General features: G+C 37.0%; 4 protein-coding genes, 2 long non-coding RNA genes and 2 pseudogenes across 15 annotated transcripts in view; 2 read left to right on the top strand and 6 right to left on the bottom strand.

Annotated features, from left to right (window-relative positions):
* Window positions 1–15,236: 15,236 nt before the first annotated feature.
* LOC133723178 (GCN5-related N-acetyltransferase 8-like) lies at window positions 15,237–16,961 on the bottom strand (annotated as a pseudogene).
* Window positions 16,962–27,791: 10,830 nt separating this feature from the next.
* Window positions 27,792–30,581, top strand: LOC133721172 (glutamine synthetase cytosolic isozyme). The gene is made up of 11 exons (XM_062147709.1): window positions 27,792–27,950; window positions 28,368–28,407; window positions 28,543–28,646; window positions 28,747–28,795; window positions 28,916–29,022; window positions 29,138–29,225; window positions 29,317–29,445; window positions 29,536–29,610; window positions 29,695–29,786; window positions 29,881–30,040; window positions 30,133–30,581. Exons 1-11 carry the CDS (start codon window positions 27,877–27,879, stop codon window positions 30,283–30,285), a joined length of 1,071 nt encoding a protein of 356 aa, XP_062003693.1. The 5' UTR covers window positions 27,792–27,876; the 3' UTR covers window positions 30,286–30,581.
* Window positions 30,582–38,741: 8,160 nt separating this feature from the next.
* LOC133723961 (uncharacterized) lies at window positions 38,742–41,039 on the bottom strand. Of its 8 annotated transcripts, none has more exons than XR_009853368.1 (5): window positions 40,941–41,039; window positions 40,376–40,754; window positions 39,906–40,290; window positions 39,445–39,711; window positions 38,742–39,362 (listed from the first exon to the last, which is right to left on the bottom strand). It is a non-coding gene; the product is annotated as an uncharacterized LOC133723961 (long non-coding RNA). The 8 variants fall into 8 exon arrangements; XR_009853370.1 differs by having other exon boundaries at window positions 40,856–41,033; XR_009853369.1 differs by having other exon boundaries at window positions 40,376–40,525; window positions 40,605–41,033.
* Window positions 41,040–41,386: 347 nt separating this feature from the next.
* On the bottom strand, window positions 41,387–42,434 carry LOC133723962 (uncharacterized). The gene is made up of 3 exons (XR_009853373.1): window positions 42,064–42,434; window positions 41,600–41,696; window positions 41,387–41,454 (listed from the first exon to the last, which is right to left on the bottom strand). It is a non-coding gene; the product is annotated as an uncharacterized LOC133723962 (long non-coding RNA).
* A 7,841-nt stretch (window positions 42,435–50,275) lies between these two features.
* LOC133723179 (F-box/LRR-repeat protein At3g26922-like) lies at window positions 50,276–52,477 on the bottom strand (annotated as a pseudogene).
* Window positions 52,478–57,963: 5,486 nt separating this feature from the next.
* On the bottom strand, window positions 57,964–61,234 carry LOC133722586 (F-box protein At4g09920-like). 3 transcript variants are annotated; one of them, XM_062149466.1, is made up of 6 exons: window positions 61,096–61,234; window positions 60,750–60,893; window positions 59,504–60,469; window positions 59,269–59,412; window positions 58,392–58,475; window positions 57,964–58,290 (listed from the first exon to the last, which is right to left on the bottom strand). In XM_062149466.1, the coding sequence occupies exons 2-6, from the start codon at window positions 60,768–60,770 to the stop codon at window positions 58,258–58,260; spliced, it is 1,248 nt and encodes a 415-aa protein (XP_062005450.1). In that variant the 5' UTR covers window positions 60,771–60,893; window positions 61,096–61,234; the 3' UTR covers window positions 57,964–58,257. The 3 variants fall into 3 exon arrangements, with proteins under 3 accessions (XP_062005450.1, XP_062005448.1, XP_062005449.1); XM_062149464.1 differs by having other exon boundaries at window positions 57,964–58,475; XM_062149465.1 differs by having other exon boundaries at window positions 57,964–58,475; window positions 60,750–60,890; window positions 61,096–61,232.
* Window positions 61,235–61,986: 752 nt separating this feature from the next.
* LOC133721587 (F-box/LRR-repeat protein At3g58900-like) lies at window positions 61,987–66,499 on the bottom strand. The gene is made up of 4 exons (XM_062148240.1): window positions 64,657–66,499; window positions 63,498–64,406; window positions 63,245–63,388; window positions 61,987–62,664 (listed from the first exon to the last, which is right to left on the bottom strand). Exons 1-4 carry the CDS (start codon window positions 64,675–64,677, stop codon window positions 62,356–62,358), a joined length of 1,383 nt encoding a protein of 460 aa, XP_062004224.1. The 5' UTR covers window positions 64,678–66,499; the 3' UTR covers window positions 61,987–62,355.
* Window positions 66,500–71,993: 5,494 nt separating this feature from the next.
* Window positions 71,994–72,089, top strand: part of LOC133721892 (uncharacterized) — a 2,947-nt gene continuing 2,851 nt past the window's right edge. The window contains exon 1 of the mRNA XM_062148658.1: window positions 71,994–72,089. This exon is cut by the window's right edge and continues 2,851 nt beyond it. Within this exon, the coding sequence (XP_062004642.1) occupies window positions 72,047–72,089 (43 nt within the window). The 5' untranslated portion in view covers window positions 71,994–72,046.

A 72,089-nucleotide genomic window follows, 5' to 3' on the forward strand; every position in this document is an offset into this window, starting at 1 on the left:
TCGCTTTTGCTATTTTTTCTTGTAGTGTTGCCTACTGATTTAGGTCACAAGTTCAATGTATTATTGTATGTGTAGTTATGGCTATGAGATTAACGAAATCTTGTCTTCTTTCAGGAAAATAAATTGATCATGAACAAACAGTTTTCAAATAATTTTAAATTACAAGTAGGTGGGGAAGGGTTAGAAAACCATGCTATATTAGTATTGTACAATTATCCGAAGATTGCAATTTATTGAAAAATAACATGTTTTCTTTCAAAAACACATGACTTGAAAATATCAAAAACTCGATATCTATATAGGTCCCAGAGTAGACCTAGAATCACCAATGCTATTAACAGTAGTAGAAGATCTTATACCTATCAAAAGTAAGACACGAAAGGTCAGAGAGAAAACCGGGGTTGCCGGCCAAAGACTCTCTTATGCCTAAGTCAAATACATGTGGAAATATTGACAGAGTAACGGTAGGAATGAGCGTAGTTGCTTACCACTAGTAAATGCATGTATAAAGGGTATGGGCAGGATTTGTTTACTTACCATTTGCAATGTGGGACAAAGTAAGACTTACCAGAATGGTAAAGTGAGGAAAAAGCTTCCACCGGAACTGTCCCGATCAGTGTCTGTGTCTGCTGCTTCTCAATAGTGCATGCTTGACTCCCGCTCAGCCCTGTGTCTAGGTACTTGTGGTGTTTGTTCTTGATAAATGATAGGAGCAATATTTGCTATGTTTTTAATGTTATTCTCTCTACATTTTACTTAGTTATTTCCTTAACATTATCATTTCTAACTTAGTTTTTGTTTTTAGGTACTTTTGAATCTAGAAATGGAAGGCAAGGAGTAATTTGAGCATAAATGACAAGAAGTGGAGAAATGATGTTTTCCCAATCCGACTAGGAGAAGGAATCTCAGTTGAAGTAGGAATTCTAAGTCAATTAGGAGTGAGCACGTGGAAATGATATGCAGAAATGACAGAATTCCAGTTAGACAAGGAAACCCATTCCTGCTAGAAAAATGAAACCTAACATGACTAGGAGTCCCTGTTGGAGAGCTCAGGAAGATTCTAGAACATATCAGAAATGAAGAGTCCTGAATGGACTAGGAAACCTGTTTGCATTAGGAGTCCTAGTAATACCAGGATACCTAAGAAGGCTAGGAGATGTTGCGGCTTGAAGATGACTCAAGATTGTTCAAGAATGTTCTAGAATGTCAAAGTTTGCATCACAAATGAAGATGGGCTTCGAAATGTCCAATTGAAGAAGTCTAGCCCTATTCTTGAAACATTTGACTTGCTTGTGAGCTAGTCTCTAGAATCATTCATGACGTCTTTGAGAGTATGATTCCCATAATATTTGGTTTTTTCCGTGCACAATAAAGGAAAAGAAGAAAAGATTTCGGCAATTCATCAAAAAGGGGAGATTTTTGGAGAATATCTAGTTCGTGTGAATTATGAAAAAGAAAATAAAGAGAATAAATATTGATTTAGGTTTCTTGATTACATACAAGTTGAATGAAGACCAAATTGAGGGAAGATGCATAATTTCGGCAATGAAAATTACAAAGAATAATCAAGATTGTTCTCTACTTCTCAAGGAATATTTTGATTGGTTGAATGATGTCATTGAAGTGGATTTCAACCTTGATACTTGGGGTAGCCATGCACTATATATAGGGAGGTTTTTGAAGACGTTATACATACCACAAAATTCAGAATCATACACACAAACTCGTCTCCTTCTTCTCTCATAGTTTCAGCAACTTCATTATTCTTCAAAGTTTAAGATCGTGAAGCATCATCCATCTCCATTCAAGCATCCTTGCCGTGATCCTCATCCATTCCACCACCTTTGAAACTTCTTGCGTTCTTGAAGGATTTAAAAGTATAACCATGACTGATTCGGTGCCTATACTAGCGCCTCACGCGTAATACAACACGGTCATCAAGTTTAGGGCAAATAAATTAAGCTCCAAGTATCGTACCCAAGGGAATAGGGAACCCCCACTTAGTTACGGAAAACTAAGCACAAATACAAATTATCCTAGCAACAAGTATCCGAAATTGTGATTTTGAATTGTGAAGACTTAAACTAAATATGAGAACCAAAAATAGAAAATTGCTAAAAATGAAAAATGCAATGCTAAAGTAGTTTGCGAAAAAATTCAAGACAAGAGAGTGTTGGGTGCTAGGGAGATTCCTTCACCCAAATCCTATGTGCCGGAAGCTAATTTAATGTAGATGCAAAATTCTTCATTTGGCAGTAGTCGTATCCTAGGCGGTTCAAGGCTCAAGGACCATATATTCTCAATTACGGTATTAATGTGCCGTTTCAAGGGTCACACAAACTCAATTAGAAAGATGTAGAGCCGGTTTAAGGGTCTCTAAGTCGCTCTAATTGGCATAAACACTACTAGAATTTTGTTCATAGACATCGGCTCAATAATTAGACCACTAAGCGATTCACCCTCGCAATCACGCGGCGGGTGTAAATCACCATGCTTATAACCCCTACAATACCAAATTGAGGGTTCTAGCTTAGGAATTAAAGGAGGTCAAGCCTTTAATTCCGTCCTAGACATGCTCAAAATACATACCCTAGAGTTGACTAGGCTCCTAGACATGCATTTCAACCCAAAAAAAATTGATATAAGCATCCAATAAAATAAATTGCATCAATGACATTAAAATAGGCATCCTTTACGTAAAATTTGGGCAAGGGCACACAACCCTAACCCCCAACAACAAATCTACTCACTACCCATCAAGAAACAAACATCAATATACATAATTTTAAGAGGAACAAAGTGAAGAGAAGTAGGAGTACCAAGAACAAGCCACAAATTGCTATAAAGCAATTATGGCTAGCCTTGATTTATGACTCCCCACTTTTACCCAAATTTAATGGTGATGAAATTCTTGATGCTTGGGATTCTCCTTTGAAATTTGTGGAATTGATGAGGAAAATAGAATCTTAGTGAGGTGGATCTTGACGATGTGAAGTGGATCTTGGTGAGGTATATCTTGGTGAGGAAGAGATCTTGGTGAGGACTGAGGAGGAAAGAAAAGATGAGGAGGAAGAAAATGGAGAAGGAGAGGATTTGTGGTGAGGTGAGGTTTCGGTGAAGAAGAAGAAAAATTGGAGAATGAAATGTGGTTGTGTGCGGCTGTTCTTGAGGAAGAGAAAGGAATTGGAAATGGATAATGGTTCTGGGCGTGATATTCTGTCCAGAGAGGAAGAATGGAATGGGATTTAATTTAGGGTGAGGTCTCGGTGGCTGCAGGTGTGAAAAGAGATAGGGCTGCCACGTGGCCGCCTGTAAGTGGACAAGGAGAGGAAAAAAAATTAAAAGAAAAAGGAAAGAAGAAGAGCACGTGGGTGAAAGGAAGAAGGATCAGCCATGCTGACGTCACCATGACGTCAGCAAACTTATTATTATTTTTATTTTTTTTCTTCTTTCTTTTCCTCAATTCTTCTTTATTCTTTCTTCTCAATGCACTTCCACAACATATTATCGAATGTGGTTGGATTCCGCTCCCTTAATGTTGTTGACAACGGTTGACCTGCATTGACTATTTCGTCCTTTTGTCGGAAACTCCAAATTGCTCCATTTTTGCACAATTTCCTCTCGTTTCCGCAATTCCGCTTATTTTCTACAAAATAAATAAAAACGGATTAATTACATATTAATTGACATGCGGATTTGCTTATTTATAGTGTTTTAAATATAATTACACGCATATAAATGCGTATAATCAATGACCACTTTTTAATGTTTTTGATTTTGTTTCTTTGTAAAACTAATTTTGGATTTGATTTTGGTTTTAATTGAATATGATTCGTGAATTCATGATAGAATGAAGTGTTAAATTTATATATGTAGTTTTCGAATACTAGGAAGCATGTTTTAGGTTTTAGGTTTTTAGAATGTTAATTGCGATTTCAATATTGTTATGCATGATTGTTGGTTTTATGCGAATAACCCATCGTTATGAGTTAATTGATCTTAGGATGCATACTTTGATTGATGAGCATGTAATTGAATCCATATTAGGATTTCTAGTGTTCTAGGTCTTAATAATTGAAGTGGAAAACCTATAATTCCTTAGGTAAATCAACAATGAGTTTTGCATGATAAGCTAGTTATCTTGGCTTAAATTGATCAAACTTCCATATGTGCTTAATGTGTTTATTGTGTTCTTGTTAGTGATTAGCTACCACTAGTAATTTCATGCTTAATAGGGTTAACTATGGTGCGTTCATCTAGTTAATTTAATTAAGGGAAGTAAAAAGGACTTTGTATGCGTTTTTCTCTGTTCTTGATTGATTTCTTGCTATAACATATTTTGATTCGTGATTGATGCTTTGAAATCTTGCCAGAGTGTTAATAGTGGTTAACTCTATTTATGTTTCGTTCCATTCATAATTAATCTACTTGATTCTGTGTTTTGATGTGTCACTTGTATATAATTAGTTCCTAATTTAGAAATAAAATCCAAAAAACCCCTTTCTTGTGTAAATCGTAAATAATATGTAAATATATATTTTATTTTGTTTTGTCTAACATTTATTTTTGCAAGAATAAATAATCCTCAGCCAGAACGATACCCTACTTGCTCTTACTATATTGATGGGGTTTTAAATTGAACACTAATTTTTGTCCAGGTCAATAAATAGTTGTTATGTACACTCGAGTGCTTAAGTATTTTGTTGAATGATGGGTCTGAGTCTCATTGGACTTTCAATTGAACATTCGTAGCATTTGAATCAACACCTTAAGAGGTGAATTCAATTTGAAAATTAAATGATTATGTCGATTCTCCATCAACCAGCAATACTTGTAAATCTAATCTCTTCTCATGTGATTTCTTTCAATAATCAATGTTGATTATTGACTTGAATGTCAATATCATAAGTACCACATTAGTGTTTCTTTGACCTTCCAAGAAAAAATTATTGTGTTTGATGAGGTGTTAGTTCGTGAGTTCTACTTCTAATAGTTTCTTTGTATCATCTATTATACATTACCGATACATCAAGTAAACTAATTCGATTCAAAGGTAAAATGCCTTCATTCATTGTTAAATATTTTTTTTTTTTTTGGGAAAGATTAATTCATTAAATAGGGCAAAGCCCAACAATAGGCCTAGCAAAAGTTGAAACCCGGATTACAAAAAAATAAAGCCGGAATCTCCTAGTTCATTCATTGGTAAACTAGTATGTGACTATTGTACTTCTATATCAAATTAGTACATCTCTTATCAAACTAAGTCTACTTCTATATCGAACTAAGTTTACTTGATCTATTGCGCGTTACAATGATGTACCAAAAAATTTCTCTTTATACCCTACCATCATCACTATTCCTCAATGCATCTCCAGATTCAATTTTGTCGGGGTGACCAAGTCTATAAGTATCAACATTTGCTTGAACCCAACATTTGCTTCAACCAATTCAAGAGAAATATTGTATCTGTTCTTATGAGCTAATACTTCCATTTCCATAGTATATATTTTATCTATATAAATTTAATATGAAAATTAATTTTACGTCTGTGTTTTTATCATATAGAATTTCTATATGGGAAAATTTTTCAAACAGTACATGAACTATTCGCCATTATTAAATAAGGTTTTTATGGGTGGTTGTGGTTCTATTCAGACCTCCCAATTTGCTATTTGGACCTCCTTCATTTTTTACCCAATTTTAAAACCAAATTTACCCCTCTACAAATATATAAAAAATAATAAAAAAAACCTGCATCTACATCATGGGAGCTGCAGCTCCTCTCTTACATCTTGCAGTTCTCTCTCCAATTCTATCCCTATCCACAAAATTTAGAAAGTTAAAATTCAAACTTTGAAATTGTCACGCCCCGAATTTTGAATAATAAATTCAAATCCGAAACATGAATAATTACAATTACAAAATCCAAATCTCGAAACTTCGAGTTCATTATTACAATTCACTCTCACAAGCAATATTGTAAAGCTCAAATGAGCATAACACACCTCACAACGTACAATTGCTGTAAAACTCTAACAATCGCTCTAACCGCACGATCACCGTTCTGGTTCTCCTGTCCTGTAGGATTACCCGCTACACAATTTGAATAGTGTACCGGGAGTTGCAACAACACAAAACCCGGTAAGCTTTTTACAGCCAGTATGAGTAAACAAGAAGAACTGTTGATTTAATAAAATACATTTCCTTTAACTCAAGTATAGAAATGTAGAAACATCACAATTACAATGATCACCACAAAACCACTTCACTTTCTCACTCTCATATATATATAAATATATATATATATATATATATTATACACTTATGAGTCACTCCCCGTTACCCTCATAAGGTCACTCAACATTTGGCAGACAGACTAGAGCTCTAACTGATCGTTTCCACCTACCCGGCGCGAGGGCGTGGTTCACGATTTAATGCTATTAGTTTCCACCTACCCGGTACAAGGGCGTGGTTCACTAATAGATGCCATGGTCACCCCCGTGACCTATTGATCTCCACAGATCAATATATCTCAACAAATCAACAATTTATTGTTTCTCAACAATAAATTTAATACCTCTCACAATATTGTTGCTTTTCAACAATAAACTCGACACAACCATAACAGTACATAATATCTCACAATTTCAACAATACATATTATTTCACATAAATAATATATATATAGATAGACATTCACACAGGAATGCCCATTAATACCAACTATAGTTCACACAATGACGACAAAAAAATAAATTAATTAAAAGTACTCGGTTCGTAATATGAACCACGTGAGGTTTACTCACCTCGATAATCCCGCTGCGTCTTCAATTCCGCTCAAAATACGATCCACAATCGTCCACTAACTCAAACCGTCAATCACCTAGTCAGATACGATCTTAACTTAGCAATCATTCATAAACCACACATATACGGAAATCCAACGGTCGGATTCTAATTTAATGATGATCCAACGGCCAGATCGAATTTATATGATGATCCAACGGTCGGATCCTCACGGATCGCCCTTAGGATCATCCTCCAAAATTATCATAAAGATCCAACGGTCAGATCTTCTTGAATCACTCTAACAAACATCTCCATAAAATTATATGAAAATCCGACGGTCGGATTCTCACGAATCGCCTTCCGAATCACTATTTCTCAATTATACGAAGATCCAACGGTCGGATCTTCGCCCGTGACCTCACAAAGTCACCGGGACAGTCATACGATCAACATATCCAAAATTGAAGCAAAACCGATGGTCAGATCTTCACAGATCGTAAACCGAAGATAAACGTAAAAACGTTAAATAGTAACGTCAAAACGTAAATCCACTATTTATCAACTTTTTCTAACATGACCATGTTATATATCAAAACGCTCGTATGGATGCATAGATCATCGCCTAGATAATGAAAACTCGAAATATGGTCTGATGCGCCGCCACAAGCGGTGGTCAGTGGGCGGTCAACGCCGGTCAACCACCTCTGATGGCAAAGTGACCAACTACAAACTGGTTCAAAATGAAAGGGTGATCGACTTCCATACCTGGAGCTAAGTCTGGTTTGGCCTAGATCGTCCTAGATCAAGCTTGGAAGTCGGATTAATCCTGTGCGTCCGATCAGATTTCAGATTAAATCAGGGACGTCGAAAAAGTCAAACCATGATCTAGCGTTCTATACACAAAATCGTGATGAAAGGCTTACATGGGGATGATCAGCATGAAGAGGAGATCACGAAAATGGGAACGATCGGCCCATGCAACGCCGGAATCGGGGATTTCCGGCCGGGTCGGGTTTGCATGGCTGGGTGTCTTCGATCTCCATCTGGGAGCAGCGGCGATGCAAGGGGAGGCCAGAGGGAGGCTGTGCGTGCGACGGCGAGCTCGGGGAAGGCCGGGTCGTGGCCGGAGGATGCCGGAGGAGAGAGAAAAGTCCGGGTCGGGTCGGAGAAAACCCGCCGGGTCTGACGAGAAACAGAGGAGAGAGAACGGAGAGGGCTGGGGGCTTTTCCGCAAAAAGAACTTTTTTTTCGTCCTTAAATGAAAATAAAATCAGAAAATTTCCTATTTATAGAAAATTCCCAATTTTCAAAAATTCATAACTTATTCATACGAACTCCAAATATTGCGTTCCACATGTCCACGAACTCGTATCGACGAGCTCTACAACTTTCATGAAGGAAGTTTTCCCAAATTTTGAACGTATAAAAAGTCACTTTTTGAGACCTCCTAAATAACGTTCGTTTTCGAAAATTAATCGTTCGAACTAATTCCATAACTTCTCCAAGCCTCGTACTCGCTCCCACTATCGTGAAATCATTTCTAAAAATCTACGGAAATTAATTTGGATTTTTCGGGGTATTACAGAAATAACTACTCCATCTTATTTATTTGAAATCACTATCTAATCAAAGATTAAGAAGAGGAAGAAACACGTTTTGATCAAAACTGGAAAACAGAAAAAGAAAAACATGTATCAAATGATCTGAGCAGTAGACATCTCTCTTTCTCTCCAACACTCTATTGTAATCCTCTCTCTATTCTCCTTTCCCTCTTCCTCACTATTCCTTCATGTCTTCCTTCTCATTCCCTCTCTCTCTTCTCGTACCCATCACCTAATTGGTTGTCACTGGCTCTAGGAGCTTGAGACGTCTTCATTGTTTCATCTCAAGTTTATTATTAGATTCTATACATTATAGATTAGATGATATTTGAAATATTTAAATTTAAATTTATGCAATTTCAATGTCAATATATATATCTTTGAAATCAGAAAACAAAAATAGAGTCAAGACTTACTTTCAATGACTTTTCTCTCAACCCAAAAAGGATTGACAAAGATTCATCAAACCTAGTTGAGCAATCAAGAATTATAAGGTTCTTTAAATTGCTCCAATGGGAATCCAACTTCAACTGCATCAAGTAATGCCAAATTGTTTGAAGAACACAAAATGGGGTTTGAAATTGATAGTTCAAATTAGTCGAACGTAATTATCAAAAACAAAGAAAACGTTTATCTTAAAAGATTTTTTTTTTTTTTGGGTGTGCTCCCAGTTGATCATGAAAGCTAATTGGAGTTTGGAGGTGCAAATTTTTTTTTTCTTTTATTATTGGAACATCGCATATATAACACAGGTGTAAATAGATAAAATAGGGGTAAATCAGGAAGTTCAGTGGCAAAAAAATGAAGAGAGGTCCAAATAGTAAATTGGGAGGTCTGAATAGACCCACCCTTTCCAAAACTGCAACATAAATACATGGATTATGGATCCCGACCCATTTTCGATACAGGCCGTTAATTGCTCTGTTAGTTTTTATGTTTTCTGTCATATTTTTAAGGGCAATTTCGTCTTTTTAGTGATAAAAAAAAAATCTCTCTCTCGGTCATCAACCATCGTTGACTTCTTTCTCTTTCTGTTTCACAATCCACTAATCATCCAAGAGTGAGATATTAAGATCAAACCATGAAAATCAAGAAAATCCTTGACCTGACAAACCATGAAAATCAAGATCCCCAATTCCAGAAATTAAACACCCGAAAAAAAAAAAAAAAAAAACTACATAGCAAGACCACCAACATAGCTTTTTTTATTGCCAATGAGAGTTGGTTCAGTTGGCAAGCGCGGACTTGAGGTGTAAACTCACACAAGTTCGATCCCCGTTACCAACAATCTCTCATTTGGTGGGCAATCTAGAACATGTCCTACATAATTCCATACCAATGGGCTGGGCTGGGACATTGGCCAGTTTCGTAAGTCCTGTTGGGTTGAGGTCGTAGGTTTTCCCTGGCTTTGATAGTGTAGGGAAGCCTCCCTCTTACCTAAACTTTTCTTATCCAAAAAAAAAAAACCATAGCTTTTTTATTTCAATTTTTCTCGAAGCACATCGAAAGTTAGCCAAATGCTATTAAGAAAGATAACTTCTTGGAGCACAAACCATCAACCAGAGCCCAAAAATTTACAACCTTTAGATCAAATGTCACCCAGATTCATAAGCTCCTCATCACCTCATCACAACAACATAAAAACCCATAAAAAAATATATAAAAAAAAAGGACCAAATAATAAGAACATCAACCTAGCCTTTGATTTCAATTTTTCTCGAAGCACATCGGAATTTTTCACCTATGCATCATGATAAGCCTGAAGAGCATCCTGTTGGTACTTTGTTCATTTGCAGATATTAGGATAGATACATTGTTGCAGTCCTAAATTAGGATGCGCCGACTATAGTACTCCTAATATGCAAATTACATTGTGGTGATCAAAGACTAGGCCTTGGGTCTCAGGCCCGAACAGTTGTCTTGCCCGAACAGACGTCTTTTGACGTCTTTCTTTGTTTCAGATAGATATGAGAGCAGTTACAATTACAAAGGACACATTTGTTCGATTTTGAAATTCAAATCGAACAGTTGTAACTTCTCATACTAGTTCAATCTGAACTCTATAAAAGACTCACAAAGGCCAATTCTCAATACATCAGTTTTTGAGACTCACATATCTTCCATAAAATCTTCTGAGAGAAAACACAGATTGACGTTCGCGATAGAATCCAAGGCAACACTGCTAACCTTGGATTGAGAGTTGAATCCTGCAGGGCAGACGTCCTAGAAGATCTACAGCAACTGTGTAGGGACGTATTTCTGTTTCTTGAATTGATCTGTCACTTACAGTACCTATTTCTAACAATCTAAGACAGAAATAACAATGGATCAATCGCGGAACGTTTTTAAGAACAACTCTCATGCTGAGAAGCCAGAGCAATTCAAGGGAGTTGATTTCAAGCGCTGGCAACAGAAAATGTTGTTTTACCTCACAACATTCAACTTGGCCCATGTGATTTCTCAAGAGAAACCTGTGGCAGAAGAACTTCCAATCTCAAAGGAAACTTTGAATGCAATAGATGCTTGGACACACAGTGAGTTCCTATGCAGGAACTATATCCTCAATGGATTGGATAACACCCTCTATGACGTTTATGTGACTTGCAAGACTGCAAAGGAACTATGGGAGTCATTAGAGAAGAAGTATCTGTCACAAGCTGCAAGTGCAGGCAAGTTCATCGTCGGCAAGTTCATGAACTACAGGATGGTGGATCACAAGTCAGTTCTCAACCAAGTTGAAGAATTGCATATCATCATTCATGAATTGCATACCGAAGGCATGAACCTCGATGAAAAATTTCAAGTGGGTGCATTCATAGAGAAGCTTCCTCCATCCTGGAAAGATTTTAAGCAAACCTTGAAGCACTTGACTGAAGAATTGTCTGTGGAAAAACTGGTTTTGAAGCTTCGGGTTGAAGAAGGAAATAGAATGAATGAGAAGAATGAAGTCTCATCCTTTGAAGCCAAAGCAAACATTGTGGAAGGAGACTCAACCAAGTCTAAGCCCACTTTGCAGAAGAAGAACAAAGGCAAAGCCCCAACAAAAGGTTCATCCTTTGCTCCAAAAGGGAAAAATTTCAAAACTAAAGGAGGCTGTTGGGTATGTGGGAAACCAGGCCATAGAGCACAGGTTTGTCGTCATAGAAAGGACCAAAACACCGCTGGAAATCAAGGTAACAACAATCAAGCACATGTGGCTATTGATACTGATTTTGTTGCTGTGGTTTATGAGGTTAATATGGTTGGAGACACCAAGGATTGGTGGGTGGACACTGGTGCAACAAAGCACATATGCTCTGATAGGAGTTTGTTCACTACCTATCAAGAAATTGAAGGTGAAAATCTGTTCATGGGAAATGCATCAACATCTGCTGTGAAAGGGAAGGGAAAGGTGATACTGAAACTCACTTCTGGCAAACAATTGGCTCTCCTGGATGTGCTGCACGTCCCTGAGATCAGAAAGAATCTAGTTTCTGGTCCCATTTTAAGCAACAAGGGCTTTAAGCTTGTATTTGAATCTGATAAGTTTGTACTCACCAAAGGTGGGATATTTGTAGGAAAGGGCTATCTTGCATATGGTCTCTTTAAACTCAATGTATTGCCAACTGATGTGTGTAATAATATAAATAAGGCTTCTACCTACTTGCTTGAGTCTATTGATTTATGGCATGCTAGATTAGGCCATGTGAATTATCGTTCTTTAACTAGGATGGTAAACTTAGGATTGCTATCAAAGTGAAATCCTGGAAAAGCTGCTGTACACAAATGTGAAATTTGCACAGAGTCTAAGTTTAAGAGACAACCTTTCAAATCGGTGGAAATGTCCAATGAAGTATTAGGTCTGGTACATACTGACCTTTGTGACTTCAAAGCAACACCATCTCGTGGGGGAAAAAATTAGTACATTTCCTTTATAGATGATTGCAGCAAATACTGCTATGTGTATTTAATACATAGCAAAGATGAAGCCTTGGAAATGTTTAAAACATACAAGGCAGAAGTTGAGAATCAACTTGACAGAAAAATTAAGATCATAAGATCGGATAGAGGTGGAGAATATGAATCTAATGAATTTTCAGATTTTTGTTCTTCCCATGGAATTATTCATCAAACGACTGCACCTTACACTCCACAACAAAATGGAGTTGCAGAGCGTAAAAATAGAACGTTTAAAGAAATGATAAATTCCATGCTCAATAGTTCTGGAGTTCCACACAATTTGTGGGGTGATGCTCTCTTTGCTGCAAATACTATATTAAACAGAATCCCTCATAAAAAGACTACTAAGTCTCCTTATGAAGTTTGGAAAGGGAAAATCCCTTCTTACAGAAAGCTTAAATTGTGGGGTTGTCTTGCTAAAGTTAGAGTTCCTCTTCCAAAGAGAACAAAACTTGGACCGAAAACTATAGATTGTGTATTTATCGGATATGCAATGAATAGTGCAGCTTATAGATTTTTGGTCATCAAATCTGAAATTGCTGACATACACGTGAATACAATAATAGAAAGTTGTGATGCTGAGTTCTTTGAACATATTTTTCCATACAAGGAAGAAAGGATTAGCAACACAAACAAAAGAGTACGTGATGTTAGCAATATAGACCAAATAGCATCATCTAATGTTCAAGAGAATGATGAAAATGAACCTAGAAGAGCAAGTAAAAGGAAGAGAGTCACAAAAGACTTTGGACCTGATTTCTTGACTTATTTAACCGAGGGAGAACCACGAACATATAAGGAAGCAATGTTCTCCCCTGATGCTCTTCTTTGGAAGGAAGCAATTAATAGTGAAATGGAATCCATTATGCAAAATAATACTTGGCAATTGGTAGACTTACCTCCCGGTAATAAACCAATTGGTTTTAAATGGATTTTCAAGAAGAAATTAAAGCCGGATGGTACTATAGAAAAATTTAAGGCCCGTCTAGTAGCCAAAGGGTACCGCCAAAAAGAAGGGCAAGATTTCTTTGACACCTATGCTCCGGTCTCTAGAATCACTTCTATTAGGATGCTTATAGCGATTGCATCTGTCTATAATATGGACATTCACCAAATGGACGTAAAGACCGCATTTTTAAATGGTGAATTAGAAGAAGTGTACATGGAACAACCGGAAGGTTTTGTAGTTAAAGGTCAAGAGAAAAAGGTGTGTAGACTTGTAAAATCCTTATATGGATTAAAACAAGCACCTAAACAATGACACGAAAAATTTGATCACACAATGACATCGTATGGATTCAAAATTAATGAATGCGATAAGTGTGTATACATTAAGAATTTTCAAAATAATTCATGTGTCATTGTATGCCTCTACGTTGATGACATGCTCATCATGGGAACAAATAAAGATGTAATTAATTCCACAAAGAAATTCTTGAGTTCTTGCTTTGACATGAAAGATATGGGCAAAGCGGATGTAATACTCGGAATCAAAATTATAAGAGATGATGATGGGTATTTACTTACTCAATCTCACTATGTGGAAAACGTATTAAAGAAGTTTGGGCATTATGATGATAGACCTGTTTCTACTCCTTTTGATCCCAACACTAAACTTGAAAAATATATTGGTGAAGGTGTAGCCCAATTAAAGTATTCCCAAGTGATTGGAAGCTTAATGTATATCATGAATAGTACTAGACCGGATATAGCTTATTCGGTGAGTAGACTTAGTCGATATACAAGCAATCCAGGAAAGGATCATTGGAATGCTCTTGTAAGATTATTAAGGTATTTAAAACATACCATTAACTATGGACTACATTATAAGAAATATCCTGCAGTGTTGGAAGGATATAGCTATGCAAACTGGATTTCGGATAGCACTGAATCCAAATCAACAAGTGGATATGTATTTACACTTGGTGGAGCAGCAGTCTCTTGGAAATCGTCCAAACAAACGTGCATTGCACGTTCAACAATGGAATCAGAATTCATAGCTTTAGATAAGGCAGCCGAAGAAGCGAAATGGCTTCGAAATTTCTTAGAAGATATTTCATTGTGGCCTAAGCCTTTGACTGCTATTTGTGTCTATTGTGATAACATGGCAACTCAAGCTAGAGCCAAAAATAGCATATATAATGGAAAGTCAAGGCATATAAGGCGAAGACATAACACAATAAAACAATTGCTCAATAATGGAATTATTTCCATTGATTATGTGAAGTCAAAGGAAAATATTGCAGACCCTTTGACAAAAGGCCTACCAAAAGAGCAAGTTGTGTTTACATCGAGGGGAATGGGTTTGATGCCAATTCAATGAATCAACCTGGCGGAAACCTAACCTAGTTGATTGGAGATCCCATGGTCTAGGTTCAATAGGCAAACTGGTTAGGGAGATTTAAAATGTAGAACACACTATTACTCATTCCTATGGTGTGCAAGTGTGTTACCTGCAGAAGTGTAGGGTGAATATTTAATATTCTTAATGATACTAATATCCTTCAATTAAAAGGAATATGGCAAGATATTCTTAATTAGTGTCACCTATATGAGAGTGATGTGGGTCGCATCTATGAGAACTACATGGCTACATTCTCTAGAGCTCTCATGAAATCGGGATCTGTTCAGGACCAAAATGAACACAACCGTATGAACCGAAATGTGTTAGATTCGATATGTGTGACACTTATTGTCTTGGCTTACTATAAAAGCGAATAGTTCAAGATTTATATTCACTACGTCGCAAGGTAAATCCGATAAGTGTTCACTATGAAAAGTTCAAGTTCAAAAGACACCTCGCCAGATGTGTATCGCTTCTTCTTTCTCTCATAAGTGGAAAACTCTTATTTTCTATTCAAATGTGGGGTATTGTTGGTTGATGTTTGAATAGAAAATGTGGGGTATTGTTGGTACTTTGTTCATTTGCAGATATTAGGATAGATACATTGTTGCAATCTTAAATTAGGATGCGCCGACTATAGTACTCCTAATATGCAAATTACATTGTGGTGATCAAAGACTAGGCCTTGGGTCTCAGGCCCGAACAGTTGTCTTGCCCGAACAGACGTCTTTTGACGTCTTTCTTTGTTTCAGATAGATATGAGAGCAGTTACAATTACAAAGGACACATTTGTTCGATTTTGAAATTCAAATCGAACAGTTGTAACTTCTCATACCAGTTCAATCTGAACTCTATAAAAGACTCACAAAGGCCAATTCTCAATACATCAGTTTTTGAGACTCACATATCTTCCATAAAATATTCTGAGAGAAAACACAGATTGATGTTCGCGATAGAATCCAATGCAACACTGCTAACCTTGGATTGAGAGTTGAATCCTGCAGGGCAGACGTCCTAGAAGATCTACAGCAACTGTGTAGGGACATATTTCTGTTTCTTGAATTGATCTGTCACTTACGGTACCTATTTCTAACACATCCCTAGTGAGCCTGCAAATCCTCCACTCCTGCATGACCTTGGCCCCTATTTCCTCATAAAATTAATCACATTCACATTCCAATCCAGCACAACCCACTCCACTCTCCCGAACCCCATCTTCACCGCCTGCTTCGCCACCGCCAAAAGCAGCATTTTCCCCATCCCCTTCTTCATGTAGCACTCACTCACAAACAAATCCTCTACATAGAACCCCAGCTTGGCTAGAAAAGTAGAATAATTCGGGAAAAACAGCACGAACCCGGCAATAGTGGCGTCGCTGCCGTTGGATTGAAAAATATGGCTCTCAGGGTCGTCGATCGAGAGGTCGAGATTGAAGGTCTTGACTGTGGGTTGGTAGAACTGGTTTGGAGCTATGAGAGTTGTTCGGGAAAGGGGCGGAGGAGACTTCGAGGACAAAGATGGTGAAGGACTTGAAGGGAGGGGAGGTGAAGAGAGTGGAGGCGAGGGAGGCTTCGGTGGCGTTTGAAGATAAGCACAAAGTGAGGGAGATGAAAGAGTTTGACTCCAAATTGACCAAATTGTAAAAATACAATTATACCCTTCATTTATTTGATAATGGCATGAGCTTTATTCACTCCAAAGTTTCTGCACATGAAGCTTTATTCATACTAGCGGACAAGAATCAGCCTACGGAAAATAGAATCCATGAAGATGGTTACCCTGAACAGAAGCTTTTTGTTGTGAACTTGTGGTCCAACTAGATATTCCAATATGCTTTTTTCTTTTTTTTTTGACAAATGAACTTCCACTGAAAGAGGCCAGGTACCCAAGGAAAAGAATAATAATAATAATAATAAAATAAAAAAACTCTATAGAGTATAGACCATGATAATTGCAGCTTAATGACTATTTGACTATGTATTTAAGTTTTTAACCAAACTTATGGCCGCTAAACAATGATGCTCCGTAATGCTTGGCCATATTGGACAATTAGAGGTTTGCTGCATTAAGAGAATTAAAACTGCATATCCCTCAATAGGATTGGATTTTGCCTAAACCAATAATCTGGCCTAATTTTTGACAAAACAGAGAAATGCCACATGTTGCGAACCCAAAAGATTATTTTTTTTCAGGATTTAGGAGCATCCTGTTCCTAGTTAGTAGTGCACCTCTGTCTCGGTGTTTGGCATCAAACCAAAATGCCAGAAATCGATTCCGGTTGTGGTCATTGATTGGTAGTAAACTAGTGTAAGTAGTCCCATTGTTACAAGTAGAATATATTCCTTGGCCTAGGAGGAATAATATTGGAGATGGACAATTGGTTTTTATTGGAAATGGTAACCACCCCAAAGCTTTCCTTCTTGTAACTATCATCCACCACCACCACCACTGTCCTACAGATATTACTGTCAACTCTTATATATGTATTTATAAACACACACACTCACTCACAAGGAGGAGTGAAAAGAAAGCCTGCCAATTTGGCACCAGATGCCAATTCTATAAATAGGATAGGATAGGCCAAAGACAGGGTGACAGACACAACTAGGGCAGCAGATAAAATCTTTTGAGTGAAACCGTCCCTCAGTTTCTGCCAAAATTATTTTGTTGCTTTACTTGCTATCTGCTTTGCTAGTGTACAACAAGAAGGCCAAGGCTTAGGCCTAGGTCATCTTCGTCATAAACAACTTACAACTTCAAGGCTGAGAAGCAATAATAGCTTAGCTATATATATATATTTTTTTTTTTTCCGTCCATGAAAGCGAAAGAGGAGATTGATATTTAGCCGGAAAATACTCTCATCCAAATTCTTTAACTTAATTGTTTTTATACATTGTAATTTTCTAATCTGAACCGTCTATATTTTAGATAATTAGTTAAAAATCATCACCACAAAAAATTAACTGAAACAGAGATCATCTATCCATAAACTTGTATCAATCAAATAAATGATTGACATGAAAATACTTACTGTTACTAAAATTGTCCATTTCTTCACTATGATTAGATGAGCAAATAATTTACAACTTTTTATTATTATGTAGAAATGATCTTTAAGACCAATTTAAATATGAGAGCTTTTATTCAAACATCTCAAACTAGCATGTGGACCTCCCAATTTTTTTGTAATTTTCAAAATCCTATATTGCCTTTGAGGAAAAAAAATGATAAATTTTATTTTTCTTCACTAAGAAAGAATACCAATTATAGATTTCACTTCGTCTCTTTCTTCAACAAAGGTTGATTCTTCATATGTCCTCCTTAGTCCTCCCCAACAATATCTCTTCAATTACTAACATCCTACAAATTTCTTTAAGGATTAAATTCAGTTTACTCCCCTGAACTTTGGGCCTAAAATCAGATTGATCCCTCTTTCTGAAAATCGATTAAGATGGTTGGTCCATATACTCTCAAATGACATCGTCTGAGTCCAAAATTTGAATTTGGCTCGAAACATGACATCATGTGCTGAGTTGGAGCCGACATAGGGGTCTATTTTACATATTTTAAACCCTACAAGGAGGGCAAAATAGACATTTCTTATTTTTCTAATTTTTTCTCTCTTTTCTTAATTTTTTTTCTTCTCTCTCTCTCCCTCCCTCCCTCCCCCCTTCTCTATATCGACGACCACGCTACCACCTCCACCTCCCTTCGATCTGAAGCTCCACACCACGCCATCTTGTTCCTCGTCCTCCTCCTCGATCGGAATCGGCGGCGTAGGCACAAGCTTCTCTAACTTCTCTCTATCTCCCCAAACCGGATTCAAGCCCTAATCTTTCACTTTCGCCCAATTCGGGGATGGAGGCTGACGGGCCAGAAAGGCCACCTCAGGCCGGCGCACCCACCCCAAACCTTTTGTCTCGTCCTCCCTGACATCCCTATGGCATGGATTTGTCTGATCGTTGATCGAGGAGAGAGAATCGAAGCCTAAAGCTTCGGGGTTTTGTGGTGAAGTTTCGATGCGTTTTCCAGCGACTCCGGCAATCATCAACAATGCATGAGGTACAAAAATCGATCTCTTCTTCACGTTCTACACGATAGTATGCATGGTTTTCAATTTTGCTTGAGTTACAAACGAATTGGTTTTTGGTTGCTTTCAGTGCCGATGGAGCTCACTGTGCACGGTGATTTTCAAGGATTTTTTCGGCAGCTGTTCAGGAGGTTCTGGGCTTGTATATGAGGTTTTGGAGTGTAATAGATGCCTGTTTGGGCTTGTGAATTCAATGTATACTATGAATCTTGAATTATGAATTGAATGGCTGGTTGTGATGATTGATTTGGTTGCTATCGATCTTTTCAGGGTCGACGACAAGGTCGCGGAGCTTCTTGGAAAGGTGGAGGGCGCGGAGTGCGGTGGAGAAGCTCGTAGGTGGCGTGGAGGTTGGAGAGCTGGAGAGTGAAGGCATTGATGGATCGGAGGTGGCATGGTCAGCGTGTCGATAGAGAAATTTTTTTTTTAAAAAAAATTGAAATATCCATTTTGCACTTCTTGGGGGGTTTGAAGTCTAAAAAGTGGGCACATGACGTCATGTTTCGAGCCAAATTCAAATTTTGGACTCGAGTGATGTCATTTGAGTGTATAGGGACCATCCTAATCGATTTTCAGAAAGACGGAGCAATCTGATTTTAGGCCCAAAGTTTAAGGGAGTAAACAGGAAATTCTTTAATCCCCCAATACCCACCTAGACCATGAAAAACCGAGTCTATCTCAGGTTGAAGTTTTATACTTAATTAATCAAATTACAAGTTTCCTTTTCTTGGAGAGTTAAGGAAGACTCCCGTCGGAGTGGGTGCGTACGTCGGGGATGTGGATAGGGGTTATCATGGGCCAAGCTAGGGCCGGCTCTACCCTAAATTTTAGGGCTTAGGGTCGGGCCGGGCCAAGCGTAGTCAAAGTCAATAAAATTTAGGGCCAAGTAGGGTCGGGCCGGGGCTTAAATATGTTAATCCTTACCCGCCCGAAAGGCTCGAGCTGCTAGGGCTGAAAGGGCCGGGTCCGGTCGGCCTTTCGAATAGGGCCGAAATAGGCTTAAAATGGCCTTATTTTGTTTAACAAAAATAAATACATTATTTTTTTTTTCTCAAAATGTGGCTCAATGATTAATTTTCATATTTAATACACACACACCACACACACACAGACATACAGACATACATACATACATACATACATACATACATATGTATATTGGAATTAACTTATAACATTTAAAAATATTAGTTAAAGTGGTTATATTCAATTAACTATCTCTCTAAATATCCCAAAATTAATTGTTGTTTAACAAAAGAAACAAAAATTAAAGAAAATAAAGCTTAGGAAATCAATTACAAAGAAAGAGATAAGTTGTATGTTATAGAAAAAAGAGAAACATATTTAAAAAATAGAAAATTATTAGGGCTTAAAGGGCCGGACCGGGCTTCATTTGTATGGCCCATACCCTACCCTATTTGAGAAAGGGTCAGGCCAGCCCGCCCTAATGCAAGGGCTAGGTCAGACCTCGGCCTTACAGGCTGGGCGAGCTTGGGGCGGGCTTAGGGCCAAAGGGCCAAATGATGACCCCTAGATGTGGATGTTGTTGGCAGTGGCAAAAGGGAGGGAGAAGAGTTGAGGAGAAACATCTTCATCTTAATGGTGGATTACGGTACTATTAGTAACATCTTCATCTTCATCTTAATCTAGTCGTCAGTGGTGTTGGATTAGGTTATTATCAGTAACATCTTCATCTTCATTATCTAATATGCCAATTAACAATCAACACCAGTGGATCAATTGGGTGATCGACCCATCATCTCTATTTGATTCTTCACTACGTCCACTCAAGATTCAAGCATTCTCACCAAGATTGAAACATTCTCACAATACATGGGTACCAGATAGAATTGTTCAGAATAATTCATGAACCTCTATTGTGAAAGGGAATCCGAATCCCTCAATGAAAGAGTTTGGAAAAGATTATTTAATTTTAGTAAGATATTGATGGTGTTATCTCCTCTTAACACTGGTAGTTTCAGGCCGGTTGCCGGAGATAGAAAAGACGTGCACAGTGAAAAGGAATGAGGTGTACAGAGAAAAATTAAAGGGGACAAAATTGGAAAGTATGGAGAAAAAAATTCAACAGAGGTCCAAATACCACTTTAGGAGGTATAAATAGAACTGCTCTTTAAAGATCATGAAAATATAGAGTCAAGTTCTGACACTCTTAGTTAACTTTGATCTTTCGGTGGAATATTGCCCTCTCAATCAAATAAAATTGACTTTCTTAACTTTTTGCGTTAATTTCATCTTTGTAGTCATATCATTAACTACAAAAATCAGTACATAGCTATAATTCGTAGTGTCTACAGCTTCATGCTTGTGTTCTTGCTCTGTTACTAGTTTCCTTCTATTTTCAGCTTTTCTTTATTTTCCTTTTGGATGCGTTTTGCATCTCCCGGTTGTATTTCCTCCATATCAATATAGTTTGACCTCTTTTACCTCAAAAAACAAATTGAAAAAATACAATGTACAATGTATGTAAATAAAGAGTAGTTTAGACGAACTTAGGGCATCTCCAACAGACTAGCTATTTCAACAAAAAGTTAAAAATTTGGCTAATTTGAGATAGTTTAGCACTCCAGCAGAATAGCTATATGAAAGTCAAATTTGGCTTTTGCTAAAATCTCTAGCTAAATTTAGCTAGGGAGGAGAGAGAAAATAACAAAAAGCTAAACACTCCACGTTCTATTTTTTTAGTTTAGCTAACACTGCTGGAGGAAAAGCTGGAAATTTACTACCTAAATTTAACTTTTAGATGATTTAGCTAAAAAAAAAGTTTTTACTGTTGGAGATGCTCTTATTTAAACTAATTAGACCTTGCTTATACATTAAGTAATCATATCTGATTAAAAAAATCAATGAGTCAAACGTTCTCGTTAAGCTCGTAGTGTTGAAATGGGGAATATTATTTAACCATTTATTTATGCAAGCATAATCGTGGCCGAGGCTAAACAAACAAGAGATGATTGGGACACAACACAACACAACTCACAATATTTAATGATATCGTATAATAATTGGGGCCCCGGTGGGGGGTTGTAGTTCGTCGTGCTTGTAATCTTAGCCTAAAATTTCGAAGGTGCATGTGTGGTTAAATGAATGAATTGACAATTAGTTATATCAAGCTAGCCAGTTCAGTTGACCATTGAGGCATTGACAAAGGTAAGGTTAATGAATATGATCCTCTAATAAAACGAGTGGTAAGGACTCCTATCTAATCTAATCCAATCTAGACGGCATCAAATCCGTGATTTTTGGCTCAACTTGATGCTCGTTGGATTTAAGAGGTGCCATTTGGCGTAGGTACAACTTAGAGATATCCATAATGGAAGTTAGTGTTGTTGTTGTTGTTTTTTTTTTTTTACTCTTCATCCTGATAATATTAATGGCAACTTTTTGTCCAATTAATAATCTTTAGTAACAAGTGAAATTACTATCAGGTTTGAGCAGATACGGTTACTAAGGTAGTGATTTTTTTCATTTTTATCTAACCCCAATAAGGTTGAATTATGATGTCTAACTTTGCTTCTAAGAAAAAGAAAAATTAGACCTTCAAAATCCCTCATAATGATGATGTATTATAAATGCTAAATATATGAGAATGATGACCGTGGAAAAAGATTAGTCTATTTTAGACTCCAAACACATCCTATGAGTGTGGATAATTACGTGGGAAGTAATTCCACAGAATGTGGAGAAAATTATTGTACATATTTTATTTTTGATTTTTGATTTGTTTTTGTTAAATTTCTTTTGTTTTTCTTTTATTTGTAAATTGACCATTTTATTTTTCTCAAATATTTTAGTTCAAATGTTTTTTAATATTTGAGGGATATTTTAGTAAAATTCTTCTGTTTTGGCTGACAAACTCTTTTCTGTTAATAATAGTATAGATGCGATGCAGCTAAATGGAACCGGGCGTAGGGCTGAGCCTCCCAGCTAGGCTGGGTTCCAAACCCCTTTCAAAAAAATAAAAAAAATAATAGTATAGATGCGATGCAGCTAAGGGGCATAGTAACGTGAACCTATTTATCTTCTGTTGATAGAAATATATACCCAATTTGAAATTGATCCAGTTGACTAATAGTAGTCTTGTTTTCTCATAGATTATAAAAAGTTTAAAAGTTCGAATCTAGTGTTCGATATAAAAAAGGTCAACTGAACTAACCCATAGAAACATAATAATAGTAAGAAAAAAAAATCTTTCTATTTCTTCCAAAATAAAAATCATTTATCGATCACCAATGTCAACTGAACTAATCCATAGAAACATAATAATAGTAAGAATAAAAAATCTTCCTATTTCTTCCATAATAAAAATCATTTATCGATCACCAATGTCGTTGTTTGTTAAAGTCCAAAACAAAAACTAAGAAGCAATCAAGTCATCTTTGTCTTCCTTCAACCTCCGCTCAACTATAAAAATTTCGACATTACATGGCCCTGCCTTGTTTAATAAGAATAACCATGACGATTAGAAACTCAGGGTCAGGTCAATTTGCCCTTTCATGATAACCTAAAACCACTAGCACCATCTTTTTATTTATTTATTCAAATGCATGACCTTCCATTAATCATTAATGAAGAGAATATAGATCTTCTTTCTTCCTGTCAAGTAATAAGAAATAGACATGTTGGTTTGCCTACACTTGACATAGTACTAAAACAACTTCGACTGTGTAATAGAAAATGATATTCATCCATTTAATTAATAATTTCTTTGGGCATCTGAGTTGATTATGCATTTTAAGTCACTGGGTTGGCTAGGCTATGATGTCTTGGTGGTTTGAATTTGGTGTTGGTTGCTATTTGAAAGATATGTTGATTGGCATACTTGCTACTATGTATCTTCTTCAACGGATTTTATCGTGGTGATAGTGGATATCATCAGCGTTGGACATTGCAACCATGCTAGGACATCGTGCTGTTTGTTGAGATTTTGGAGCTTTGGTATAGAGTTAAGGTCCCAATCTGTTTTTAGACCTGGGATTAGGTTCTGAGCCATTTTCGAATCCGGATTTGCGATCAAGGTTATGACTTGGTTTGGCTTTAAATTTAGGATCCTAGTTGGCATTTAGTTCTTGTTTTTACGACATCTGAAATTTCATCACCCATGTTTTGACAACCTTTCGACACTTATTTTGAATTGAAGGAGGTTAGACTTTATTGATAATTAAGAAAAATCTCAGAGTACAAGCTTTTTAAATAAGAAAAAAGATGCAGCAATTGTATCATAGCTCATTACCATTTGGTTAATTGTATCCAAACTCTAGTAAATTGTAGATATCTTAATCATTGTACAATTATCTTTCTTTGTAAGACACAAATTCTCTGCTTGTAATCATTTATATAAACAAGCCCATATTATCAATGGAATACAATTCATTCTCCTAATTCAATTTCTCAAATCTCTTAAACAAGTTTTTAATTTTTATTAGTTTTTTATTAAACCTATAATTTAATAACTCACACTAATATATACACACACACACGTCACTACATTTGTCAATGGCTACAGAAATTATTATTGAATTGTTAATGTCAATAATGTAAAGTCATGGGAGAAAAATAAGGATAAAAAATTAAAAATAATGAAAAAGGATCCCAGAAAATAATAATAATAATATAAAAAAATGAAGTATGATGGATGATGTATGCATTACATGGGGATTGGAATCTTTAAACAGAATCAACCATATCACCTACACGATAGATGGAGACATGTGAACAACAAACAAGTGAACGTAGCTCACTAGCCGCTCATGCCAGAAACTTCTACTTTGACAAATATTAATTGCCTCGTTATTCTACTTCTTACTTGGAACGGTGCAGGGGCCCCAATGACCAAAATGAAAGTAATGTCTGTAGTGCCGGTCTTGAGCCTATTTTTCGGGGAAAATACTAGTTACGTTTTCACATCATACAACGTAGAATAATCATTCAATTTAATGTTTAACTTTCATTTACGTCGATGAGTCGTGAATTGTTGAATTGACTTCACTAATATTATGGAGGTTACATATTCAAATCTCATCTTGGTGGGTTGGATTAAGTGAGTAAGATGAGTTTTAAGAAGATTTTTTTTTCTCTTCAGAAATTATTCAATGCATTAGCGTTTCAAGTGATCCAGTACTTATTATTAAGTGGTCTCAGTTCTTAATATTTATTAATTAATTTTTTCTAATAATCAAGTAGTACTTATCAAATCGTCTATTTCAATTTATGTAAATACATGTCGTTACTCTGAATATTTGTTTTTGTTCGAAAGCCGTGAGAAAGACTCGTGGAAATCTACAAACCCGGTGCGCGTGGAGAGTTTGGAAAATGTTACGTGATGACAAAAAACAAAAGGATGTGATTGGGGGATGGGTATTCCAAGGTGGATGTGGGGTCCACGGATGACTCTGAAACCAATTGAGAGTCATGGTCCACTTGCACGAACTCTAAGGACACGTGTCGGTAATCTCGGGCAAGTCGTCCTTCGCCGTACAACTAGTCAAGATGCTCCCCTCTAAACCTTTACACACTATCACCGGTAAAAACCTCACACTTTACCTTTCACTTTTTCTTAATTTTTTATTTATTTTTTTTAACATTTGAGGTTTTGTTTGATTTTGTTTGGTGGGTAGTTGATCACTTAATCTGAAAGGGCCACTATTATTGATGGGATGCTTAAATTATTTAAAGATTTACGTATAAAAAGCAATAGCTACGGATATCAACAGGTCCTGGTCAACACAAATATTGGATGGTCATGGATCAACTTTTTTTTTTTTTTTGAGAGAAGGACGTCAAGCTTTTATTGATGAGGTTAATTCATACAATGGGTAGCAACATAGTTGCTAAGACTAGAGGGAATAAGACCACTCCAAGAAACATTAAAACTAGAACTAAGAGCCAATTTAGCCAACATATGAGCAGCAAAATTAGACTCTCTATACACATGAGTAAAATATGACCCAGGTAAAGAAGCATGAAGAAAGATGACATCCTCCACAATACCTCCATATCCTGAAGCATCCTCCTCCTCAGACATAATATCCCTCACCAATTTTTGACAATCAGACTCAAAGATAATGTCTTAATCTCTCTTTTTACCGAATTAACCATACTTGGAAATTATTATTTTTTTTTTTTTTAAGGAGGTTTGGAACCCAGCCTAATTGGGAGGCTCAGCCCCACGTCCGGTAGAAATTACTCTTTTAATAGCAGAAAACATTTAGTAGTACCAAAAAAAAGCGAAAGAAAACAGTACTAAAACTTATAGGGTGCATTCCTTATTCATTGTGATAATTAAATTTGAGCTTAAGTATATATCATTATTAATTAAGTAAAGCTTTAAGGTTAAGTTTTTAAAAACTTGAAATTACCCATACTTAATTAAAATATAAAGAATAAATCAATAAATATACAAAGGGTGCAATTGAAATCTACTCCAATTCAGGTGACCTCTCAACTCGATATATTTTTGGCAAGAAATAGGCCCTGTTTTCTACCCAAAATATTGAATAAATAACTATAAATTGCTAAAAAGTAGATTGACAAATGACAATACATGTGGAAATGTGGAATAATAGCTAGAGTTGCTTGTTGTGCAATGAAGGTGGTGTGTCTGAAACCTACCAACCACAACTACCAATTCTTTTTAATGTTTAAATAAATATATTGGCCTATCTATAAACTTATCTTGGGTCTCAAGATCTCAGGCTGGACTCTGTAAAACCCCATTTATTACATCATTTATATGATTTATTCTTCATATAGATAGATATAGGATTCACGGAGCAATTACTTAGAAGTACATTTTGTGCAACATCTTTTCTAAGTAGACTAGCTATTTAAAACAAGTTACAACGTCTCTGTATTCAACAAAAGACAAGGAACTCTTTATTCATATTTTAAGAAAACTTCACAGTTAATTTATTGTGTACCTTTTAACTAATTATTAGTTTACAAAATGTTTTGGACCTCTAAAATACAAAGAAAATATTTGAAGTGTACTAGTTATAATTTTATGATAATTATTAATTTAGCACGTTGGTCCTAAGTCGGGACCTGACCATTTTATTATTTAAAATAGATTATAAATTTATCACGTATTTTTTTTTTTTTGAATGGTGATTGATATCATTAGAATTAATAGCAATTTGCTATTAGTCTTATATGCACTTAAACAAGATAACGGTAAGAAATTTGGAAACTCTATCTAAGCAAATGCTACTCATTTCATGACTGTTTTGAGCTTGCCTTTTGAGAGAACTTATAAACAAAGAATAACTTCGTGTCTTCTAGGAAAAAATAATTGACTAGCCCTCCGTTCACATACACATAATTGTGGTGCCAACAGAACGTCACTTCCTAGCAAACAAATTGAAGTACTTCCTTATTCATAAGCCGCTTGAAACATACCATCTAAAACAATCTGAAAATAAATGAAAAAATCAGCGAAATATCGCCGATTTTTTTTTTTTTTTTTTTTCCATGTAGCGATATTTAATCCACTACTACGTTGGTATCATTCGATTTTCTCTAAAAATTTAGCCAATATTGGTGAAATCCCAATTATATCTGACAACTATCATTATATATTTAGTTTCTTTTATCATATCGTTTTTTATTTTTGGAGAAGATAATGGTTTGAAATCCTTACCTCGGATTATGATAATTAAGGAACGAGAAAAAAAAAAAATTTCCCTCGTTGTAGAGAAAAAACCACTGAAAGCGAAAGAGGCAGTTCGCCGGTTTTGGGGTAAATATTATAGGCCAACGTGGGCCTCTCTGATTTGATTCCGTCAGTCCTGGCTAAAAAACTAAAGGCTGACAAATTATTGTTTTTTTTTTCTTTTTTTGGCAAATGCACGAATTATTGTTTTTTTATTTTGGCCAATACACAAATTATTGTTTAAGTAAAGCAAAAAAACCTAAATCATTTCCTTTTTTATTATAAATTTTTTTAGTAATTTAGATTCCTCTTATATTCTGTAGTCACATGGGAGCCGCACTATAAGAGGCAACACACCCCCTCCTCCTCTATTTACGTCTCCCCTGTAATCAGTGCGAGGTAGAGAGAGTTCTAGTCTTTGCTGTGTTCTGAGTAACACGTAACCATGTCGCTGCTCTCAGATCTCATAAACCTTGACCTCTCAGACACCACTAAGAAGATCATCGCAGAGTACATATGGTAAACCTTCTTCCTCTGTTTTTCAAACCTCAACGTGCTACAGCTACTTATACCTCTGTTTTTCTACGTATTTTTGTGTGTTTCCAAATTGGGTGTGCTTGTTTTCATGACTATGCAACTGGGTTGGGTTTGGTTCTCGTGTGTTTTCTTTGTGATCGACCCGTTCGGGTTCATGTGAAAGGTTTGACTTCTTTGATGAACCAGTGTTTTTGCTTTGGTCTTCACTTTATTGCTTTTTATTTTTTCTACTTGGTTGGAACTTGGAAGTTTTGATCTTTGATCAATCTCTATGCTTACTTTCATTGTGATTAAATAAAAAGTTGTCTTTGTTATATATGGAGCGTTAATGGAGGTATATCTAAGTTGTCAATTCAGAAGCTCATAATGTTTATGTATTCTTTTCGATGTTTTAAACAGGGTTGGCGGATCTGGTATGGATCTCAGAAGCAAAGCAAGGGTAAGTAACATTTCTGCAGTTTCTCTTGGTTATTTTATTCTGGTTTGATTAATTGATTGAGTGAGTCTCTTGGTTATTTTATTCTGGTTTGATTAATTGATTGAGTGAGTAATATTTGTTTTTGGGTGTGTGAAGACTCTGCCAGGACCTGTTACTGACCCCTCAAAACTCCCCAAATGGAACTATGATGGATCTAGCACAGGTCAAGCTCCAGGGGAAGACAGTGAAGTCATCCTATAGTAAGATCTATTCAATTTGTTGTGATTGTTCTGTTCTGTTTTTTTAAGTGGTTATGGGTTCTTATATATCGATCTTCTTATTCCTATTGAAATGAAACAGCCCTCAAGCCATTTTCAAGGACCCATTTAGGAAAGGCAACAATATCTTGGTGAGTTAAATTTATCCCCTGTTCTTTTTCTTTAATTCCCTTGGAATATGGTATGCTGTGATTGCTATTATAGTGCCCTTGTTGTTAATCATCTTTGTTCCTTGGTCTTGGTCGATTTAGGTTATGTGTGATGCTTATACTCCGGCTGGAGAACCAATTCCAACAAACAAGAGATGTACTGCAGCAAAGATATTCAGCCATCCTGATGTTGTTGCTGAAGTGCCCTGGTATTTTTACTCTCTTTTAACTTCCTGTTCTATTCTATTTGGTTAGCATGTTTCTAATACTTATGCTAGTCTTTGTGTTTGTTTGCCTTTTTTCTAAAATGTGATTTCGTGGCAGGTATGGTCTGGAACAGGAGTACACCTTGTTGCAGAAAGATGTCAATTGGCCATTGGGATGGCCAATTGGTGGTTTTCCTGGTCCTCAGGTATTGAGCTTTTCCTATTAGTTAAAACTTTTAAGAACATATATTCCTATGTGGTAGTTAAATAAGTTGAATACTTTTTGTTTCTTACCAGGGACCGTACTACTGTGCTGCCGGCGCTGACAAAGCATTTGGGCGTGACATTGTTGATTCTCATTACAAGGCCTGCTTGTATGCAGGCATCAACATCAGTGGTATCAACGGTGAAGTCATGCCAGGCCAGGTTAAACAACAGTTTGATATATTTTTCATCAATCCTTCTTTGTTCTTCCTTTTTTCATAATCTAATTTATTATCCGTGTAATAATAACAGTGGGAGTTTCAAGTTGGTCCTTCAGTTGGCATCTCTGCGGGTGATGAATTATGGGTTGCTCGTTATATTTTGGAGGTGACTTAACATTCTCAGTTGCTTAAGTGATTCCTTTTGCATTACACAGTTTTCACATTGACGCTCTGGTTTCTATGCTAACAGAGGATCACAGAGATTGCTGGGGTGGTTCTTTCGTTTGATCCCAAGCCAATCCCTGGTGATTGGAACGGAGCTGGGGCTCACACAAATTACAGGTATAATGCGGCTTCGTTAATGTCAACATTTGCATGTTTTTACGGGTTGGTTTCATAGAGGATGAAATTGATGGAGTTCACTGTAATTTTCCAGTACCAAATCCATGAGACACGAAGGAGGCTATGAAATTATCAAGAAAGCAATTGAGAAGCTAGGACTAAGGCACAAAGAACACATTGCTGCATATGGAGAAGGCAATGAACGCCGTTTGACCGGAAAACATGAAACAGCCGACATTAACACCTTCAAATGGGTAAAACTAGTGTCCATTTTGTGTCAACAATCTCAATATTTGTTATATAAACAGCTGTCTAATTAGTTTCATTACATTCGAATGATGGACAGGGTGTTGCGGACCGTGGTGCCTCCATCCGCGTTGGTCGTGACACAGAAAAAGAAGGCAAGGGCTATTTTGAGGACAGGAGGCCTGCTTCGAACATGGATCCATATGTGGTGACTTCTATGATTGCCGAGACCACTATTCTGTGGAAGCCATAAGAAGCTACCGGCGAGGCGGTTCACCCTGACAATATCAAACCTCTCTTGGAATGGGGGATGGGAATGTGATTTACCAAATGATTTGAGGATCATTCAATCTGTTAGCTACTAGAGTAGTTTAATTTCCCTTTTCACGTTTATTTGTGTTGCTGGTTTTCCTTTGTATTTAAGGTGCCAAGGTGAGGTTATTGCGTCGAAGCTTCCTTGCTATTGTGTTGAATAATTGTGTTATATGAATAACAAATTGTACTACTTTTCTCCCCCACATTTGTATAATCTACTTGTTTTCTTCCCCACATTTCCATCTGGCACATCAACTGAAACGTACTTTTCCAGCCAGATGAATTGTAACGTCTAGACAACCACCATATTGAAAGCTCCATTTTTCCTTTTGTACGGTTATGCAACTTGTTGAATTGAATTATTAGCGTTCTCAAAATGATTTTGTCAATGCGTGCCACCAAGTAATCTACTAATCACTAATCTACTACTATTTTCGGTTGCACATGCTAGTCGGTTGATGGGTGGCATCCCAACACACCTCCATAACCCAAAACATTTTTAGTTTTTTTTTTTAGTACTGTATAATTTGAGATTCTATTACTTTATAGACAAATATGTTGGTCCGAAGTTATTATCTAGCATAGATATCGTTATCATTAAAAAAAAAATAAAAAATCTATGACAATTGATAGGATCATCGACCAATCTTCATATGACACTTGTCAACTACAGTTATCGTTATTTTCTGAAATTATATCTAGGATATGTGATAAGATTTTCGACCTACATATACGTGACACTTGTATTTATCCTAACTTTTCATCTTTTAAGATTGGTAATAAATAAGCTTCAGACTTATTTATCTATTCACATGTTCCTCTCATTCTACATCTATATCTCTTCTGAAATCTTACCATCCATCTCATTTATCCTGTTTCCGATGGAAGAGTTGAACAAATGGTTGTTAGAAAGGAAGTGTGAAAATGTGGAAGAGCTCGAGCGGATTCAAGCAACATCAATTATTAGAGACACCTAGAGGGCGTGATTCACGATCTGACTGTGCCATAAATATTGAAAGACAGAGAATTTCGAGGGTCATTTTCTCCTAGAGGATTATTTTGTCAAATGTCCAGTATACGATGAAGCAAGTTTTCAGAGGCGGTACAGAATGTAAAAAATAATAATAATAATAATATATATATATATATATATATATATATATATGTATATATATATATATATATATATATACGTTCTTGGTTGCGGACGTCCGTACCTAAGGATTAGGTACGGATTTCCATTTTTTCCCCCCTTTCCGATCACACATTTAGATCTTAACCGTTCAGTTTTTAGGTCCTAATGTATAGATCATCTCTGCAAAATTTCAGCCAAATTGGTGATCGTTAAGGCATTCAAAACTGCAATTTACAACAATGAATACGAACGGTTCCGGTTCGACAGATTCGGAACCGTTCGTATCCATTGTTGTAAATTGCAGTTTTGAATGTCTTAACGATCACCAATTTGGCTGAAAATTTGCAGAGATGATCTATACATTAGGACCTAAAAACTGAACGGTTAAGATCTAAATGTGTGATCGGAAAGAGGGGAAAAAATGGAAATCCGTACCTTTTGCTTAGGTACGGACGTCCGCACCTGAGAATGGTTGTATATATATATATATATATATATTTTGGGTAAACGAGGAGGGGACAAACTCAACGTCCTCCTTCGGAATTTTATTAATGAAAAAAAAAAGGAACAATAAAAAAGGAAAGGAGGACCAAGCCAAGGCCAATCCCAACAAGATTACACCACTAACCTAGCCAAACATAGAACAAAAAGAAGGTTCCTACCATAAAGCAAAACAAAGGACCAACTAAGCAAGAACAATAGAGAGAGAAAAATACAAAGGGAACCAAAACAAAGCACCTCAACAGGCTACCTAAACCTATACATCTCTATGAGAAGTCTCTTCTAAAAGCTGAAGCTAAAAAAGGAGGGAGAGCATCCCATATGTGATCCCCAACATGTGAAGTTCCCCGGGACATTGCCTTCCCGGAAAGTATGGGTAACCCGAAGTCGTATATTACATACCATTGCCAAACCATTCAACCACATAGTGTGCAGTGTCTAAGGTATCAAAATAGTAGAAGCATAAAATCTCACCCCTGCCATGGAGTCTGATTCAATCCACAAATCATTCCGCTCCCTTAGTCTTGCAATATAGATTGCTTCAAGAAAGGCAAGTATCTCCACGTCAAGAGCACTAGTGAAGCTAATTTTTGAAGCAAAAGCCAGTAGAAAGTCTCCATCATGATTACGAACAAATCCTCCAAAATCTGCGGTATCTTGGTCTCTAAATGAGCCATCAATATTAACTTTCAGCCATGCATGAGGCGGTGGTACCCATTGCACTCTAATGAAACAGGGTGCCGTATGACAGACGTCCCGAATTTCAGATTTCACCCTGAAATCTGAGGTGGTCTTGTGGGACCCACTTTTCGAGAATTCGGCAGAACTTTCCCTAAAAGTGGACAACCCAAACCTGTGAAAGGAAATAGAAATCACACTTTTGCACCCTCAATTCCTGGAGCCAACTCCACCACAAGGTTATGATATATCCAAACATGTCCAATTGATAATTTAAAAAGACTACATCCAACAATTTCACTTTTACAACATAATCTCCAGGAAATTCTAAATCGATCCAAACCCATATTTTACAACATCAATAAATAACATCTCATGGTTATCAGAGTAGTCTAAGGAAAATAGAAAAATTACATTAAGCAGGTTACCAAGTAAGCTACGAATGATAGATGGCAGCAGTGGTGCTAACCCTCAACTGCTAATGCCGAATAACTACACTGCGAACTAGGCATTTGAAACCAAAGGCCCAGGGAAAAGCATATAAAAACGTTCGTGTGAGTGGGCAAAAATTAATATTTCATAAGTAATCGAAAATGAAAGGGATTTTATACTCTCCCACGTTTATTCCTTTATAAAGTCCAATGCATGCAAAAGTTAACAACAAAACGCTTTGAAAAACAGAAATCTTGTAGAATTCAGACCAGCCCCACTTGTTAAATATAAAAGTATGGGGAAGAGATATCACCATACGATAAAGGGAGCTTCCTAGGCTTGGGTCGGAGCCTCCCAAGCTCTTGGCTCAACTCACCCACAAACACAGAGTGAGTGGGGAAGAGTACTAATAGGCTAGATAGCAATAAAATAAAACGACCCAAGTATGGTGAAGAAAAGACATACAAAACCGGAAAGCAATAAAATTTCCTCAAAATCTCACAGAGGAAGATACGAGTACGATTCCCAACTGTAATCGATAAGTCTTGAGAGAACATAGACGTGTCCCACACTCCAAAATATACTCAATAAGAATACAACTCATAACAGAAATTCAAATGCTAGATTAAAGAAAGTAGGCCTGGGCGCGGGTCGGTTCGGGTCTGAAATTTGATGAACCCGAGCCCGAACCCGAAGTATCGGTCTCGGTTCGGTCCACAGTTTTCATCATGCTTAGCCCGACAAAAACCCGAACCGAGTACAATCGGTCCGGGCTATTGGTCTTTCGGTCCTAAAACAAAGTTTCAGTCTTTCAGTGAGTTTCAGACCTTCAATATCAGCAATTCCAAAAGTCTAGCTGGAACCTTCAATTTTTCTGATTTGCAGCATCTACTAATGACATTTAGACAAGCATTTCCAGTCAAATCCTCAACTACATACAAAAACTAATACATTACAAATTGTAAATGCAACAAATCGAATTGAGAAATACAACTTAAAGTCTGAAATCACTAACTCATTAGTCATTACAAATACAATGAAAAATTGCAAATCAAACACAACTTGCAGATCTAATAATCAAACACAAACTGCAGAACTATTTCAAAGTCCAAATGTCCTATGCAGCAAGGAAATACACAACCACACAAAGTCACAACTCACAACTCACAAGGAAGAAGACCAGAAGTTAACAAAACAAAAAAATCAAAACAAATGCAGCAATGGTTCTGTCATTAACAAACTATGAAACAAAGTAACCAACTGAATGAAAAAGAAACAAATGCAGAGGTTGCAGGCTTGCAGCTACACAGCTACTGTCCATTTCAATTCTCCAAGGTTCCATTTGCATCATTCAACATTCCAACAGCAACCTGACTTCAAACAACCTGCAATTTGCCACAAATGATGAGAAAACACATATTGCAACATCATAATTATGACACAATCAGAAACCAACAGCAGCTAGTTCAAATTTCCATTAGTAACTAACATGAATTAAGTTGAAGTATTTGATTGCAGACTATGATCAATGTTGTTATACAACTTTGCAGTCTTTGATGGCTTTGAGGCATGAGACTTTTGACTTGATGCAGTATCCTCAAGTTGATGTTCTGTACAAGAAGTCCAAAACAAAAAAAAACACACATTTAGTTCAAACTTCTAAGTTTCTAACAATTCAACAATGCACAATTTAAAGAAGAAATAACACAAGTAATGGAATAATGAAGCACCTTTTTCAAGTTTTTCATAGAACACCATATCTTCAGCAGTTGGGAAGTATTCTATCTCTGATATGCTTTGTGAGTTGATCCAATTTTGCATGCATATGAGGGCTTCCACAGTTCTTGGAGTCATTGAACTTCTAAAGGGATCAATGACCCTACCTCCAGTACTGAAAGAACTTTCAGAAGCCACTGTACTCACTTGGATTGCAAGCACATCTTTGGCCACACACTGGAGATTTGGGTACTTAACTCCATTAAGCTTCCACCACAACAAAATGTCAAATTCATCATCATCAAAGGTTCCATCAATTGGATCAAGACAGTACCTGTCCACTTCATGTTGCACAACCACCTCCTCGGATTCCTCTAGTTCTTTCCTCCAATCATTCATCATATCTGCCCTCTTACCACTCACTGTCCTTGTACTAGATGTGCTTCCACTAGTGATACCACTTTCTTGGCTACTTTTGGTCTTCTGATTACCATTTGAAGATGCATACAAATCGGTAAGTCCCACCACCAACTCCTTGAGTTCTTCACTCTTCTTCTTAACTGTAACTCCATCCATTGCAAGGTATCTCCTACATGTGCTGCTGAAATTCCTAAGTTTATACCTAGGATCAAGCACTAGAGCTACCAAAAGAAGCTGATTCAGGTCATCTACCTGTGCAAAGTATTTCTGGAACTTTGATTTCATCTTCATAGCCATCCTTTGAAGAATTCTTTCTGCTTCATTCTCAATTTGATCTTCCTCTTTGTTAAACAGATCCTCAATCTCAGATTGAATCGCAACAATGTCATGAAAAGCTCTATGTGAGGTAGGCCTTGTTGAAGCACTGACCCGCAAGGTTACTTCATAGAAAACCTTCAAAAACTGGATGAAAACCTTAGCTTTGTCCCAATCGGCTTGAACTGGTGGTCCAATCCTCTTTTTTGACTTGAGATCAACCAATACAAATCCATCCTCATCCGGCTCAATATCATCAGGTTCATCAAAATAACTCTCATACTTAGACTCATCGTCTTCAGCCATTCGATCAAAGGCCTTCTTAAGCCCTAGAGCAGTCTCCAACATAATAAATGTTGAATTCCACCTAGTTGGAACATCTAAGACACATATTTTTCTAGACTCCAGCTTCTCTTTCTCAACACATTTCTTGAAAGCATCAAGCCTTGCCGAACTGCTCCTCACATACTTAACTGCATTCCTAATTGAGCTCACAGATTTATCCAACATTGTGAGTCCTGATCTCACAATGAGATTGAGGATGTGAGCCATACACCTCACATGCAAAAATTTGCCTCCTATAACCGGCTGCTTCACCCAATTTACCATTTTCTTTCTCACAAACTCAATTGCATGCTTATTAGCAGAGGCATTATCAACACTAATCGTCAAAACCCTCTCTATACCCCATTGAATCAAACAACTTTCTATCAACTTCCCTATGCTTATGCCCTGGTGATTAGAGATTACACAAAAGTTAAGAATCCTTTTGTGCATTTTCCATCCAAAATCTATAAAGTGTGCAGTCAAGACCATATAGTTTATGTTTTGCACTGATGTCCATGTATCAGTGGTTAAACATAAAGTATGGCTCTGCAACTCCTTCCTCAACTCGAGTCTTTTTTCATCATACATCTTCAAAAACAGCTTAACAATGGTTCTCCTAGATGGAATCTCCCACTTAGGGCATGCCACTGAACAAAAGTGCCTAAACCCTTTCCTCTCAATTGCACTAAATGGGAATTCATCCATCACTATCATCTCAACTGCTGCTATCTTACAGGCATCTTGGGTCCAATTTTTCAAAGCTAAACTAGGTTCACCAGTCAGACTCCCATCACTACCCAAAACCTGCTGCCCTTTTTCTATATCAGCCCTACCCGGATACTTCTTACACACATCGTTAATGTGTCTCCTAAGACTGCTAGTTCCATTATCATAAGGATCACAAGCTAGATCAGTTGTGCAGTACTTACATTGGGCACGAGTTACAGTCCGGGTTTCCTGCATCTTCCCATCAACCATCTCGAAAAGAGGCTTCTCAATTTTGTCAAAGTGCTCCCAAACCTTGGAACGAAACTTTGTTGTCGTCTTCTCAGCCTTCTTCCTCTTCCCCTTCCCTGGGTCAACTGGTGGTCGAGATGCTGGACTTGGGGTGGAGTTACTTGCATCTGCCGTGGAGCCTGCCGGAACAATAGCGTTTGGGTTTGCCGGCGCACTACCTGAAGCCATGCTTGTTGCAGTTGCACCTTCTGGTAATGACTGATTTGAAGCCATTGGAGTTTCAGGGTTTTCAATTATGGGACAAACGGTGACAAGTTGAGAGCTCGAGTCAAAATCCTAGGTCTAGGGAAGGATATGATCGATGAATTGAAGAAATCGGACCAACTGATGCAAGAAATTATCTGAAATTGGATGAAATTAGGGTTTGGGGAAGAATAGTTGAGAGCTCGAGTCAAAATCCTAGGTCTAGGGAAGGATATGATCAATGAATTGAAGAAATCGGACCAACTGATGCAAGAAATTATCCTAAATGGGATGAAATTAGGATTTGGGGATGAAAATTGGGGAAGAATAGTTGAGAGCTCGAGTTGAATGATCGAGCAAATGAGAGAGAATGAGCTGAGGTTAGGGTTTGGCGTCGTCCACATGTATAATTAAAGACCAATAAAATACTGCCACATGTATAAGTTAATATATCGGTCCGGGTCGGTCTACCCGAACTCAGTAACATCCGAAACCGAGACCGACCCGTTTGTTTAATTTTCGGTTCAGTTTTGACCCGAACCGGGAAGAAACAGACAAAAACCCGAACCGGCCCGTCGGTCTATCGGTTATTCGGTTCGGTTCCTCGGTCTATCGGCCTCAAACGCCCAGGCGTAAAAGAAAGCAAGAATACAATTAAGGGTTTGCTCACTGACAACAATGAATGGACAACTGATCCTAATGACGTTCAGCAATTACTCCTAACACTACTAGGATAAAGTTCATAGACATCAGTTCACAACTGATGTTAAAAAAAAAAAATCTGATGTCTTAGTGGGTGATGTTAAAGATCGCCAAAACTAAGACATCGGTTCACAACTGATGTCTAAATTGCGACGAGACATCGGTTTAAGGTTCAGAACCGATGTAAAAACGTTAATGTGATCACCATTTTGGTGTGTTTAGCTATTGTCAAACCTTCATATTTTGGCATTAGATGCTTAATGAAGTATAGGTCTAACAACACAATTATCCATTTTAACATCGTTTCTGATTTAGAAACGATGTCTGATAATATTTTACACATCGGTTCTCATTAATTTTTGCTTGTGGTTCATAAGCTTTTCATGTGTTTGGTACATAATATTTCACTAGATATTCAATCTACATTCTGTAGTATAGTTTGAACTGATGTCCATATTTATACTAGACATCGGTTTTGTGTATATATCGATGTCCATAGTTATTCTAGACATCGGTTTTTGTTTATATATCGATGTTCATAGTAATCTAGACATCGGTTTTGTTTATATATCGATGTTTATAGTAATGCTAGACATCGGTTTTTGTTTATATCTCGATGTCCATATCTATACTACACATCGTTTTTGTTTATATATCGATGTCCATAGTAATGCTAGACATCGGTTTTTGTTTATATCTCGATGTCCATGTTTATATTAGACATCGTTTTTGTTTATATATTGATGTTCATAGTAATGCTAGACATCGATTTTTGTTTCCAAACTGAGGTATTTTCTCTTTTCTGACATCGGTTTTTGTTTTCAAACTGATGTAATTTCTGTTTCTGACATCAGTTCTTCATCAGTAACTGATGATTTTTTCATTTCTTGACATCAATCTGTGAATTCAAACTACTGTTATATATCCCTTTTGCTGCTGTATTTAGTACTAGAAAGCTGATCCACAAATAACATGAAATTCAAATGTACTTTAAATATTAGGGAATTGTATTAATTTCTATACAAAATTAGAGCTTGAGGTAGTTTCAAAAGTTTTGCACAATAAACCCTAACCTACTTTAAGGCTAGTGTAGAAGATACCACTACTGCAATAACTACATGCAGCATAATTTGTTCACAATTCATCCTGATATCACTACATCTACTACAAAATGGTCAGCAAAATCTAGCCTTACTCAAAATCATATTGCTTGTCAAGATCTAGCTATAGCAAAATCTACAAGTAGTCAGCCGCTTCAATGCGCACCTCATCAAGTTGCTCTTGGGTATATGAGTTCCGACTCTTTGCCGCCCACTAGAACAGAGTTTGCACCATGTCATATGGCTACTGGCATTGGTTTCAGGGCAGAAACCATAAAACATAGCATTTTTGTACCATACTATATTTTTTCTCAAAAAAGCAAAAGCTAGCCAGTTGTCTATACTGAGCATAGTTTGAGTAGACTGGAAAAAAAGTGATAAAACTTACACCGTGCTATGTAGAAAAGTATGAGGCTTGGGATCAACACTGCTTACTGCTAGCTCTCCATTCCCGGCCTGCACTGTGTCTTCCCGGTAGAGATGTTGTCACTGTAGATAACTATCTCAATGGATCAAGGCACTTTAAGCACAATTAATTCAACTCAAACACCTGAAACACACCAATACTTACCTAGCTAGTCGTAGATAAACTTTACGACAAATACTTGGTGCACACACCACACTTAATATATACGTACATGCAAGTTGGTTAATTTGCCTTCTGGACTTGTCCCTTGAGTCGTCAACTTGCAAGCTTTTATGAAAAATGTATCAGATGGCTGGGAAGTGGCGGCATGGCTTTTCATATCATGTTGAAGGTGGAGCAAATGAATTGTAAGTAGAAGCAATTGCATCAAATGGCTTAAAGTCCCCGTACGTCCGAATATATTTCACTGACCTGCTGGCCATTATGAATAAACACACAAAAGAAAGTAAGTAGATATACATGAGAACCAATAGATGTTGGAAAATTACTAATGATCAGTAAGTGAAAAAGAACTCAAACTAGTATTTAAGATTATATTGAGTGAAAAGGAAATATAAGCAGAGTTATTTCGTATAAGACTATTGTGTACGTAAAAGTAATGTTACCTTCTCAATCCAGAATAGAGATGATTTAATTGGAGCACACTGATTATCCAACTCATTTTTTTCCTGAACCATTGCAGAAAAAATCTCTAGATTTCTGCAGTTATCCACTAGCGATTCATTGAGTAACGGACACTAGGAAGACAGACTCAGGAAGAGTTGTCCTCCACTACTGTTCAAAGCTTCACTTGCAGATTCTGTAGTTGCTGAAGACCATCTCTGACCATTAATGGGACTAAAAAAATATTTTTCAAACTCTCACAAAACAGTATCTCTATGGAGTTTACAATTTGACATCAAAGTTTGGAGCAAGCAGTTGGTTCTGCCATATTGTCATCAACTTAGGTAATGCATATATGTACAATCTCTTCAACTGAGGAGCTCTTACCTGCAAGCACATAAGACATTCTATTCAATGTCACTCAAGTGCACAAAATGCATATAAATTATGACTGAAACAGAAATATAATTACATTTTCATCAAAGAGAGCAACACTAATATGATCATCAAGGTTGACCTTCTCCTAGTGTGCCTTTTCAATTTCCTTGCTAATCATATTGCATTTACTCACAGGATGTGATATGAATGCTGCCAGTTTTGTGCAACCCTCCAACTCCAATTTCTCACAAAAAAAAAAAAAAAAAATCAAATCTCAATGAGGTGCACATAAGTGAAAACTAGTAAACCAAGGTTAATACTACCTCTATTTTTTTCCCATTCCTGTGTTTTTAGGGTTCAGTATTTCAATTTGACAGGCAGTAGAGCAGTAATCAAAGTAAAACCACAAGAAGGTGGCCCTTAGTGAGTGTGCAGCAAGGGGACTTAACTACTCAATGAAGCTGCATGCAGAGCTGTTATTTGATAAAAACGTAGATCATTTGAGTGAGTGAATGGTAGAAAAAGGGATGGCAACAGAGAATAAAAATCATGCAGGAGAGAAGATTAGGTGTACCTGACTTGGGACCTGTGGCTGATTAGATTTTGGACTACTATCACAATAGTAAAACTACATAAGAACAAGATCTGATTAGGTGTACCTGAGCATCTGCTCCCGATGAAACTAGCACATTTAATACATGAGAGAATGCTAGGCCAGTTATCCTCTTAGAGTGACCTTTAAGCTTGCTCTTAACGTGCATCAAGAAAATTACGACTAAATAACAACCATCTAATACAGTACGTGCACTGCAAGTAATTAACCATATAACCTGCATCAAGAAAATTACAACTAAGTAACAACCATCTAATACAGTACGTGCACTGCAGGTAATTAACCATATATCACACCATACCTCATCCACACGGACATTATATATCTGAAACTTCAACTCAATAATCTAAAGTAATAATCTCGTCACCCTCCCACAAAGAGAGAGTTAGAGGCCAGACCGCCAGACACCTAATATTTAGTTCACATCCCTCAGGAATGGAACAAAGACCACATTCCAGATGAAATTTAATTGTCTAGGGAAGCATAAACAGTACCTGAGCAGGGGGTAAGGATGAAACCCAATCGGATGCATGTGTAGGAAGGAACCCCTATGTGTTAAGCTGCCAGGAACAATGAAAATTTAACAAACTAGATTCCTTTATAGATATCATTAGGCTGCCAGGAACAATGAATATTTAACAAACTAGATTCCTTCATAGATATCATTAGGGATAAAACAATTAAGAAAGCTGAAGAATAATTCACCTTCCAGACACCAAGTGCCGAGCACCCCAAATTAAGAGCCATGAAGAGCAACTTTGGGCAAGAAGATCCACTTTGCTGACCTTGTAGGGCTCAAAAACTACAGAACCAAATTAAAAATCACAACATCAAGTAACCCAACATCATAATCGATTATGCAGCAATGCAGAGAGCAAGTATGGTATAGGATTTCAAATATGTTAGGCTATCCATACAATACAAGCTAATACAATTTGACAACACAATCAATTTAATCATACAATACAAGAGTAACTGACCAATAGTTTCAGAAAGGAGCTTTAAGCTTGAAGAATCAGAAATCGAACACAGAAAGTAACCTAGAATTTCTGCCTTATTGCTTGAGGAAGTAAAACCCAGAAAATCATGGAGATGTTCATGAGAGATAGATCGATTGAAAACCCAGAAAGTAAAACCCAGACAACTATTCGACTGTCAGTTCGTCTTACCGAGTTACTGACGAGGAGAGCGAGGGCCGTCGATGCCTCGATGGTCGAAGAGAGGGGCTGAGATGGAGAGGCCCATGGAGAGAGAAAGAAGAGACGGCGACTGCAATCTGTGTTTTCGGGGTGATAAGGATGGTCTGTGTCTTCGGATCTCGTCCTTGCTGATTGGGAGCTCCGGTTTATGCTTCAAACTGGAGAACGGTCAGAGGCGGACAAGGAGGAGAAGAAGGAGGGGAACGGTCGGAAGCGGAGAAGGAGGAAGAGGATGTCGGTTGCTGGACGGCTGTCGCAGTGGTTAGGTTTTGGGAATGAAAATTGACGGAGTGTAGGAAAACATAGTCGTGGGAAAACTGACTAAGTGTTGGGGGGAATGAAATTTTGGTTCCGCGCTTTCGAAATTTTGGTTCCGCGCTTTCAAAATTTTGAAAAAAAATGTAGACATCGGTCAAATTTATAAAACGATGTTAATTGCATGAATAGAAATCGGTTTTTCAAGAACTGATGTTAGAAAAATAATTTACATCGGTTGAAATCTTAACTGATGTAAATGACATGATGTCTATTAACATTATTCTAGTAGTGTAAATTACTACAAAGACATCTTCTCTACTGAAGGCACATGTGATGATGCAATCTCTGAGATTTTTAGGGCAACTCCACTGAAAGTAGCTCCACACATGAATGAGGATTTATTGAGGCCTTACTCTGATGATGAAATTAAGGACGCGTTGTTTCAAATGCACCCTTCAAAGAGTCCTGGACCTGATGGTATGTCTCCCTTTTTCTTTCAAAAGTATTGGAATATTGTTGGTTTGGATGTGTGTCTAGCTATTCGAAACTTTCTTGAGAATGGCGAGATATGGCCTGCTTCAAATTTTATAGCTGCTTTTGCTAACCATCTGCCTCATGTGAACTCGGCGCAGCAAGCGGAGTTATTGGCTATTCGAAACGGATTAGAGATGGCGGTTTGGCTACAGCTTCCCTTTGTCACAATTGAAACTGATTGCCTTACTGCAGTACAAGCAATCAGGCATCCTCAATCTGAGTTTTCAGAGTATGCAGGCATCATTGCTGATATCCATGACCTACAGATGAAGTTTCAGGAAGCACAAATCAGTTTTGCCCCCAGATAGTGCAACCGAGTTGCACACAGACTTGCAAATATTGGTTTTGAATCCAATCAGAATGAGTCTTGGTTCCAACAGGCTCCTATTTGTATTACTGATGTACTCCATTATGACTGTAACCATCTGAGCTAGGCTCTCTTCAATAAACTTCTTTCTTTCAAAAAAAAAAAAAAAATCAAAACAGATTTTTTTTCTTCCAAAATATCCCTCAAATATTAGAAAACCTTTTAATTGAAATATCCAATAATGATGAAAAGGTCAATTCACAAAATAAAAGAAAAAGAAAATAATTAACAAAAAAATAAAACTAAATAACAAAAAACGTAGAGCAGTTTTCGCCACATTCTATGAAATAACTACCAAGTAGTTATCCACACCCATAAGGTGTGTTAGTCGTCTAGTATCTAGCATCTCCAACAGTAAAAGTTACTTATTAGTTAAATTTAGCTAAAATAAAAAAATATAGCTATTGATTTAACAATGATGCTCCAGCAATAGTAGCTATTTGTAAGTCATATACTATATTTTATGGAATTGTAAATTGACATGTGGACAAAAGAGGAGAGAGAAATATAACTTTTGCTTTAGTTATTCTTGATTATCTAGCTAAAGTTAAATTTAACTTAGTTATACTCTTGTCTTTAAGCTGTTGAGCCTGAGCTCTAGACAATTCTTCATTCTCCACTGCATGCTTGTATCTTGGTCTGTTGGGTACTCTAAACCAACAAGAAACATAATCAAAAATAATTTTCTCCAAATTACTAGCAGTTTTTGTTAAGTACTTCAGTTCAATTTGACGGTCAGGGGCGGAACCAGAATTTAAACTTAGGGGGGTCGAGATAGAAGTATAAATTGTCGCAACTAAATTGCTATAAGAATAATTTATTAATAAATAAAATCAACTGTAAAAATAATATAAAAATAAAGTATAATTCATAAGCCAATAGTTGACTAAAAGTAAAATCAATGATTAAAAAAAAATACTGTTAAAATAAAATTTCAATGAAATTAAATATTAATGAATTCATTGAATTGTAAAATTGGCAACATACACATTCAAAACTTGTCAAACAGCATAAATTGAATTAGTAATCACTAATCATCCCTTTTTTTTTTTTTTTTTTTTTGCGGGTAACAGTCAGCCCTTTATTGAAATGATAAATCTTACATACTACAGAGTTCAGCTGCAACTGCAGCAAGTAGAAAAGAAGGTGTAGAAAAATAAAAACAGTCCTGCGTCAAAGAGCAAGCATGTGCTGCTAACTGGTGTGCTACGTTATTCCCCATTCTGCCTACATGAGTAACGGCCACAAAAGTCTCTGATTCCAGCAACAGGATCAGGTCATCATAAATCCGTCCCAAAACCGTAGTATTACTACCCACTGTCTCCTTTAACTGCCTTTGGACTTCCACAGCATCTGTCTCCAAAATCACCGGAGAGAAGGAATGGCTCACTGCAAACTCCATAGCTTTCTTGCACGCCATGACCTCCCCATGCTCCGGTGACAATAAGCCTCCTAGAGGGCAGGCCCCCCAGCCAACATAACCCCCAGTGCATCTCTGATCACAAAGCCTAGCCCACCCTTTCGAGTAACATGATTAAACGCCCCATCAACATTAAGTTTCAGAAAACCTACTGGAGGTGCCGTCCACTTCACCACCCTTGTTCCTCTATTTATGTTCCTCCCTTGTGGCATATTGTGTACCCGAAATTCCTGCAGTCTGGCCATGTTGCTCATAACTACATCACGCGCATCGCCCTTCTTCTGGTTCCAAACCCGTTCATTCCTCTCTTTCCAAATCCCAAAAAGAAGAAAAACCAACTCCCCAAAGTTGGTTGATGACAATTCTACAGCACAAACGCTTAACCACTGCATCAAACCAACTCCTACATTCTGGGGGCCAAAGCAAACCTGTCTAAAGATTGCATTGGACTTCAACACCAATTGAGTAAAAGGACAGTCTCTACAAATGTGTAGAGTAGTCTCATTGTGTAATTCACACAACACACACAAGGTAGAGGCTAACTGCACCCTTCTTGACTCCAGCTTAACCAAAGAAGGCAAAATGTCCAAACACACTCTCCAACAGTGAATCTTGACCTGGTTTGGCGTATTTAAACTCCACACCTTCTTCCAGAATGCACTATCCACTGAAGAAATAAGAGGACTATAACTAGATGAATTAGAGAATGACGCACGGTAAGCAGATTTTACGGTGAATTTACCATCCTTTGTTAACCTCCAAATCAACCTGTCAGTCACCACTCTGCGACTTAATGGTATACTAGTAATCAACTCTGCCTCCACCACTGGAAACAAACGGCGTATCTTTGCCTCATCCCAAATTCCCGTGTCCAACAACAAGTCCTCCACTAGAAACACCTCACTTTGCGCTGAAGTTGTCAAAACAGGTTTCCCTGCAGGTAATGCCGGAATCCAGTTATCCGAAAAGATTTCAATGTCTTTTCCAGTTATCACTAATCATCCCTGTATATTGCTTTATGGTTATAGTATTATTATATTTTTTTATGGTTAACCAATCAAATGCAACTACTATTTTTGTCAGTAGTCATATGGGTTACTGTTCAGTAGCAGATTTTATTGTTAGTTTATTGCTTTCATTATGAACTTAAACGTAATTAAACAATTAAGTATAAAAGGTTGGGGCGGTCGGGACCCCGTCTGGCCTGATGCTAGGTCCGCCCCTGTTGACGGTTATAGCCATAGTACCCTACTATTTCCACCACCTTTACTCCTTTAGACAAACATGGGAGTATTTTGCTGCTCTCTTCTTCGCAATGCGACTTTTTATCAAAACTTCCTGTCAACTGCACCAAAGAAACAGCTTTGTGAATACATAAAACAAGAACCACAAATATTATCCTTCAGCATAGCTACCAAATTTTGAACCTCCGAGAATGAGAGAATACAGGATTTTTATACTTGACATTTATTTACAACTAAATACTCTGTTCTTTTAATGAAAGTTTCTTTTTGGTGGCTCTATGCCAGCAATAAATCCCTATCATCTTTTAATAGGGCGATGTGGGCTATGTCCCGGTATGCACACTCTGTGTGACTTGTCTGGTCTAGCGAGGCGGCGAGCTATTTGCTTGATCAAATGGACACAACCTCCTAGTGGCAGGATGAAATTGAGTGTCGTCGGATTTATTTCCGTGTGGCAACATAGTAGGAAAGCTGTGCTATTTGTAATGATGCTTCTTCGTGATAGAGTTATTTTTCTGGTATGTCACCGCTATGTCAAAACAAATGGAGTAGCCATTCGTGCACTCTTTGCTAATTTGTGCTTGTTAGAATACATAAGTTTTGTAGAGAATCCTGGTATTATTTCAGGATGTTCTCTTTATGCTTATTGTAATTTAGGGTTCAGGCTCTACGTCCCCCCCCCTTGTATTCTCGCAATTTCATTAATCAAGGCTTGAGGGCAGCCGCACCAACCCCTTTAAAAAAAAAAAATGAAAGTTCCTTTCTGAAGAAAAAAAAAAAAAAAAAAAAAAAATGTTCGTTCATAGATGTTCAGATCAAAATGGAATCGAGGTCATAATTTGAATCAAAGCAAGATAAGAAATTCCAACAGACCAACTATCCACTAGACAGCAATCTGTAGCAAAGCTAAACTTTTATGCTTTTTTTTGTACTTTTTCTCTCTACAAAATTGGTAATAAAGTGAACAGAAGATGAAGTGAAATTTGTATTCTAGATACCTAATGACATCCATGTATTCAAGCAAAAGGCAAGTGTTTAGTGCAAAGACCTAGCTAACTAGATATATCACTAACACATGTAAATAGGAATTTGTTGAACCTGAATGGCTCAACGTCAAAGACATTCAGATCCATCATCATCAGTACGTGAAGCTAATATTTTTTTTTTTTTTTTAAACAAGTGATGCACATACAAACTAGCTGTTTATCATATATTCATAAATACCTTTACCAAAGTTGAATGTATACGTACCTCCTAGACTAGTGTATGCAAGTCAGGAGATGCCTTAACAAAAGATGCTAATTGAGGAACAGCACAATAATTATCAGATTCATTAATTGCTATTTCCATAAGCTTGAGATTAGATAATGAAGGAATTAATACAAAATCCATCTTGTATTGCTGTAAAACAAACAAGAAGTAAGGCACTAACAGAATCCAACAACAAAAGAAAAACGTATCCAATACAATTTATACTAACCTTTCTGATATGAGTAAGTTTGAGAATCACTAGTTGAGAACGACAGAAGGAAAGGTGGTGAATGGCAAGCCCTAATAAGAAGTTACCTGAAAGGAAATGAAACTAGGTTACAAAGCAAGTTTATCGATCACCAAGAAGCGGTAGATTTCTAAGAAGCAAGCTTGTCACACATCCATTATAAAAAAATAAAACTAGGTCTGCATCACTAATCTCAATGCTTTCATTCTGTTACATCTTTGTATCCCCAAATACTTCAAAGCAATTGATTGACCATCGTTGTATCTTCTTGCACTTGCAGCAGGTAAACCGATGTGCCTTGGTACCAGGGGGCCAGCGCAGTCAACAAAGATGAGACATTAATATGCGGCGGCACAGGTCTACACACAACACAAATCCTTGAAATCCCATAGTAGTCTCCACATATATCAGGTTGCACACAGGTGAAGGTTAGCATGAACTGATATCACCTATTCATTTTGATGATAGATGCAAGGTAGGATTTCAACACGCTATAGTCTCTAAAACTGTAGCCATGAAGCAGCTCTGCTTCACTCATGCAGATATGCTGCAGAATATATAGTTAACTACCTAATTCGTTCCTGTTGCTTTCATTTGACATAAATAAAACCAAACTCTCATAATCAAATGCAAACATGTCTAGATAAAGCAAGAACTGCAGTTCCTACTGGCCTAGTAGCTAGAGCCTAGAGGCACACAACTTCTGCACTAGCGCTGCAGGCAACTTTTTCTTAATCTTCCCAACATGTTTAGATGACCATTCTTAACTTGCTCCATGCTTCATGCCCAATCTCAGCTAGTCTGTCAATTCTTGTATGGTAACACCCGTGAGGCCGTGACGGACACTGTTAAAAACAATTTTCTCCAATTTAATAGCAGTTTTCGTTACGTACTTCACAAGTTCAATCTGACGTTTGGTACCGGCAAATCTTATAATTTCCACCACCTTGAGGTTATAATGGGAGCACTTCGCGGCTTTCTTGTTGGGAAAGGGTCCTTTTGTTATCAATGAAAGTGAAATGCGGTTTAACTGCACCAAATTAATATTAAGTTGGCAGGTAACACAACAACAACCAGATTATCAAGTCGGCAGCTAGCTACCAAATAAATGGAAACATGTCTCCGAGGATGAGAAACAGTATAGTGGGCAGGGAGAAGTTTAGCAGATGGAATAAAAACATAGACACCATAATATCACAATGTACAGGTCTTACAACAAGTCAAACGTCCCTTGGAAATGCTGATCACTTCGCTATATCAACAATTTCAAATAGTGTCTATAGCAAACTATCATTTGGGTTCAAAGTTAATCTGAATACCATGCTGAGAGTTTATATTTGAAATAGGTTTACATCTAAATTACTAAATATTCCATTTTCAATGATTGTTAATTTCTGAAAGAGTACAACAGAATGTTCATGTAAAGATGTTTTTCTCTAGGTTAATAATGTATACCATAAATGGACTGAAGATCGCCATTGGGATCAAAGCAAGATACAAAACATTGAATGACCTACTACGGACTCGACACCAACCAGCATGAAGTTCCCATGTACCCAGGCCCTGGGAGTGAATAGATGATGAAGCTCATATATATTTCACCACCAAAATTGACCTTTGATGTTTTCACCAAAAGGAAATGGCAGATTATCAACGAGTCTAATTACCGTTTTAGTACAGAAATTGCAAAAAAAAAAAAAAAAAAAAAAAAAGCCTAAAATGCTAGATAAGCCTCTCTGAAATCATTCACAGCAAAAACTAGATAAAACTGATCAACTAGACAAATACATACATAGACAGTTGCCTAGATACATGTAACCATAACACTGAAATTTAACCTCAAATTCTTAACATCCAAAGGAAATTCAACTTATACAAGGACAGTATCCAACTACCCAAACAAACAAGAATTCATCAACCTTGTTATGAAAGGCTGAAACTCGAAAAGTATTAGCAGGCAATTACATTCTCTCTCTCATGATTCCATATGACGAATTTAGACATATAACAATCGAAACAGTTAGAAAGCCAAACCAAATGAAAGGAATTAAGAAAAAGGCTGCCTTTATACTAAACTTTCAATAGAATGCAATATCATATGGTCAAATATTTTACAAAAGATCATATATGCAATGTTTAGATAAAGGTGTATCTTACTACTTGGTTTGACCATCGGTACTGAAATGCGTGAAGAAGAACCAGAACCCAGAAGCAGAATGACCAAATAGAATTTGGCTCTTAGATTACTACACCTGCTTCAATAGCATAGGAAACCACCAACCCATCAATAACATTGAAAACAAAATACAAATTGCATTGGGGACTTGGGGTTTCTCAATACAATTGAGTCAATGTCCTTGAACAAGTAACTGCACTGAGAAGACCCAACTTCAATTAGCAAAGAATGAAAAGCTCACACTAGAATTCCATATATTTGTTGATTTGTTCTCTCGATTAATCTCAGACCTCATATTCAACCATAATCAGTACTGGTTACATGTGCTTGAGGTCCACTGTTCGAGGCGCAACCCTATCATGAAGGAAAAAAAAAGTTGGTTTTGTCTTCCCCTGATCCTTTTCTCATTCCAATGTATGTTTTCTTGTTTTGGCTAGTAATTCAACCAAGTCTAACATTTCATAACTATACTTCATTCCTGTTGATTCCCACTCCCAGTTCGATGAGGAAGTGGTTCTGTCTGTGTACTGTAAATTTTAATCCAATTACCAAATTTGGTTCTTCACCATTCAACTGGAAATAAAGCTTCTATGCTAACACAAATAAAAACGACCGAACATTGATTATTGAATGCAAAACACTACATCCCTGGTTTTTGGCTTTGTGTAAATAGAGAGGAGGACAACTTTGCAAAACACCATTTAAGCGGTGCAGTATATTACAAACATTCATCCTTAATTCAACTGCAAATTGAGCTTGTAGTTTTCATAACAACAAATTAAAAAGAGGCATTCATTATTCAATACAAATAATTTAGCAATGTAGTTTCTACCAAGGCTGTTGTAGCTACAGGCACACAACTTCTAGAGTTGCAGGCAATTTTCTTTTAAGCTGCTGGGCCTGAGCTCTTGACAATTCTTCCTTCTCCACTATAAGATCTCGTAGTCTGTCGAATCTTGGCCTCCAAGAATTAACAGGATCAAAAACAATTTTCTCCAGATTACTTGCAGTTCTTGTCAAGTACATTACAAGTTCAATCTGACGGCTGAGGCCGCTGTACCCTACTATTTCCACCACCTTTAGACGATCATGGGAGCATTTTGCGGCTGTCTTCTTGGCAAAGGGACTTTTTTTACTCCATGATTGTGATAACTGCACCAAAGAAGCAACTTAGTGCGTACATGCAACAAGAACCACAAATTGTATCCGTTAATATAGCTACCAAATTTTCGACCTCCGAGAATGAGAAACAGTATACTATGCATCTATGATAAAGTTTTATCCTAGACATTGATTTACATCTGAATATTCTGTTTTTCAATGAAAATACATTTCTGAAAGAAAAAAAAATCTCCACTCAAAGAAGTCAGGTAAAAGTGGAATCAAAGTCATCATTCGAATCAAAGGAAGATAAAAATTCCAAAGGACCAACTATCCACTAGACAGCAATCGGCAGCAAAGTTCAACCTATCTGGTTGTCTAGTAAATTTGTCCTTTTTTCTTTTCTACAAAATTGGAAATGGAATTAACAGAAGATGAAGTGAAATTTGTATTCTATCTAATTGAACCCTATGTATTGAAGCGAAAGAAAAGTGAAGCTTGTAGTTCTGTTTAGTACTAAAACCTAGACTGTATCAATTATACACTAGAAAAGGTCCAACTACAAATAAACAAAACAACCAGGAGGTGCACATACTAAATACACTGTTTAGTATACATACCCGCAACACAAGTGTATGCATGTAAGGAGCTTTCTTTATGAAAGATGCGAGATGAAGAAGAGCAAAATTTTCAGTTTCATAAATTGCTAATTCCAAACGCTTGAGATTAGGTAATGAAGGAATTACATGATCCCTTTCACAACACTGAAAAACAAACATCAAGTAAGGCACTAATAAAATCAAACAACAAAAGAAAAAAATTATAACTTGTTTATAACAATACTAACCGCTTTCATATAATTGAGATTGAGAATCTCCAGTTGAGAAAGACAGCAGGACAGGTGAAAGAAGGTAATCTCTAAGAAATCATGTGGCAACCATCCAACAATGGAAACCTCAACAAGTAGTGGAAGATTACTAAGAACCAAGTTTCTCACATATCCATCATAACAAAATGAAACTAGATTTGCATCACAAATTTGAATGGTTTTGATATTTTCACATCTTCGTATCACCAAGTACTTCAATGCAATTGAATGACCAACAACTCTCAGATTAACCAATGATGAGGAACCATACACGACCAGTCGTTCGAGAACTGGACAGTTTGAAATGAAGTACTCAAGAACTTCTTGGTCTACATCAACTGATTTCAAATCAAAAACTTTGAGGCACTTAAAACCAATGTATTCAGAACATGCACAAGGACTTCAAACCAGAGGTTTCGCTGATACCTAACAGTTTGTTACTAAATCCGTATTTCCCAATCAATAGATAACGAATATATGCAGAGAAGTCCAGCTCAAGCATTTGAACTCCTTTCCTCATTGCAAATTGAATCCATTCATCAATACAAATTCTAGGACCAAGTTTAAAAAAAACCCTGAAGCGCTCAATGTTTAAGGCTCTATGCTGTTTCAACACACTATCCACCCAACTGACGTACCTACACATTTCCAATTCGCACGCTTCTCCTTTGAGCTCATTAAATTTTTCTCAGCATCAAAGTTGAGATTGGTACTATAGGCCCACAAATACTGCCACCTCCTAGAAAGGATGCTAGTAGCTTGTGCTTCCTTTAGGGGCAACAGAGACAGTATACTCACAAGGATTTCATCCGGCAATCCACTGATTCTGTCGACCATGTCGTCAGCAACATCTTTACGGAAAATTCTACAGTACTGGGGGGTATCCCATACCGGGTGTTTTGTGAATATTTGTGACCGTTGGATCGGTAATATATCCAAGGGTCATGGAAATTCGAAACAAGCTGACCTATTCAGAAGGTATCCCGTTTCGCCGTCACTCTCAGTTCGTCACCGTGCCTCCAACGTCGGGCCTCCGTGCGCGGCGCTCCTCCGCTCCGCTGTGCTACCACGACTCTCTCTCTCTCTCTCTCTGCGCGACTCTGCCTCAGTCTCCCTCTGTTCCACCGCGCCCCTCCACTCCACTGCTCCTCCAGTCCTCTTCAGCCTCTCTCCTTGACCGTCGAGGCGTCGACAGCCCTTTCTATACCCGACGGTGACGGACTAACGGTGGTAAGTCATATAGTTTATCGAAATTTCTGGGTTTTGACTTTTCAATCGATCTGTATCTCATGAACATCTCCACTACTTTCTGGGTTTTCAGTTGAATAGCCTTGAAGTCTCCAACTTGGTTGCTTTCTTCCTCAAGCAGCAAAGCAGAAAGCCAGAAACTGTTGTTTACACTCTGGGTTCGATTTCTGGGTTTTCACTTACATTCTGGGTTTCACTCTTCAAGCTTGGTAAGTTGCTGGGTATTGTATATTTGTATGAATGTATAATCAAATTGTATGATTAAAACCATTAAATTGATTGAGCTTCAAGTTGCTGCATTTCTGAATATCTCCATTAGTTGATCGAGCTGTTGCCTGTTGCCCTGTTGATAAGTTGGTTTATTGGCTGTTTTGATTGAGCTATTTTGCCGTTATTTGTATATCTGTATTGGTCATGTATCTGTTTTGAAATTTGGCATCTGTTTTGCCAGTTTTGGATGGTAACTGAACTGCAAACAGTTTGGTAATTTGGATGGGAATTCAAATTGGATGGGAATTGCAATCAGAGTGTTTGAATGATAATCTGAATCCTGAAACAAGTCCTGTACATGGGGAAGCTCCAGTGTTGCTTCAATCTAGAGAAAATGAAGATATGATCGTAAAGTTATTTGGGAGTAGTGCTACTAATTTTGTTGGATTTGGAGCTGAGCAGGTCATCTTGGTGCGTGATGCTAGTGTTCAAAAGGAAATTTCTAACTCTGTTGGGAAACAAGCTCTTGTTCTTACTATTGTGGAGTGCAAGGGGCTCGAGTTCCAGGTGGTTACAATGTCTATCATTTAGTTTGTTTACACTTATCATACAAAAGCCGTTGATGATATATGGATTCGTGTTGTTGTCCTAGGTACGTATTCATCTACCTCGAAAGATTCTTCTATTTATTTTACTTTCAATTTCTTTGGCTATATATACCATCTATGATTAGTGTATATGCAATTCATATGTCTTATGTTTGTTAACAGGTCTTAACATACACGTCTTTTTTGTAGGATGTACTTTTGTACAAGTATTTTGGGTCATCACCCTTAATAAATGAATGGAGGCTGATGGAGCTGATTTCCTCCTAGATAAGATGAGATATTCCATCCTAGCAGTATATATATTGCTCGACACCTCCTTGACAGGATATAAGTTCCCCGAGAGGTTCCTTCCTAGACAAGAAGAACTAAAAACTACGAGATTGAAATTTGAATCTTTGTAAATCAGCAAGCAAAATCTGTTAAATTGAACGTGTTTGATATAACTAGACTTGGCATGCTCTTATTTTGTCTGCTCACATTCTAAATATTAATGGTTTGCCTTGTTGTTTTAGATATTAGGTCGTTTTTTTTTTTTACAAAATTGAAGACAAATGTGTTCTCCAAATGGTAATTCTTAATATTAATACCAAAATGTGTCCTCAATTACATAATTTACTTCTCGGTTGTATAATTGGGGTTGTACCTTGTGTAATCTTCCTCATTGAGAAAATAATTACATCTCTGACAACGCTTATTACGAATATAAGGACAAATGATTAAAATTTTGTAATAATTGTCCTATTTGTGGTAATTACAAGGTCTAAGACAATATTTACCAATTTATGAACCATTTTACAACATTTACGACAAATGTGTTGTACAAGTGGTAAATCTTCATATTTCATATCAAATAGAGCAAGTGTCCTCATTCACGTAATATGGTTCTCGAATGTGTAACTGGGTAGTATTTTGTGTAATGTTCCATATTGAGAAAATAGTTGCATCTCTTGGATTGATTATTACGAATGTAAGGACAAATGATCAAAAATATTGTAATAAATGTCCTATTTTTGGTAATTACAAGTTCTAAGACAACATTTACTAGTTTATGAACTATTTTACAAAATTGAAGACAAATGTGTTCTACAAATGGTAAGTCTTAATATTAATACTAAATAGAGCATGTGTCCTCAATCACATAATTTACTTCTCGATTGTGTAATTGGGGTTGTACCTTGTGTAATCTTCCTCATTGAGAAAATAATTACATCTCTGACATCGCTTATTACGAATATAAGGACAAATGATTAAAAATTTGTAATAACTGTCCTGTTTGTGGTAATTACAATTTCTAAGACAATATCTACCAGTTTATGAACTATTTTACAACATTGACGACAAATGTGTTGTACAAGTGGTAAATCTTCATATTTTCTACCAAATAAAACATATCTCCTCATTCATGTAATATGGTTCTCGATTGTGTAATTGAGGTAAACATTTTGGTATTTACTCCATTTAAGAAAATATTTACATGTATATAGACAATATTACAAATTAATGACAAATGTGTTGTTAAATTAGTAACTTTGTTTTTCTTAAATGCCATGTGTCAAAAATTGATTGGGTAACCTGATGACCAATTCATCAGGTTACCATCATATTAAATTATTGTATATTAAAAAAAAAAAAAAAAAAGGTATCTCATAGAGGGGGGTACGGTAGCCTGTCTCCTTTCTTCTTTGTTTTTCTCAAGTTGTAACCACCCTAGGAATTAACCCAAGAAACCAAAAAAAAGTTGAATCAATGTTGAGAAAGATAGTGTTACCAGACAATCTTCACTCTTTTTTTATCATTAGTCCCTTCAATAAATAAATACACCTTATTCTGTTTCCTAAATCATGACAGAACCCAGAAACATAATACCCATTTTAATCTCACGTACTGCAGTCAGATATTTACAGAAAGAAGAAGGATGCAACATTAAGATGTAGTTTTACCTTGCTATTTGGTTCAACCATTGGTTAATGGAAATGGGTAGAGAAGAACCAGAACCCAGCAGCAGGAAGAGAGAACCAGGGGTAGCCTTCGATATGAAAAACAAAATATGGGAATCAACCCAATAATTAGGTTACACCTCAATTATGTTTTCATCAGATGCATGGGATCCAGATAAACCAAATTCCCAACTGCGATTATGTCAAAATTGAAAGAAAGGTGGGAAGCTGTGTTCTTTTCTCTAACCCAAGATCAACACAACCAATTTTGAAGAAAGAGTTTTGTGTGTGATGCAGCAAACAGAGAATCTAAGAGGTATGAGTTTCTTTGAGGAAAGAAAACAATGACGGAGGAAGAGGGAACACCAACTGACCAAAGTAAAGACTAAAGACCTCTTATTTGCATGGGCTGATCCAAATCAACTTAGAAAATGTACTCGAAGCACGGCCACTTCATTCAGTTTCATTCTTCTTTTTTTCTTTTCTCCCTGATCTATTTTTTCTTTTTTGTTGGGCTAGTAATTTTCTTCACTTTCGAATATTTTCGCATATTTGATATGAAATCAGTAACATCTTTTCGGGCATATATCGATTTGAACAATAGTCAAAATGCAGATTTGCGGCCTAAGGGTGAAACTTAATTTCATTCATATTGTTTTCCGGACTCCCAGTTTAATCAGGAAGTCGATCTAGATCTGTATGTGTTTGTACAGTTTATTTCAGTCTAATTAGCAAATTTAGTCCTCCACCATTCAATTGGAAATAGAGCTTGCGCGCTAACATAAATAAAATAATCAATGTTATTTTTCAATGCAAACCACCATCTCCAAATAATTTAAGCGCTGCAGCATATTACAAACATTCATCGTTTAACTGCATATCAAGCTTGTAATTCCAGAATAACAGAATTAGAAACAAGCGTTCATTATTTGTACAAATTATTTAGCAATGTAGCTTCCTAATGGGCTAGCTAGTAGCTACAGGCACACAACTACCAGAGTCGCAGGCAATTTTTCTTTAAGCCGCCGAGCCAAACTTCTTGAAAATTCTTCCATCTCCACTGCATACTTGTCTCATGACTCTCTTCGTCTGTTGGGTCGTCTATACCACCAAAAAACAGGATCAAAAATAATTTTCTCCAGATTACTAGCAGTTTTTGTTAAGTACTTCACAAGTTCAATTTGACGGTTGTAGCCACAGTATCCCACTATTTCCACCACCTTTAGACAAACATGGGAGTATTTTGCTGCTCTCTTCTTGAAGACTAGACTATTTCTATACAGAATATGGCTCGTATTTTACAGCACCATTCAATAGCATAGGACACACCAACCCCAAAACAAAACATTGTTTCAGAATCACTTGGGGGCAAGGCTTGCGGCTTCTCGGTATAATCAAGTCAATCTATGACCTCACTAAAGAATTGCATTCAGAAGACCAAACTTGCTCAGCAAAGATGCTACGCAGGGTTTAATACCAAGATTGACTCGTCCGTATATAAAGTCTGCAAAGCAAAAGAAATCCGAATTGTAAAGGAGAAATAAAAATCTGAAAAGAAAAAGAATTCCAAATAAGTCTTAAACGTTGATATTTTTTCGCCAAACTTCTATATAGTTTTCTAATTCGTCTCATCACAACATGCTGGACAAGGATGATTTTTTATTTTTTTAGAAAAAATAATGCCAAATTCCACCACTTTATGTTGGACAAGGATCATCTTCGGTAAAAGTGTTAATGCCAACAAATTTTCATTAGTAAATGCCTTGATGCCGACGAAATGTGTTGACGCCGACAACTTTTTGTCAACAAATGTGTTAATTCTAAAGGAAAATGGTCCGTACGGTATCCGAACTTTTCCTCCTTATAATTTTTGGTACCTAAACTTTAAAAAATATCACTACGGTACCTAAGGTTCTTTGTCCGACCGAGGATTGGTACGTATGGCCGTTACCTCCGTTACAGAACTTGCCAGCTGTCAATTTTTGAAGGGTATTTTCGTCCCTTCATGTCTAAATCTTTGTTTTTTTTTTTTTACTAAATATATTTTCCCTTTATCTGCAATAATAATAATAATAAAACGTTCTATGGGTTCTGCAAATCGTTCTCTTTTGATGGTGATTTAATGGTCGCCAAAAGTGTTTTTCTATAGCATGATCTTGGGCGTCCTGGGTACTTGTCCTCATCATCACTGTAAAAAGGGACCTTCAGTCGACTACTACCATTCTCTTTCTTATAAGAATCATATCTTCTTGCACTTGCAGCAGGTAAACCGATATGCCTTGGCACCAGGCGACCAGGCGGCTAGCAGTCAACAAAGATGAGACATTAACAGGAAGCTTAGCATGAACTGATATCACCTATTCATTTTGATGATAGATGCAAGGTTGGATTTCAACACGCAATAGTCTATAAAACTGTAGCCATGAAGCAGCTCTGCTTCACTCATGCCGATTTACTGCAGAATGGTTAATTAACTAATTCGTTCCTGTTGCTTACATTTGACATAAATAAAACCAAACTCTCATAATCAAAAGCAAACACCATGTCTAGATAATGCAAGCACTGCAGTTCCTACTGGCCTAGTAGCTAGAGGCACACGACTTCTACACTTGCAGGCAACTTTTTCTTAATCCTCCGAACCTGATTAGATAACCATTCTTTGCGCCATGCTCCATTCCCAATCTCAGCTAGTCTGTCAACTCTTGTACGGTAATGCCCATGACAGACACTGTTAAAAACAATTTTCTCCAATTTAATAGCAGTTTTAGTCACGTACTTCACAAGTTCAATCTGACGTGTGGTACCGGCATATCTTATAATTTCCACTACCTTGAGGTTATCATGGGAGCACTTCGCGGCTTTCTTGTTGGGAAAGGGTCCTTTTGTTATCAATGAAAGCGAAATGCAGTTTAACTGCACCAAATTAAGAAAAATTAACTTTGCATGTAACACAACAACAACAACCAAATTATCAAGTCTACAGCTACCAAATAAATGGAAACATGTCTCAAAGGATGAGAAACAGTATAGTAGCAAATGGAATAAAAACATAAACACCATATTATCCCAATGTACAGGTCCTACAACAAGTCAAACATCCCTTGGAAATGTTGATCCCTTCACTGTATCATTTTTTGGTACCCTTTCCTACAGAATCGGTAATGGAGTGAATAGATAATGAAGCTCATATTTCACCACCAAATTGACCTTTGATGTTTTCACCAAAAGGAAATGGCAGATTATCAACGAGTCTAATTACCATTTTCGTACAGAAACCTATAACCAACAAAAAAAAAAATTGAAAAAAAACTAAAATGCTAGCTAGCCTTTCTAAAATCATTCACAGCAATTATATACATAAACACTTGACTAGATACATCTAATGGTACACTGAAATTTAACCTCAAATTCTTAACATCCAAAGGAAATTCAACTCATACAATGACAGTATCTAACTAACCAAACAAACGAGAATTCAACAGAATATCACGACTATAGAAAGTTAGAAACAAAAAGTGATATAGCTACAATTGAACAATAGAATTAAGTTCAAGGATCGTAGAATCCTGTTATCGTCTTTCATAACTAAACATTCAAAATCATCAGTATGTGAATCTCATAAATAAATAAATAAAAACAATTACCAATGAATATCATACACATGCACAAACTACTACCCTGGTTTATTTTGTAGCCTACCAAGTACCTGCAACACAAGTGTATGCAATAAAGGAGATGCCTTAATGAAGGAAGCAAGTTGAAGAAGACCACCATTATCCTTTTCATCAAATGCTAATTCCAAATGCTTGAGATTAGATAATGTAGGAAATACAGACTCACTCTTGTAGCTCTGAAAAACAAAGGAGTAAGGCAAAGACATAATCCTAAAAAAATAAAATTAAAATTAAATATCACATTTACATATACTAAGTATTACCAACCAGGCTCAAATTATTTAGATTGAGAATCTCTAGTTGTGCAAGACAGCAAGAAATCCGGGAGAAAACCTCTAAGAAATCAAGTGAATGGATTCCACCAAGGGATACCTCAACAAGAAGCGGGAGATTATTAAGAAGCAAGTCTACCTCATCTGCGTCATAAATGAATGCCTCATCTGTGTCATAAACGAATGAAACAAGATTTGCATCAGAAATCTCAATTCTTTTAATTTTGTAGCATCGCTGTATCACCAAGTACTTCAATGCAGTTGAGGGACTGATAACTCTTAGATTAACCAACTTTGATGAATCAGACATGGAAAGTCGCTCAAGAACTGAACAGTTAGACAAGATGTCCTCAAGAACATTTCCAGCCACATCAACTGATTTCAGATCAAGAACTTTCAGGGACTTAAACCCAACATATTCACTAATATGTTCACTTGGTACATCAGAACACAAGGGATTCAAACCAGAACCTTTTCTGATACCCAAAACATTTTGGCGAAGTGCATAGCTACTAGATCGACTGTGAGCAGGATATTCTAAGAAGTCCAACTCAAGCATTTGAACTCCCTTTTTCATTGCAAATTGAATCCATTCATCAATAGAACTTCTCGGACCAATATCAAAAGAAACCCTGAATTGCTCAATGTTTGGGGCTCTATGCAGTTTCAACACACTGTCCACCCAATCGACATACCTAAGCTTCTTCAATTCTTTCCCCTCTGGATAAATTCTGCTCAGCTCATACAATCTGCATAAATTTTTCTCATCATCAAAGTTGAGAGTCGTAATGCTGGCCCACATATACCGCCATCTCCTAGAAAGGATACTAGTAGCTTGTGCATCCCTTACGGGCAAGCCAGACAGTATAATAACAAGAATTTCATCAGGCAACGCACTGATTCTGTCCACAAAATTTTCTTCACCACCTATTTTCCTTCTTTTTCTCAAGTTCAGGCCACCCTATGATTGACCCAAGAAACAACAACGTTATGAAAGGTTGAAACTTGAAAAATATTAGCAGGCAATTACATTCTGTCTCTCATTATTCCATTCGAAGAATCAAGTCAATTGACATATAACAATCAAAACAGTAAGAAAGCCAAAACCAAATGGAATGAATTAAGAAAAATGCTGCCTTCATACTAGTTGGATTCCAAGGGAAAAATGAAACTTTTAATACAATGCAATACCATATAGTCAAATACTTCACAAAAAGATCAATATTTAAATGAAGGTGTACCTTGCTACTTGGTTTGACCATTGGCACTGAAATGGGTGAAGAAGAACCAGAACCAGAACCCAGAAGCAGAATGACCAAATAGCCTTTTTTATAGGCAAACTCGGATACTAAACATAGAATATGACTCTTAGATTACTCCACCTGCTTCAATGGCATAGGAAATCACCAACCCATCAATAACATTTAAAAAAAAATAAAAAATACAAATTGCATTTGGGTTTCTCAACACAATTGAGTCAATATCTTTGAATAAGTAACTGCATTGAGAAGACCCAACTTCAGTTGGCAAAGAATGAAAATTCCACACTAGAATTCCATATTTTTGTTCTCTTTTATAATCTCATACCTCATATTTGACCAGAGAATCGTTTTCCAAGAGAACCCATGACGACTCTAGTCACTCTACCACAGAACAGCTGCTCTTTCTTATTGGATTGCCAACAAGAATCACCTTCGATTCTGTTAAACAAATCTTTTCAAATAAATAACCAGCTTTGCTTTCATTTTCATCTTGGCCGGTGGACCTCGTCATGCTTATAACATAGTTGAGGTCTTCTGTTCGAGGCACATCCCTTTCATCTAGATTTTTTCCTTACTTTTTTTTTCTTTTTTCTTTTTTGGCTAGTAATTCACATAAGTCCGTAACATTTCTGGCATAACTTAACTTCATTCCTGTTGATTCCCAGACTCCCGTTCGGTCAGGAAGTCGTTCTGTCTTTGTATTGTAAATTTCAATCTAATTACTAAATTTGGTTCTTCACCATTCAACCGGAAATAGAGCTTCCATGGTAACAGTAACACAAAAAAAATAAAACAATGCCAAACACCAACTCCCTGGTTTTTGGCTTTGTGAAAATAGCAAGGAGGAGAACAACTTTGCAAAACACCATCTAAGCACTGCAGTGCACTACAAACATTAATCATTAATACAACTGCGGATTGAGCTCGTAGTTTCAGAATAACAAAATTAAAAAGAAGCATTCATTATTCAATACATATAATTTAGCAATGTAGTTTCCTACAAATTAAGGCTGTTGTAGCTACCGGCAGTGGCGGATCCAGGAAGTGAAGTTGGGGTGAGCTAATTTAGCACTTGCTCAAAAGAAATTTTTTTTTGATCGATAATACTTAAAAGAATGTTGAGGTTAGATTTTAGAAGAAATTTTTATTAATATATGATGTTATAACTACAAAAATAAGGAACAAGAAAATGAGGAAAGAGCAAAAAGAAAAAAAATTACAGGCAATGCAAGATTAGATTTGCCTTTAAGGGTGAGAAATATTAAAGATATACTTACAGAAATGTTGTAACTAAAGGGGAAAAAAAGAGAGAAGTTAATGGGGAAAGAGGCAAGATTTGCATCCAAGGAGATTTGAACCAAGTAAAGGCTGTAAAGCCTGAAGATAAAGGCAAAAAGTAAAGCCTACAAAGGCAAGGTTTGCATCTAGGGAGATTCGAACCAAGGAAAGTCTGAAGACAAAGGCAAAACAACACTACACTTTGCCAATTGAACCAAACCTACATTTGTGGATGCTCATCCATGTAGTAACAAAAATATTTTAAGGATTTTGGGTTGGGCTGCCTCTCAAGTGGATCCGCCCCTGGCTACAGGCACACAACATCTAGAGTTGCAGGCAATTTTTCTTTAAGCTGCCGAGCCTGAGCTCTTGACAATTCTTCGTTCTTCACTGTAGAATGATCTTGTAGTCTGTCGAGCCTTGGACGCCGACGAGCAACAGGATCAAAAACAATTTTCTCCAGATTAGTTGCAGTTTTTGTCAAGTACGCCACAAGTTCAATATCACGGCTGATGCCTGTGTACCCTACTATTTCCACCACCTTTAGACAATCATGGGAGCATTTTGCGGCTCTCTTCTTGGCAAAGGGGCTTTTTTTACTCCCATATCTAGTTAACTGCACCAAAGAAGCAACATAGTGTGTACATGCAACAAGAACCACAAATTATATCCGTCATTATAGCTACCAAATTTCAACCTCCAAGAATGAGAAACAGTATACCATTCTAGAGTTTTATCCTAGACATTGATTTACATCTGAATAAATAAATAAAATCTTCATTCAAAGAAGTCGGATCAAAATGGAATCAAAGCCATCATTCAAATCAAAGGAAGATAATAATTCCAAATGACCAACTATCCACTAGACAGCTATCGGCAGCAAAGTTCAACCTTTCTGTTTGTCTGGTTAATTTGTACCTTCTTTTCTAGGAAATTGGAAATGGAATTAACAGAAGATGAAGTGAAATTTGTATTCTACCTAATTGAACCCTATCTATTCAAGCGAAAGAAAAGGGAAGCTTGTATTTCTGTTTAGTACAAAAACATAGACTATATCAATTATACACCAGAAAAATTCAAACTATATAAAAATATTGATAACTTGTAATTCATCATCATCGTCATCATCAGTTGTGAATCTAATAAACAAAACAACCAGGAGGTGCACATACAAAATACATGTTTAGTAGACGTACCTTCAACACAAGTGTGTGCAAGTAAGGATATTTCTTAATGAAAGAAGCGAGATGAAGTAGAGCACAGTTTTCATCTTCATTAAATACTAATTCCAAATGCTTGAGATTAGGTAATGAAGGAATCACAGGGTCCATTTTCTGCCACTGAAAAACAAACATCAAGTAAGGCACCAGCATAAGAAGGATAAGTACAACTTAATTACAACAACAAAAGAAAAGAATTACAACTTAATTATTACAAGTATACACTAACCGCAGTCATATAACCGAGTTTGAGAATCTCCAGTTGAGAAAGACAGCAGGAAAGGTGAAAGAAGGCAATCTCTAAGAAATCATGTGTATACCATCCAGAAAGGGAAACCTCAACAAGACGCGGTAGATTAATAAGAACCAAGTTTCTCACATTTCCATCATAAACAAATGAAACTAGGTTTGCATCACAGATCTCAATGGTTTTGATATTTTTACATCGTCGTATCACCAAGTACTTCAATGCAATAGAATGACCGGTTACTTTTAGATTAACCAATGTTGAAGAATCAGACACGGACAGTCGTTCAAGAACTCGACAGTTACACATTAAGTACTCAAGAACTTCTTGGTCCACATCAACTGTTTTCAGATCAAGAACTTTGAGGCACTTAAAACCAATGTATTCAGAACACAATGACTTCAAAGCAGAGGTTTCGCTGATACCTAACAGTTTGTTACTAAATCTGTGTTTCGGAAGGTATAGATAACCAGAATATACAAAGTCCAACTCAAGCATTTGAACTCCTTTCCTCATTGCAAATTGAATCCATTTATCAATACAACTTCTAGAATCAAGTTTAAAATAAACCCTGAATCGCTCAATGTTTAAGGCTCTATGCTGTTTCAACACACTATCCACCCAATTGACGTACCTACACATTTCCAATTCGAGTGCTTGTTTGTCATACAGACGCAATCTGGCTAAATTCTTCTCATCATCAAAGTTGAGAGTGGTACAATACGCCCACACATACTGCCACCTCCTAGAAAGGATACTAGTAGCTTGTGCTTCCTTCAGGGGCAACAGAGACAGTATACTCACAAGAATTTCATCCGGCAATCCACTGATTCTGTCCATCATGTTGCCAGCAACATCTTTCTTCTTTCTTTTGCTCAAGTGGGAACCACCCTATGAATTAAACCCAATAAAAGAAAACTCAATGTTGAGAAAGATGGTATTACCAGGCAATAGATAAATACATCATTCTGTTTCCTAAGTCAAGACAGAAATACCAATCGAAACATTTACGCAGCCAAACCAAATACAAGGAATCAAGAAAAGATGCTGCTTTGCAATTTAACACAATACCCATTTTAATCTCACTGCACTCAGATATTTACAGAAGGAAAAACGATGCAACATTAACAAGTAGTTTTACCTTGCTATTTGGTTCAACCATTGATTAATAGAAATGGGTATTGAAGAACCAGAACCCAGCAGCAGAACGATAGCCTCTCTCTTATAGACAACAGATAGAATGTGGCTCTTCTTAGGTAAACACCAACCCAATTAAGGGAACTGAAACACCGGCACTGGGGAGCTTTTGGGTTTCTCAACACGGTCAAGTCAATGACTTTCGACGACCCAATTCAAACATGCAAAGACTGAAAAAAGATGGGAAGTTTTTTCGGAGTACTTTTCAACCAGCTTTACTGTACTTTTCATCTTCGCCAGGAACCCTTGACGAGTCTATAATGTACTTGAGCTCCTCTGTTCGAAGTACTGTCATTTCATTTATTTTCTTTCTTCCTTTTTTTTTTTCTGTTGTCTTTTTTCTCTGATTGTTTACCCTTTCTCTACCTTTTTTCTTTTTTTCTTTTCTTTTCTTTTCTTTTCTTTTGTTTACACACCTCAAATTTCTTAATACACCACCTTTTTTTTTTTTTTTGAAAAATCTTATTCCAACAATACCCTTACACAAACTTACAAAAAAATTAGAAAATAGAAAGAATAGATCGAGAGATTGACGACAACACTAAAAATTCAGGAATTTTCACATATCAATGAAAAATTTTATGAGCATAACATCTATTCAAGAACATGAACCACCTTTCACTTTCAAGAAATCCCAGATAAGAACATGAACATCCAAAGGAAAATTCAAGAATATTTTCAAGACCCAATATATTTGCTAAAAAAAAAAAAAAAACAAGAACGTCCAGAATTTCACATTTATTGTTCTTTGATGGTGGGCAGGATAGCGTACCAATAGCCTAGAATTTAATACAAAGTATGAAAAAGAAAAAAGGAAAATCAAAGAGAAGTAGCAAATTGCTGCTGTATTTCTCTAACTAGACATATATATTTTGGAGAATTGAGAACTGAGAAAAAAAAAATGGAGTTCTGGAAAGATATTAGGTGAATAGTAAAAATTAAAAAAAAAAATTTGAACATATAGCATTTGGGTTCAAAGTTAATCTGAATACCATGCTGAGAGTTTATATTTGAAATAGATTTACATCTAAATTACTAAATATTCCATTTTCAATGATTGCTTGCCTAATAATTTCTGAAAGAGTAAAACAGAATGTTCATGTAAAGATGTTTTGCTCCAGGTTAATAATGTATACCATAAATGGACTGAAGATCGCCATTGGGATCAAAGCAAGATCCAAAACATTGAATGACGGATGAATAGATGATGAAGCTCATATATATTTCACCACCAAATTGACCTCTGATGTTTTCACCAAAACGAAATGGCAGATTTTTTTTTTTTTTTTTTATCAAAAGGAAATGGCGGATTATCAACGAGTCTAATTACCGTTTTAGTACAGAAACCTATAACCAAAAAAAAAAAATGCCTAAAATGCTAGATAGCCTCTCTGAAATCATTCACAGCAAAAACTAGATAAAACTGATCAACTAGACAAATATATACATAGACAGTTGACCAGATACATGTAACCATAACACTGAAATTTAACTTCAAATTCTTAACATCCAAAGGAAATTCAACTTATACAAGGACAATATCCAACTACCCAAACAAACAAGAATTCAACATTGTTATGAAAGGCTGAAACTTAAAAAGTATTAGCAGGCAATTACATTCTCTTCTCTCATGATTCCATTCGACGAATATAGACATATAACAATCGAACAGTTAGAAAGCCAAACCAAATGGACGGAATTAAAAAAAAAAATACTGCCTTTATACTAAACTTGTTTAAGGAAAACGTAAATTAACAGAGAGAGAGAGAGAGTTTCGATTCAGAGACTCAGAGAGAATGAAGATTTTAGTGTGTTTATTCATCTCATACAAGGGAGTATTTATAGGAATACATTATAGTGTGAATACTCAAAGAGAAAACCAATTTGGTAACCATTTTCATCATGGCTGCAGCTCCACATGGTTGTCTTCAATGATGATAATTGCCATGCTTGTTGCCCTTTGGTATAAAGCATGTCACACAAGTCCTTATACCTACATTATACACTCAAGTACCTTATCTATACACTCAAGTACCTATTACATGATATAGACATTTATAGTATAATACATTTATACTACAACACTCCCCCTTGGATATTTCATGTCAATAGTTTTGTCTTGGTGGTGCGCTTCGAAGATGCCTCGTTAAAAACCTTGTCAAGTAATAAAACCATGTGGGAAAAAACAACCTTGGTCGAATGAGAAAAAGAGCACAACGCGTGTTGAGTGTGGAGTATGTTTCTGGATACTCCCCTTTGTGCCGTTCAAACTCGACGGTGACGCTTCATCCGTTGCCTCGTTAAAACCTTACTCGAGTGTAAAACCCTGTGGGACAAAAACAAGCTCGAGGAGGAAAAAGAGTACAACATGTCCTTCACTCTTTGAGATCGAACATGTAGACATCATAACTCCCCCTGATGTCGATATCTCCCCCTAATTGCTTCAATCATGGGAGTTCGGATAACCTTTCCAATCCGATGCTTTTCACATGTTTCTCGAAGGTGGATTTAGGTAACGACTTTTAGTGAATAAGTCCGCTACATTATCCTCTTATTGGATTTGGTTCACTGCAATCTTTAGGAGAGTCTATTGTTGTTGATTATGCTTGGTGTTGTCGCTTTTGATGTAGCCTTGCTTCATTTGTTCAAAAATAAGCAGCATTATCCTAAATGCTTGTAGGCTCATCTGTGGTAGACTTCAAATCACAACTATTCGAACATGCGTAACTATGGATCCAATCCATATACATTTCACGAACCACTTCGTGAAGAGCAATAATCTATGCATCGTTCGAAAATATAGCGACTAAGGTCTATTCTATAGACCTCCAAGATATCGCGGTCTTACCCATGGTGAACATTTAACCAGTTTTGGGAAGACCTTTGTATGGGTTATGAGATACCCAACATCAGCAAAACCTTCCAAAACACTTATGTTGTTTTGGGGTGGGGATAGAAAACGCAGGCCAGCGTTGGCGGCGTTTCTGGCTGTAGGGATAGAATAAGCCCATATCGGTCATATATCTCAAGTATCGAAAGATATCTTTTACACCAATTCAATGGTGTTGCGTTGGCGCAGAGCTATACCTTAGCTAACAAGTTCATGGTAAAATGAGATGTCCAGTCTTGTGTATTTGAGCTAAGTATAATAATGCGCTTATTATACTTAAGTAAGGCATTACTGCCTCTAGCACATCCTCGTCATCATCCTTTGTACGAAGAGGATCATTTTCAGGATCAAGACTATGGATGATCATGGAGGTGCTTTAAGGCTTGACTTTGTCAAAATGCCTAAGCTTTTATTAACACGATGCTCAAGGCATTAAGGATGCATATTCTAAATAGGTGAGATCAAATTATAAATCATAAATCAGAAACAAAACCAAATCCAAAATCATCATTAAGGCATTCCCAATGCCAAAACCGAAGGTCGATAAACAAATAAGAAATATAACTCCATCGAAATCCTATTTTGAGAATCTTTCATAAATCACAAATTGACGAATAGAAACATATTTAATTCCGGAAACCATCTCGGAAAATAATTCGTCGAAAATCATTAATAAATTGTAAATCATTCTTTATTTCGAAATTTGCAATATCCTTTTAAAACGTAGAGCCAAAATCATTCTGAAATGATAACCGAGATAAATCATAATGAAATTCAAAATCCGAAATCCAAATCAATAAACCAATTTATATTCTTAGATAAATAAACGTAATAATTAATTACGAAACAATATTGCATGCATATTCTTTAAAAATAAAGTGCCCACTCACAGTAGTATTTTGGCGACCACGCATATGGGTTTCTTCATCAAGCAGTAGCTTGGTACATCGCCCTATACATAATTATAATTCGTGAATAACAATTCGGCAATTAAATACGATTCCAATATAAAATCCGAAAACTCCTCGCACGAATAATTCCTCAACTAACCAAAATCACATCAGAATCAATCCTAACTTTCAGGGTTACACAAGATTAATTATTCTAACATCCCAGTGAAAATTGAAAACAATCCAGCGGTCCGATCTTCGCGAATCACAATTCGAAAATCCAAAAACTTTGGAAATTCCAATTAATACCCAAAACTTCTCCGATTTCCACCAAACACATATCTATACATTCAAAACAACATGAACTACCCAATAGACCAACACCAGCCGCCAGGAACTGCCAGACGCGCCCCCATGTGCCGCCACAAGAGACTACACGTGGGCCCCACGCGCTGGCAGTGAATGATATTCTTGATGAGGCGGAGTGTAAAGTCTCGGCTGAGATGAACACTGAGCTAGTAGCTCCTTATGTCGATGATGAGATTAAAACAGCTGTGTTCCAGATGCATCCATCTAAAAGTCCCAGACCTGATGGTATGACCCCTTTCTTCTTTCAGAAATTTTGGCATGTGGTTGGGGTTGTTGTTTGTCTTGCTGTTAGACATTTTCTTGAAACAGGAGAGAGCTTTGAGCAGTCCAATCTAACTCACTTGTGTCTCATTCCAAAGATAAAAGAGCCAAAAGGGGCCAGCCATTTTAGACCTATTGCCTTGTGTAATGTCATTTACAGAATTGCTTCCAAGGTTGTTGCAAATAGATTGAAGAAACTGCTGCCTACCATCATCTCCCCTTTGCAGAGTGCTTATGTACCGGGTAAGTTGATCTCGGATAACGCACTTGTTGCTAATGAAGTTGCAGATTTTATGCACAATTTGAGAAGACAGGAAGATGGTTTCTTTTCTTTGAAGGTTGATATCTCCAAAGCGTATGACAGATTAGAATGGAGCTTCTTAAAAGCTATGTTGCTCAAGTTGGGCTTCAATCCTCATTGGGTAGACATTGTCATGGTAAATGTTGAATCTGTGCAATACTCCATCCTTCTTAATGGTCCGCCAACTAAAATCATCGACCCTACTAGAGCCATTCGACAGGGAGACCCTTTCTCTCCATATCGATCTTTTCATCCTTTATGCTGAAGGACTCACGAGTCTCATCAATGCATCTGTGGAAGCACATGCTATTAAAGGTTTGAAGATGGCTCCTGGGGCTCCTACACTTCATCATCTATTATTTGCGGATGACAGTTTCTTTTTTGGAGCTGCAACTGCAAGGGAATGTCAACATTATAAAGCAGTGCTCAATCTCTATGAAATGGCTTCTGGACAGAGAATCAACTACCAAAAAAGTAGTGTTGTTTTTAGTAGGAATGTGCATCCTACTATGCAAATTCAGCTAGCTTCTATTTTACAGGTGAAATGTGTGGATGAGCACGATCGGTATTTAGGTTTACCTATGAGAGTTGGCAAGTCCAAAACAACCATCTTTTCTTATATCAAGGAGAAGTTGACACAGAAACTTATCAACTGGAAATCAAAGCTTTTAAGCTCTGCAGGTAAGGAAGTTTTAATTAAGGCTGTAGCTCAAACTATGCCACTTTATGCAATGAATTGCTACTTATTGCCAAAAACTCTATGTGATGATATTCACCAGCTTTGTGTTGGTTTCGTTTGGGGAGACGATGACAACAAAAGGAAAATACATTGGAGAAGTTGGGACAAGCTTTGTCTAACTAAACAGGAGGGAGGACTTGGCTTTAAAAATCTCTATGCTTACAATCTAGCCATGTTGGCAAAGCAAGGCTGGAGACTTCTTAAGAACCCTCAATCCCTCATTGCACAACTTTATAAGGCTAGATACTATCCTCACTGCTCTTTTTGGGAAGCGGATTTTGGTGATCACCCCTCCTTCTCTTGGCGTAGCATTCTTAGTAGTAGACCGGTTCTTGCTGCTGGTGTGTATTGGACTATTGGTGATGGCTCTCAGGTAAATATCTGGAAAGATAGCTGGATCCCAGCTTGCCCTAGCTGTTTAATCCACAGGCCTGCTGACTGTATGTTTGAGAAAGTGGCTGATCTAATTAATAGCACTATTCACACATGGATTCCCTCAACGATCTACTCCTTGTTTCCCGTTGAGGTTGCTGACAAGATTTTATGCATTCCCTTGAGCTCGAGGAGCTGTGATGACCGGTTAATTTGGAAACCAGAAAGGAGAGGACAATATTATGTTAAATCAGCATATTGGTGTGCTAGGACATTTGTTATGAATGCTGCCCTTGTTTCCACCTCATCTGGAGATCCCTACAAACTCTTGTGGCAGAGGCTTTGGAAGGCAAAAATACCAGGTAAAGTATTAAACTGTGTTTGGAGAGCTTGTCACAATCTCCTGCCTACTCGAGGAAATCTTACCTCCAAAGGATATCAAGGTGAGCTGAAATGCATCTCCTGTTCCCATCCTTTTGAAGATGTCACGCATGTGTTTTGTGCATGCCCTATTGCCAAAGAGATCCTTGCAGGTGCTCCTTTCCATTTACATGCTTTCATCTCTCCAGCTTTTAATTTTAAAGAGTGGATGCTTGAGCAAGCAGTGACCCTGCAAACTGATGTTTTCCAAAAGTTACTCATGATGTTATGGGGTATTTGGAAAAATCGGAACGATACTCTGTGGTCAGGTAAGCCTCAAACTGCTCCAAACATTGTGTGTGGCACAATGGCCTGGTATTTTGAGTACCAGAAGGCCAATTGTCCTCCTGCTCAACCTGCGGCGTTACTAACACGAAAGCACTGGAGTCCACGGAAACCTGGGAGTTTCAAGCTTAATGTCGATGGAGCTTTTCTGCCAAACTCCAACATGGGAGGTACAGGGGGTGTTCTCCGGGACTCTGATGGTCACTTTATTGCTGCCTTTGCGTACCATGTCAATTTGGTTACTTCTGCAAAACAAGTTGAGCTACTGGCTGTCAAATTTGGGCTGCAGCTACTACATAAGCTACAAGTCAGCAACTGCAGTGTTGAAACTGACTGTCAAGTTGCTGTAAAGGAGATTCATGACCATGAGTATCATAATTTGGAGCATGGAAACATAATTGATGATATTCGAGGGTGCATGCAAAGTATTGTAGGCTAGGAGTTTCGATTGTTCATACTCCTAGAACTGCAAATGCAGCAGCTCATAGGCTAGCTAGTGAAGCTTATGAATCTATGAATCATGTGGAATGGCAAGACAATGCCCCTGACATACTGGGAGATGTTCTCAGTTATGATTGTAACCATATTGCTTAGTTCTTTGCAATAAAAATTCTCTTTTACTAAAAAAAAAAAAAGTCAAGGTTCAATAACTTAAAAATAAAAAAAATGATTTCAACAATTTTGGGCGCGACACATGTCAACGCGTGAATAGAACAAGTAAGAACTTGAAAGAAAAGCAAACATATAAATGAATTTCCCCAAATTCAAAAACCTAAAATCTCAAATTCCGATTTGATTCCAGACCAAATGGCGAAGGAGGCGAAGCAGTTCGCCATCCCCCCGGTGGTTT

This window comes from Rosa rugosa, chromosome 7, assembly GCF_958449725.1.
Source record: "Rosa rugosa chromosome 7, drRosRugo1.1, whole genome shotgun sequence".
NCBI lineage: Eukaryota > Viridiplantae > Streptophyta > Magnoliopsida > Rosales > Rosaceae > Rosa > Rosa rugosa.

What these genes read in the sequence shown, in the direction of transcription:
- LOC133721172 (XM_062147709.1), top strand. Translation starts at nt 27,877, where the DNA reads ATGTCGCTGCTCTCAGATCTCATAAACCTTGACCTCTCAGACACCACT. An exon ending in ATCTCAGAAGCAAAGCAAGG is followed by an intron (nt 28,408 to 28,542) that starts GTAAGTAACATT and finishes GGGTGTGTGAAG; the next exon opens with ACTCTGCCAGGACCTGTTAC. An exon ending in GGGGCTCACACAAATTACAG is followed by an intron (nt 29,787 to 29,880) that starts GTATAATGCGGC and finishes GTAATTTTCCAG; the next exon opens with TACCAAATCCATGAGACACG.
- LOC133722586 (XM_062149464.1), bottom strand. Translation starts at nt 60,770, where the DNA reads ATGGTCAAACCAAGTAGCAAG. An exon ending in TGGTCAAACCAAGTAGCAAG is followed by an intron (nt 60,470 to 60,749) that starts GTACACCTTCAT and finishes GGTCAATCATAG; the next exon opens with GGTGGCCTGAACTTGAGAAA. An exon ending in ATCTAAATAATTTGAGCCTG is followed by an intron (nt 59,413 to 59,503) that starts GTTGGTAATACT and finishes TTTGTTTTTCAG; the next exon opens with AGCTACAAGAGTGAGTCTGT.
- LOC133721587 (XM_062148240.1), bottom strand. Translation starts at nt 64,677, where the DNA reads ATGGTTGAACCAAATAGCAAG. An exon ending in TGGTTGAACCAAATAGCAAG is followed by an intron (nt 64,407 to 64,656) that starts GTAAAACTACTT and finishes TTTAATTCATAG; the next exon opens with GGTGGTTCCCACTTGAGCAA. An exon ending in AACTCGGTTATATGACTGCG is followed by an intron (nt 63,389 to 63,497) that starts GTTAGTGTATAC and finishes TTTGTTTTTCAG; the next exon opens with TGGCAGAAAATGGACCCTGT.